This window comes from Setaria italica, chromosome V, assembly GCF_000263155.2.
Source record: "Setaria italica strain Yugu1 chromosome V, Setaria_italica_v2.0, whole genome shotgun sequence".
Lineage (NCBI taxonomy): Eukaryota > Viridiplantae > Streptophyta > Magnoliopsida > Poales > Poaceae > Setaria > Setaria italica.
The window spans coordinates 3,852,387-3,922,548 of record NC_028454.1 but is presented as its reverse complement, the minus strand read 5'-3'; the positions used below and the strand labels follow the sequence as shown (position 1 = coordinate 3,922,548).

Here is a 70,162-nt window from a genome sequence, read left to right as displayed (position 1 = left end):
TCAGACCAATTGAGTCTCTGCCCGCGATATTGATGTGTAGAACTTGTTGAATGCTTCGATTTACGTATATATTCATCCAATTGTGTAGTTTACATGACATGTATATTTTTTTATATGTTCAATTAATTTGTCTCATATTTTTGTTCCTTAATATAGTTGCTATAGTTGATATGGTTAAGTACACGAAGCATAAGTATGTCACGAAGCAAACATATACCATTGTACGGATAGAAATGAAACTAACATCCAACTTAGTCTTTTACACACGTGACAGTTCCAACAGTCTTGCACACACAAATAACATAAATTGCAATATAGTCATGCAGTATTGCACACCTAGTGCATCACACTTGAGACATGCAACTTTCATTGTTGTGGCCGCCGCTAAACCGGAGGGCTAAAAGGATCTCTTGGGCGACGTTCCCTCCTTGGATGCGTGGGCAGCACATTGGCGCTGCCAATGTCGGTGTGGTCCCGGGAACGACGCCTCCGGTGTAGCATCCGGGTACGAGGTGCAAGTTCCTACGGAATAATTGGGCAGAAAGCATGCCGGTGTATGACACTTCGGGAAGTGAACATTAACAATCTAGAATTGAATTTGGGGAAACTGGTGAATATACCTGGCTGGACTCTCCCTGCGTCTGAGTCACAGGTGGAGTATCGATCATGCCGGAAATCTCCAGTTCCTCACCATATGTAGGGTCGTTATCCTCGGACTGCTCACCTTCAGAGTCCTCGCTTGCCTGAGGGGATGCGGGTGCCTTGCCTCGTGACCTCCTGCTAGGACCTGCAGAAGTGGATGGTGTTGCTGCCCTGGGGGGAGTCGCCAAAGGAGTCCGACGTGATCCTGAAGAAGTACCCTGGCCATTGCCCCCGTGGTGCCATGGCCATTCACCTGCAGCTTTTTCGAACCCTCTGCAACATGTAAGCAGCATATATTCACGACTATGATATTGATAGGGTTACGAAGGTAGTACAGGCATCAGTGGAAATTAGGTTGGGCTTGTACCTCTGCGAACTGACGAAGCACACCATCACCGGATCCGACTGCGCGCTCCATGACCACGCCCACCTCGTTTGCAAGCCTTGCAAGCTGTGGTCCCTGTACGCATAGTTTTCATCCCATGAATGATCAATGTTATGATACTATGATTACAAACTAAAATCTTACCATGTAGTCGTGGAGAGGTGCACGCTCAGGCTGTGTCCCATAGCGTGTCACCGTGTCATACACGTCAGCTATGTCATCGGACGAGTCGGACGGTGCATCCTCAATGGGCACATTACTCCAAGATGGTTTCACTTTAGTTCTCGTCGAAGCACAGTACCATCGTATGTACTCATTGTTTGGTCCTGCTCGCCAGTACGGCCCATCTTCAGGATCGCATCTTTGCCTATTCTCCCACTGGATGAGGTACTGAGCATGCTTCACCCTCCAATCATTCTCCTTATACCTCTTCCTGGGGTCGATCCTGCATCACAAATTAGTGAAGTATTAGTATAACATGTTAAGTACGTGTATCGAATAACCTCCAGTAGTTATTGATTCCTGCATACCTGTGCAGTTGCTGTGAAGTCGATAATTCCAAAGGAGGGCACGGTTGCATCTCCCAAACTGTCGCATCACCCTATGCGGCATATGGAACTCTACGACGTAGTACAAGATCATTGGAGTCGTGCACCTCCACAACTCTCTGTCTCTGTAGGACGTCGATGAAAATACGATCTGGCTTAGCTGCTGACAGTCGTACGGTTTCCATTCAACCTTCAAAAATTTGTACGTAATACTTATTTCATCTGTCATTATACGGAATAGAGCTTAAAAAACTCTGGTGAGCAAATTACCTGGTGCTACGTGACAACATCCAACTCGTTTGTGTAGGCTCTGTAGCGCCTATCAGGATTACCATGAACGGGCTGCACATGCTTCCACACATGATAGAATGTGGGATGAGCATCGTTTCGATGCCATGGCTGCAATTGCAAGTAAGTCCAATTGGTCACATGATACAACAATTTTGCGAACATTAAAGCAGAAAAGGGAATTAGTCGTTGTGACTTACATCGACATGGAGACGGCAAGGTCGACCCACGGGCATTCGCTCCCAAATCCAAATCTGCAGCATATAGGTGCACCCTCCAACATTTGAATCCCTAGCAGTGCACCTGCAAGCCTCACATAGCTGCCTATACAGCCAGACGGGAATTGCTGAGCCCCAACTATAAAGAGCTATGTTGTCCCAATGCTGACCCAAAATTGGGAGAACCATCCAAGACACCGTGTTCCCAGTTGCATCAAGGAGGAATGTGCTCACAAAGTGCCATAGCCAAACTTGAGCGTATCGCTGCACAACCTTGTCATTTGCTCCCTGCGGACAAACGTTGAAGTGCTCCCTCAACCATGCGGAGCTCACACCGGAGGTCTTTTTGGAGTTGTCTCCGTCCTCTGGCTCTGGTGGCCTAATCCCAATATGCATTGCTACCATGTCATGCCAACTCTCATTCTGTATAATTCCCATCACTGGATGCCCCTCCAGTGGAAGACCAAGTATCATAGCAATGTCTTGCATCGTGATGGTCATCTCTCCGAACGGGAGGTGGAAAGTGTGAGTCTCCGGACGCAACCTGTCGACCATAGTGGTCAACAACGGTCCATCCATTGGAGGGACACCCGCGACAACCTAAACTGCAATATCCAAAAATCCTGCTCTCTACAAGTACTCCGCGTATCGCTCATCCCACCTAAGTGGTGAGTGCACTCTAGCCCTGAGTGGTTTCAAATCCTGCAAAACATTATAAGATTATTACTTACCTACAAGAAAATAGACATTGATGAAAAAGGGGGTTTCGAACAAAAATGAGAAGTCAATGCATTTGAGAATAAAAGGCTCATCAACTATACGAATAAAGGGCTACTAAAGTGGTAAGTAACACAAATATGATATAAATGACATTTTCAGTATGAAATTGTTTATATTGTACACAACAAACTGCAATGGTGTTTGTCATCACTGTTTGTAGTTGAAACTTAATGTCAGCTGAGAATTACACAAGCAAATATTAAGTACAGTCTTAGCATCAATTTATAAGAATTTTGTAACGACTATTTTCAAAATGCAAGTGAAAAAGAATGTTATGCACTATTGTGACAAATTAGCAAGCATTGATAAGAACAGTTCATACGAAAATCTTGTAATTCTCATCCTAAGCTATACATTCATCAGCATAAATTAGCAAGCATTGTTAATAACTGATGTAGTACCTCCTGTAGGTCAGCGAGGTGGTGGGCGCGGTGCTGCAAGTCGTACGCGGACTCAAGAAGCGGGTACGCTACGGCCGCCATCCTAAAGAAACAACAAACAAGATCGTTAGTAAAAAGCTTCATTATATGATAAGTACAGTAACAATGATAATTTACTACTATAAAAAAAGATAAAATGATAACTATGCAAAATACGAGCAACGTGCCTACCCTATTGTTTGAAGAACGCGGCCTATTACTGTTTGCCCTTGATTTCGTGGCTTTAGAATTTCTATTGCGGCATGCGCAATTCCTAATGATCTTGTGGCACTTCGAGCAACCATTTTCTGACTTGTCCACATCAAAATCACCAGTGCCATAATCTACAGAAAGTCTCCCTTGGGACACGTCCATGTCACCTGTCAAACGCTTCTTCTGCCTCCTTCCTACTTTATTTGTCATCGAATTTGGGTTGGGCACGTACCCTACCCCTTCATATGCCGGCCATTGTGACAGATCAAGGTAAGGTTAAAAGCTTGATTCCCATATTCTGACGGTGTGCTCCCTAGAGTACAACGGTGACATGTACAAGGGACTTTCATAGTTAAAACTTGCCTTGCAAGCTGTAATGAAGTGTGAACATGGAAGGTGCAACAATTGAGGAACGTTGCAGGTGCACAAAACTTTGTTCAGATCCACTCTGTAGTGTCGGCCTCCATGACTCTCACCCCCAATGTTAGTACTACCGCAACTTCTTATAGAATACACCATCATTTCTGGCCCGTACGGTTCTGCTAAGTGGTGCACGGATCTAAGCTCAGCCTATGATAAATATTCATCTGCAACCTTCTGTAACAACTCTGTCTTAATTAGGTGTACTTAAACCTAAACCAGTTGTTAGTCGCTAAGCAAAAGAGGTAAAATGCCCTTTTGACCCTAAAAAGCTCTTTTTGGAGTTAAATTTAAAGCTTGAGATCTTGTTTGCAAACTTAAATCTTTTGCCCACATAAGAGTTGTAAAACTTGTAATTTCAGATAACTTTTGTTAAAAACCCTTTGGCTGATTCGGAGTAGCCTCCCCCCCAAAGTCGATAGTGTGCGCTGCCCGACCTTGCCTCGACGCCAACGCGCCCAGGCATGTTCGCCCGCGCGTTGCCCGCCACGTGGCCGCCGTCCACCGGCAGCTCACCGGCACCCTATCCCCGGTGAGGAAGCGACAAGACGGAAGCCTCGACGCCCAACCCGCGCCCACAACAAGACGAAGCGAGCGCCGTGCTGGCCAATCGCCGGCCGAGCACATCCTTCACCTCTACCGCGCATCCACTCCCGCCAACCCAAGCTTTGCCCACTCGCTTGAAAAGCCGCCATGCCGCCGTCGTCCCGCGCCTTCGCCCGCTCACCCAACCAGCGTCGCGTCTTCCTTTCCCTCGCACGCCACGCCACTGCCGCACACCGGTCGAGCCACCACACCCAATCATGTGCTTGACGCGACCAGACACACGCTCGACCTCGCCAATCCTTCCGCTCGGAAAACCGTGCTTGCCTGACGATATCTCCCTTGCCCAATGCCCGGAGGATCCTATCCCCGGAGCTCCGCTTCTTTGGCCAATGGAAGCGCCGACCAATCACCGCCGCGGTAGAGCACTTCCTTCTTCCTTGATCTTATCCTCTCGCCCGCTCTGAGCTTGTTTTCTTCCTCCGAGCACTTCCGCGCAGCTATAAAAGGGGTATCGAAGCCTCTTACCGGAGTCCCCTTCGCCATCACCGCCTTTGCTGCTCCACCTGCTCTGTTCTTCTCCACCGCACTCGCCGCCGCCTGAGCTCTCTGTGGAACTCCCCTTTCCGTCCCACCCCGCGCTTGGCCGACACCACCCACCGTTTCACCCTCCTCTCGCACAGTTCTAGAGCTTGCTTGTTGTCCACGAGAAGCACCACCGCCGCCGGAGCACCGCCAGACCTCGCCGTCGCCCGAAGCTTACCGCCTTCCGCCGTTCTGCTTCAGCTTGTTTTCCTTCCAACCCCAAGACCTCGCCCGTAGGAGCGGAGGTAAGCTGCCGACCCTTGTCTGTTTCGCCCAACCCCTGTCCGTCTCGCCCGACCCTATCTGTTTCACCCGACCCTGTCCGCCTCGCCTGAGTGCTGTCCGTCTCGCCCGACCCTGTCCGACTCCCCCGAGTGCTGTCCGCCTCGCCTGAGGGCTCGGTTGTGTCTTTTTCTTTTGACCGAGGGTATCTGTGTAAAATTTCGAGGACTTCTCTGTGTTAAATCTAAGGACCCCGGTGTAGTTATTCCTTAAGTCTAAGGGTCAGATTGTAAGTTTTTCCTGATCCGACTCTTTTAACTTGTTCTAAATCAGCAGAAGCTTGGAAGTTTCATCTTAAATCGAGGAAAATCGGAAAAATGTGAAATCACCTTTGTTGGAATCCTTGTTCTGTCTAGTTTCTTGCAAAATAAGTAATTTTGGAAGAGGTACATAAAAACTTTCAGAAGTAAATAACTCGCCTAATGCACTTGAACCACCCCAAACGCAGCCTCCCTCTCTCTTTGTGCAAACTCTAAGTTGCAAGAATCTAAATGTGTACACAATCGCCATCAAAGTCTACCACAAGTTAAAACCCGACCTCACCTTCCTTTCTACCGTAATCCCTGCATGGCATCGTTTGTGTACAAACATGAATACAATTGACCTCTTGCATTGCATTTTGTGTAGAGCTGAACCTCACCGACGGCACGTACGAGCTTCACCCGGTGCCGGAAGACGAAGCCGTAGCAGAGCCGCTGCCTGTAGGAGTCGAGCATGTGCACACCGAGGACCAGTTCGCTACCGCCCCGCTTGAAGGCAAACCCCGGAGCATAACCCAGTTTTTCTAAACTTGTGCATGCCTTCTGTTGTTATATGTGTGCATTTATGTTCCAGGAGTTGATTGAAACCGTAGATGCATGACTTAGTTTCCCTTTGATCTGAACACTAGTATGATAGGCCGAGTAGTTGCAATGCCTAAACAGGACTCGGTAAAAGTCGAGTGATATTATGTCACTCGCGAGTTATAGTAGTTGCTTGCTCTCCTTTTTGTTACAACTATAAGGACGATGGACGGGGCAGGGCTCTGTGAACTATTTTGGTGGTCGGTGGATTGCCCCATCTGTCTACATGAAATTGGTTTAAGGTCAAAAGATGGTGTTCGTGATCAAGTGTTTGAAAGTACTAATATCATACCTATATGGGATGGGGAAGCCTACTACCTGATTGAACTGGGGCGTGGCTTATACCCCGGCTGTCCCTGGAATGAGGTTCCCATGGTGCATCATGTGGGTGCAAGTGCGGTCACAGTGCAGCAATCGGCCGAGACTGTGGAGCATTGCATGCCAAGGGAAGTTTGGACCTAACACACGCCTGGGAATTGATGGGGACAGCTGACAAATGAAGCAACCCTTCATGGTGCGCGGATGTCATGAGATTAGGTTCGCCATGCATGGTTAAGAAATTCAAATCGATTCGTCTGCCTCTCATAGTTTGGGACTGCTTGATCGCTATGCTACACTGAGTAAGAATGGAAGATGATGGTGATCTAAATATTGTTACTTGCTTAATTGCTTGGAAACTATTGCTTGTTTAGTATGGCTGCTAACCTAGAATGGTGAACAACAATAGAACTTGTGGCTAAAATGTTGAAAGTAAGGATCTACTGTAGTCGCTTTTGGCAAAACAAACCCCTCAGCCAAAAAGCCTTGCATGTCTAGAAGTTGGTGGATTGGAACCACCCGTCGGTTAAGTCTTGTTGAGCATAGTTGCTCAGCCTTGCTTGTGGCACGTCTTTCAGGTGATGTTGAAGCCCCTGATTTTGTTATGGCACTTGGCCTCCCCAGCTTCCTCCTGGGTGGACGGTCGAGTGGGATCCCTCCTCGGACGGTGAGGACGGGGCTCATTGATGTCAGGATCGGCCTCATTGTGACATCTTACTTCGACACTAGCTTCCCTTTTTTTCAGATGCTTAAGAACTCTGCAAACTTGTTTGAATTTTGAACCTGTGTTGTAATAAATTAATGTACTTGCTTAACTTGGATGATCTATTGTATTCTCTGGAACCACTCACCTTCGTGTGAGCTATGCTTTCTCGGTCCTGTGTAGTGCTTTATCAGATGAAATCTGACGGACTGCCGAGTTAACTTGATTAAAACATACGATCGCGTGTTAGGCGACTTAATTATGCTTTAGCTAAGTTAATTAGGGCGGTTTCGCCACACCTTTCCAATTCTATGTCCTTCATCCAACAATGCACGTGCCTTTTGCCATCGGTCTACAAAGTAGACGTTGCATTTTTCGAATGAGTATTCAATAATTCCAGAGACGGGCCTACTTTGGATACCTTTGAAAACAGTGTTTAGTGATTCCGAGTAGTTCGTGGTCATAATACCCCAACGCATCCCTCCCTCATCGAAAGCCTGCGCCCATTTATCCTTATCCTCCATTTCACCCTTCAACCATTCTTTTGCATCATCGTTCAAGTCCTTCACTAGATCTTCTAACTTCTCACTAAATTCTCTCTCCGTATGAACCTTGCATAAAGTCTTCAATTTTCCAATCACGCAGTCGCTCTTCTGCCGACGCGACATGTTGGCAGCAAAGTGCCTCGTGCACCACCTATGCACAAGCAGTGGAAAACCATCCATGTGGTCCTTCGCACAATTTAGGAGCCCATGGTGCTTATCCGATATCATACACACTAGCCGTGAAGGTCCAAGTACATGTCGCCGAACATGTTTCACAAACCATGACCAACTCTCATTATTCTCACTCTCGGCCAAGGCAAAAGAAAGAGGCACAAGCTGCTATTCTGGATCTACACCAATTGCCATCATTAATGTACCCTTATACTTCCCAGTCAAGAATGTTGAAATGCTTCACTACATTGAGGGAAGCACCAAAATACCCTTTGGAGTATATGCTTGAAAACTCCATTGTTAGGATGCATCATGCCACATGAGTCAATGAACCATTTAACCTTGGGATTGTAGTAGGCTATAGCTGTGAGTGCCCTAGGAACCATGCCATACGACTCCTTCCAGTCCCCCCAAAGCAGGGCAACGGCGTGTTGCTTCTCCCGCCAAGCCTTTGAATACTTCACACGGTACCCACTAAAGGCGAAGATGGACTCCACGAGGGATGGCACCGATGTCTCGCTGTCTTTACGGATAATGCCTAGGATACGCCGCCCAAGGTACTTTGCTATGCATTGTACGTGCACTCGCTTCGGCTGTGACGAACGACAAGTATGCGGTTGCACAACATTTGAAATTCTCCATTGTCCGGTGCTTGATATTAACCGAGACCATACATGCTAATGGCATCCTTGCTTGCACATCACATTGTATCTTAAGTTCTTGTCAGAGTGAACTACGCTAAAAGGTCTATGTAACCTCACTGCGTAGTCAGCCAAGAAAAACTTCAGCTCCTCAAGACTATTGAACTTCATCCCCTTCTTAATCATTGGACTCTCACCAAAGGACGTCCCTTCGAAATTCATCATACTAGATTCACATATGGCTTTGTGGACCATACTGATGTCCATATCATTGGGAACGGATGGGAGTTCGACATCACGTTCTTTTAACAACCGCAGCTCGTTCTAGGTGTAAAAAAAAACAATCGTCCATACGACCAATGCCTTCTACATCATGCACGGTTGCGGTGCTAAACTGCGGTCCATCCTCTTCATTTTCTACCTCTTCGTCCTCATTTTCATGCCCACCACTCTGAGATAGTGACTCCTCCTCTACCTCAACACCTACTACCCCATCTTCCTCGAATTCACTATCTTCGAAACCCATAGAGATATTATCATCATCTATATTTGCTTCATCCCTCTCAAAAATGTTATTGGGAAAATCATCATTGGCAATAGCCAAGTCAAAAGAACATTCTGTTTCACCTAACACGTGATGCAACATTTCTGACTCTTGGGTACCATTACGATTCACTACCGCCACTTCCTCCCTCAAGACAACATTTGGGCCAGGCATACGAACAATTTCAACCATAACCTCCAAACATGAAACATTTGCTTCGTGAACTACATCCTTATAGTGCTTCCAATTTGCATCGGATGCTAACTTCATGAGAACATAATGAGCTCTAGCTTTCCCACAATCAAAACGACCTCTCAAACTCATCTCATCCACTCTACATCTATACTTCCTCATTGCACGGTCAACTAAATCAGTAAAACTTGGAGGACCCTCGAAGAATTCAATTGACTCATTCATATTCTCTAACTTCCCATTTTGTTTCACAATACCACCATAAAAAAATTGAACTAAACAATCTATCTACAAAATACAAACATTTCACCATGTCATATACACTACACATTGCACATATTCGACATATCAACTCGACACATTACACATATTGGACAAATTGCAAACAAAAAAATATACATGTCATATAAACTACACAATTGGATGAATATATACGTAAATCGAAGCATTCAACAAGTTCTGCACGTCAATATCTCGGGCAAAGCTCAATTGCGTCTAAACTACGCATCATCTAACACAAAACACCATTGCATTTCATTCAAAATTGAAATCATCAACCTAACCCTAAGTCATCAAAACATCCTCCGATCTACCAAATGCAACGGTAAAACACGAGAAAAAGTAGGGGGATACCTTCCACACGAAGCAGGGATCGATTTCCTCAACTTTCCCCCACCGAAATCGCCGGATTTTGGGTGGATTTGGGGGTGGGACGGTGGGCGGCGGCGGCAAGAACTTCGGGCGCGGGTGTCTGGAGGAAGAAGAAAGGAGGAAGGGAGGGAGGAAGGAGTCGGCGCGTGTATGTAGGTAGGGCGCTGCCGCGCCAGGCGGGATGGCGTGGCAAGCGCCCGCCCACATCAGCGCCCACCTGGCGCGGCGAGTTGCTGCGCCAGCGTGGCAGGTCTCTGCCGCGCCAGTGCATGTGGCGCGGCAGAGGCTTCCTGCCATGCCGACGGTCTGGCGCGGGCAAAAGGGTCACCTGTCGTGAATAAAGTTCGGCTGAGGTTATTTTTAAAAATAAATTTTAAAAAAGGTTAAAAATAAAAAAAAAGAGAAAAGATAAGATGAGAGGAAGCGCATGGTACCAAGTAGCATTTATTTAGTCAGCGGATCCAAACAGGATCTTAATCCTTATATTCCATGACTCAAGTATTGCATTGACAATATAATCCTGTTCGTGCTCTTGTTACGTTTGAAGGATAAACATGATGTGTAACCAAGCTAGCTAGCCTTGCATGCTCTGTGTCTATTTATCGTGGATTTGGCCGCCGAAAGCAGCAGGAGAAGAGCACGACAGGGTTGGTATTGGTACACTTCGACTACGCCGTGCGCCGTGCAAGGCTGCAGCAAAGGACCAAGAGAGATAAACAAGGCATTGTCTCAAGGGGATGTTTGGATACTCCTGCTAAACTTTAGCACCTGTCACATCAGATGTTTGATACTAATTAGGAGTATTAAACATAATCTAATTACAAAACTAATTACACAAATGGAGTCTAATTCGCGAGATGAATCTATTAAACCTAATTAGTCTATGATTTGACAATGTGGTGCTACCGTAACCATTTGCTAATGATGGATTAATTAGCCTTAATAAATTCGTCTCGTGAATTAGACTCCATCTGTGCAATTAGTTTTGTAATTAGCTCATATTTAGTCCTCCTAATTAGCATTTGAAAACCCTGCTAAAGTTTAACACCTCCTATCCAAACACCCCCTCAGTTCGTCTTCAGAGCCACGCACGCAGGCCCTTGCGTCTTTAACGCCCGCTGCTTTTTGAATTATTTTTTTATTTTAATCTTTTTAAATCTAAAATTTTAAAAATAATCTCTCCCAGTCTAAATTACCAAAAACTAGCTCTTTTGGTTGCACTAAAAGATGTGGCATGACTAACAGAGTCACACCATATACAATGGCATGACTAAAATGCCACCATGGCATGGTCACCACGTGAAGCTGACTTGTAAAAATGAGCTGGAATGGTCACGTCAAATTGTGTGGCGTGACTGACAAAACAGTTACGCCAGCATGTATGGCGTGAACAGCATTGAGCTGGTTGGATATTGCCAGCTTGTGTAGTAAGTGCAAAATCAATTCACTTAACCTTATTTACTTTTATATTTTAATTAGCTAATGAGCACTTAAATTCTCCAAAATTGATAGATACATGTTCCATTTTAAGTGTTTGCACTCCAAAATATGATGTAGATAATGAAAAATTCTATTTCAAAATAGTCTAAGTGTTACTGTTTCCAAGGTGGCTGAAATGTGTGTTGGATATGTGTTGCCACAAAAAACGGACAGTGACCTTCGTGTACTAACGCACGAAACCTGAGAGATCTGCTTCGCTCAAGTACAGGTTGTAACCCTCTCGATCCAAGGCGTGCCAGTCAATTTGACCTGCTAATTGACAAGGGCAAACGCAACCTAAATAATGCTAGTGAACAACACTTGAAACAGAATCCTCTTGCTCGCATCGGCTGGGTCCCTTTCATCCTTCATCGGCTGACACCTCCCGTCCTCATCAGTTGGGTCTCCATCACCTTTCATCGGCTGAACCTTTGTAACTCTATCGGCCATTTTCACTAGCCGTTGCCCTTCTATCATGCATCAGCATCTCTGGTTCCTTTTGACACCAGTTTTGACACATGTCAAAAAACGGTGTCAAAACATGCCCCCCAGTTTCAGAGTGAAATATATCTTTCGCTTCCGAAATTCTCTCGGCCATAATTTACTTTCCTGAGAAGGCGCCGGCGAACAACAGCTCTGGAGTAAAATATATTTTTTGCTCCGAAATTCTCTCAGCCATGGTTCACCTTCCTAACAAAGCGCATGCGAACAACAGCTTCTCGAATTTCGCACGGATGGTGGATGAAATGCCATATATACCCTTCACAGGCAAGACTATCAATCCACAGCCATCATCTTCCTCCACTACCGGCTCACCCTTTCGCGCATCAAAGCAGATCTTGTTCTTCTCCTTCCTTGAGCGAAAAAGCGATCTCCGACGACTCATCCGTGTTTCCCAATGGTTACTTCAAGTCGTAGGTTCGCTCCATCCATGGCGAGCCTTTCTTCAATCCCTAAGGTATGTTTTCTATCTCCCGTCATTCTTTCTGCATTCTTACTTTTCCTCATCTGATCTAGAAATGTCCGCATTCTCAGGAACTTAGGAATAGGATCACCATTCCTATAGATGATAAGCCGGGATTTGTCTGCTAAGGTCCTATGGGGAATCCTGACCCAACATATATAGTCAACTTAGAAACCAATAGGATCCCCTTCAAGATTGCATCCACGAATTTAAGTGACTGGAGTCAAGCCTTTAGATCCTGGCCTGGTGATACAGCAGGATGGAAAGACTGGTATCTCAGAATAGCAGCTTCAAAAAGACCCCTTGGGAGCAATACAACATCAACCAGTGCATCATCCTTTCCCTGTCAAATATGGCCAGAAACGAGTCTATGGTAATTGCCGCATCATGTTTCTGGTCAGATGCTTTGAATGCATTTTTGTTTGGTTAGGGGCCGATGACGCCCACACTAGCTGACGTTCTGATGCTGACGGGCTTAGACATCACTTCTGTCGATAGCACAGTTACCCTTCCTACCAAGCCCTCTCATCGGCTAGAAACAAAGAACATCGGTGGATGGAAAGGTTACATCGGCCATCATGCCAAAACGGGCACTATCGACGCCAAGGAACATGTTGCTTTCTTGAACATGTGGTTGGACAAGTTCATTTTCTATGGAAGATCGGCTGGACAAACTACCAATCTGCAAAGCCTAGCCGAAGCGCTGTTAATGGGGATTTCAATCCTTTTCATCAGTCAATCAGGTACCACTCTGCAATCTTGTTCTAAATCGACTGTTCTGAATCAATTCTCATCTGCAATTTACGCTCTTTATTCTCCCTTCTCCCGAGTGAATTCGATGAACAGTCAACTCAAGGTGATCATCCAGATCCTCCAATCTAATGAGAAGCTCTCTCAAGCGGACAAAGATCTGATCCAGACCAATCTTGATCAAATCAGAGATTACATTCCCCTGGACGACAAGCTGATTTTATCCGCAATCAACTCTGCAAGTTCAAATCGGCAGGTGCAACAATTGGTGACTCAAACACGAGGCCTTCGGCTTTCTTCTTCAATTCTCGAAAGCAAATTAACTACGTTAGAAGCCAAAAGGGATCAGCTTCTGCAAGAATTGAGCCAGATCACCAGTGAGATTGATATAACCACAATTCAACTGGGACACCATCCAAGCCTGCTTCACCAAAGGCAACAAGCAATCACCAATCCTCAAGATGAAGACAACCAAACTCGCCTGCATGTGATAAAATCGATCCAAGACTTCCTGGGTTCGATGTAATATCTTGTTGTACCTCGATAACTTAGATATTGCAGATATTTTTGTCCTAAGGGCGACGCATATTGCGTCGGCCATGTATCAACAAACGTATCGAACTGAAATCGGCTTGTTCGTATCTCATTGGCTATCAGAGTGTCTGCTTTTCTTATTTTTGCACTAAAGGTGATACTCTCAGTATCGGCTATGACAGTCCGAAGCCTTAAGCCATCGGCTATGCATCCACCCATATACTGGGGTAGTACTTCTTCAAGTATTTCCCATTCAAAGCTCTAGCGAATTCTTCTCCTTCAAGTGTTTTTAGAATATATGCGTTGCCTGGAGCATAGCGACTCACCCGATACGGCCATTCCCATGTAGGCGACCATTTTTCGTATTTAGGATCTTTAGACCCTATCGGCAACACCAGTTTCTAGACCAGATCTCCATAGGAAAACTCTTTGACTTTGACCTTCTTATCATACCATTTGGCTACTCTCTTTTTATTCTTTTCAATACTCATCAAAGCCCTTAGCCGATGACTTGCTAGATCCACCAACTCGCTTTTCTTCTGGACCGAGTAATCATCGGCTGTCAATTGATCCTGTAACGATATATGTCTTGATCCTGTCTTCAATTCCCAAGGCAAAACTGCTTCATGGCCATAAACCAACTAATAAGGAGATACTTTTGTAGCACCATGATAGGCCATCTGATATGCTCATCAAGATTTATTTAGCGTAACATGCCAACGTCTTGGTTGCTCCTCAATTTTTCTTTTAATTAACTTGATAATCCCCTTGTTGGATGCTTCAGCCTGACCATTTGCTTGAGCATAATATGGAGAAGAATTCAATAGTTTAATTCCCATACTGCAGCAATTTCTCAAATTCCCCTAAAGTGAACATAGTCCCCTGATCAGTTGTGATAGTTTGAGGGATACCGAACCGATAGATAATGTACTCTTTAACAAAGTCGATCATGCTTGCCGATGTCACATTCTTCAAAGGAATTGCTTCAACCCATTTTGTAAAGTAATCTGTTGCTAGCAATATGAACTTGTGACCCTTATTTGATGACGGATAAATCTAGACGATTAAGTCAATCCCCCAACCCCTGAACAGCCACGGCTTCATTATAGGGTTCATAGCTGATGTTGGGGCTCTCCGTACATTACCAAACCTTTGGCAATCCTGGCAACCCTTGTAATACTTGAAGCAATCTTCAAGGATCTTCGGCCAGTAGTACCCATTATTTCTAATCATCCATTTCATTTTAAAGGCTGATTGGTGAGCCCCACAAACTCCCTCATGAATTTCGCCCATCAAGCTTTTTGATTCTTCAACACCAAGACACTTGAGCAAGACCCCATCAATCGTCCGATAATATAAATCATCTTCAAGTAACATATATTTCATGGCCTGACGACACACTCATCTGTCAACCCTTTTGGATGGATCCTTTAAATAATCGGCTATCTCCTTTCTCCAATCACCAGGCATCGGCTCTAAGGCCATAGCACTGCGAATCGGCCGGTACCCGTAGGTTTTTTGAGCGAGCTTGTTAGCCTCTTCATTGTAAGATTTGGGAATATGTTTGGTGGTTACGCTCTTGAATTCCTTAAGTAACTGGAGGCACTCCTCATGGTAGACTCTCAAAATATCATCTTTGTATTCACATCCTCCAGTTAGTTGATTGAAGACTAGCATAGAATCCCCAAATATTTCAACAGCATCAGCTTTAATCTCTCTCAACAACTTGATGCCTTTCAAAATAGCTTGGTATTCAGCCTGATTATTGGTAGCAGTAGCATCAATCGGCAACAAAAACTCATAGTTTGCCCCCCATGGCGACACAAGCACTATGTCGATCCTTGAACCGACTCCACACGAAGATCCATAAAAGAATAAAGTCCATGGAACTGGTTCCACAGTAGCAACCTCCAGACCACAATGCTGAACAACGAAATCGGTCATGACCTGCCCTTTAATGGTTTTAGCCAATTCGTACTTCAGGTCGAACTCTAACAGAGCCAAAAACCATTTTCCAATTCTCCCATTCAAAATTAGCAGTGACAACATATACTTGACAACATCATCTTTGCACACGACGACGCATTCAGCCGATAACAAATAATGCCTAAGCTTAGTGCAGGAGAAATACAAGCACAAGCATAGCCTTTGAACCGGAGAATACCTAGTTTCTGCATCCAAGAGTCTTCTGCTCACAGAATAGATCACCCGTTCCTTGTCCTCAAACTCCTGAACAAGGGCCAATTTGATGGCGCGCTCATCAGTCGATAAGTACAACTTGAACAGCTTATGTTCCTGGGAGGTACCAATACTAGAGATGACACCAAGTATCGCTTAATATCATCTAATGCTTTTTGTTGTTCTGCTCCCTAAACAAATTCTTGATCAGCCTTTAATTTTAACAACGAACTGAATGGCTGAATTCTTCCACACAAGTTTGATATGAACCTTCGAATGACTGAAGCTCAGTTTTATTTTCCAGAGCAACAACCTTGTTAATGGCGCCAATGATCTTCTGACTAACCTCGATGCCACGTTCATGTACCATGAAGCCCAAGAACTGTCCAGCCAATACGCCAAAAGCACACTTATTTGGATTCATCTACAGTCCATGCTTCCTTGTACACTCCAGGACTCTGCGTAAATTGGCAAAATGCTCCTGGTATCCTCCTGATTTAACCACAACATCATCGATGTAAATATCCACTATCTTGCTGATGAGTTTATGGAAAATAAAATTCATGGCCCATTGATACGTAGCTCCAGCATTCTTTAATCCAAAAGTCATGACGATCCACTCAAACAAACCGATGTGCCCAGGAAACCTAAAGGCTATTTGGAAATATCTTCTTTAGCCATAAATATCTGGTTATACCCAGCATTACCATCCATAAACCTAATAACTCTATGTCTACAGCAGCATCTATCAGCACATCGGCTACTGGCATCGGATAACTATCCATCGGCATGGCTTTGTTGAGATCCATGAAATCAATACAAACTCGTAGCTTTCCATTTTTCTTGTATACAGGGACAACATTAGAAATCCATTCAGCATAATGACATTGCCTGATAAAGTTAGCCTCAATTAATCTTGTAATCTCGGCTTTAATGTTAGGTAACACTTTTGGATTACAACGCCACGCAGACTGCTGATATGGCTGATACCCTAGCTTTATACGCAACCGATGTTTCACAATAGATCAGTCTAACCCAGGCATTTCATAATATTCCCAAGCTAAGCAGTCTTTAAACTCCCTAAGTAACTTAATCAATTCTTTCTTGTACTTAGGATCTAACTTAGCGTACGTCGGCCTTGGCTTGCTACCGTCTCCAAGATCTACCTACTCTAATTCATCGGCCGACGTAAACCCATGCCCAAGCTTCCCATCATCTTCAACGAACTCATCCATCAAGGCGATTCTTCCGAGCCGACTGCTTGGATCGGCTGTAGTCCAAAATCGGACACCTTCAAGAAATTTGTATCCCAGGCTTTGCCAGATATACAACTTACTTATTCATAGCTCCACTGCTGGGCATCCGCTGCGGCAATGCTGAAAGAGGAATCAGCGGGAACAACTTCCACTAAATCACCGATCCACTGGACGAGGCATTGATGCATCGCAGACGGGATACAACAATTGGCATGAATCCAATATCGATCTAAGAGCATGTTATATGACCTTTTACCATTAATGATGAAAAATATGGTGGGTAGGGTCTTACTTCCAATCGTCAAGTCAACACAAAGTGCCCCCCGAGCTGGTGAGATGTTTCCTTCAAAGTCTTTCAGCATCATGTCCATTTTCATCAAGTCTTCTTCCCTTTTTCTAAACTTGCAAAACATGGCATATGGCATAGTATTTACCGCCGCACCTCCATCCACCAGCAGCTTGGTAGCTGGCCTTCCATTCACCTATCCTTCGAGGAACAAAGCTTTTAAGTGCCGATGCTTTTCTTCTCCAGGCTTCTCGAAGGTAGCCTGCATCGGCTCCAAGGTTAACTGCGTCATCCCTTGCTCTGCTTCTCATATTTCACTATGATCAGCTAGAGCCATAAACTCCATCGGCAGAACGAAGACCATGTTGATATCTGCAGCCGATTTAAGGTTATCACCCGCATCATCAGCTTTCATTTTGACGCGCTATATTTGGGATTTGACTCATTTCCTTTCTAAGCGTTGAACTCTTCTCTTCTGGGACTTGGTCAAACCTTATGGGCACCACCTAGGGTGCTTCACACCACCGTGTTGTGATGCACGCTGCCGCTCTGGTTCGTGACACATCGGCTCTTCATCAGGGACTCTTTCATTGGCCATCTCTTTCAGCCGATTAGATACACCAATTCTGCCCCCTATTTTTACTGATCATACACATTGGCCTTGCCCCCCAGCCGATTATGTACTGGAATACGCTTGTTATGGTAATCAGATCTATTTTTGATGATTGGCTTGCGATTTCGGTCATCAAAGCATGGTCTCTTGAATGATCGGCTATCTTGACACAACCTATTGCACTCAGGGCAGTTATCAGCCGACGGTAGTTTGATTCCTTCTTCCTAGCAGTATATGAAGAACGGGCACCTCCAATGATCTTCATGGCGTCGTATCTCCTATTCCCTATATCTTGCTCTCTCTTGCTGCCTTTGAAACTTGTTGAGCAATTCTTGAGAAGTAATCAGCCTACGAGGTCCCTTTGAACTTTCTCCTTCTTCTAATCAACTTTTTCCCTTGATGTCATCGGCCGATATCTAAAATTTAGGGTCTACAGCTCCACTCTTCTTGGCCGATTCTGAAGTCAATACTTTAGTCTGGCTTGCACCCCTATCACCAACATCCACCATGTTAGTTGGGAAAGGGTGTTGGTCGATCTTCATCAACTTTACTAGCTTTGTAGGGACTTCAAACTTAAGTCTTCCCTTCTCAATAGCCGATTAGATCTGCTGATGGAAAACTTTGCATTCATTTGTATCATGAGACGTGGCATTATGCCACTTGCAATACTTGATCTTTTTGAGCTCCTCAGCCGATGGGATAGTATGATAGGGCGACAACTTGATCTGCCCCTCTTGCAACAACAAATCAAAGATCTTGTCGGCTTTGGTAGTATCGAACCCAAACTTTTCAAGCTCTTTCTTGCCAAATGGACACGAAACTGACTTCTTGTTTTTGACCCACTCAGCCAAGCCGATTTCCATCTCTTCATCTGAATCGGAGTACTCCACATATGCAACCCTCTTCTGGAAGTTTCTCTTCTGCTCATAAGGGAGTCCTTCCTGGTTTGACATCCGATGCACAAGCTGACTCAGACTTTCAAATTCTTATGATGCGTATTTTTCTTTAATGTGTGGCAAGAGTCCTTGAAAGGCTACTTCAGCTAGCTGGCTATCACTTAGGATCAAACTATAGCACTTGTTTCAGACTTCTGTGAATCTTTGTATAAAGCCAGCTACTGACTCATCACTCCTCTGCCTCAATCCAGTAAGATCCGTGAGCTTCATCTCGTGAACCCCGGCAAAGAAGTATTTATGAAACTGCTTCTCCAGATCGGCCTAAGAAATAATAGAATTAGCTGGAAGTGTCGTGAACCACTGGAAGGCCGATCCAGACAAAGATGACGACAACAACCAAACCCTCAACGCATCTTGCGCAGCTGCTTCTCCACATAGAATAATAAATCGGTTGACGTGCTCTACCATAGAGGTATCATCTTGTCCCGAGAATTTGGTGAAGTCAGGTACTTTATACCGATGGGGAAAAGGAAGCAAATCATATGCAGGTGGATACGACGTTCTGTACATGTAGGTCTGCTGCTTAGGTTTTAACCTGAACTAATCTTGCATCACCTCAGCTATCTTTGCAGCCTAATCTACCCGCTGGTGTGCAGTCTGTGGCTGTTGTGGTACGACTGACTGAATTGTCGGTTGAAAAACTGAAGCTTGCTTCTGCAGTTGTGGCGAAACTATCGGTTGAGCAGCCGATGCTTGTTGCTGAGGTTGTGGCTGAACTATCGGCTGAGGAGTCGATGCTTGCCACTGAGGAAGGTTAACGTGTTGTAGCGTGCCTGCCTCCTTATTATATAATACCATCATTGATCCATCCTGATGAGGCACCAAAGTGTCGGTTCCCCCATTGATTTCTGAAGTATCTTGCTGTTGACGCTGAGTTGTCAGTCGAGGAGTCAACACCTGTGGCATCTGTATGTTAGACCTTGTGGACGGGGTGAACAATACTAGAGGCACTCCAAACCCAGTGATCGGGTTCCATCCGATTGGTGTCCCTGCTGTTCCCCATTGCGCCGATGATGAAGTTAACGGCGATAGAGTAGAATATGCTGGGGAAGTCTGATTCACAATCTATATCGGTAGAGATGGTGCAATACTGGGACTCATAGACGGCATAACACCGTAACCTCCCCTTGACTACATCGGCTGAGAAGTCGAATGAGTCATGCTAGGTGCTGCCATGATGTTTCCAATTGGCGTACTTTTTGGGGATTCGTAGGCTGGACCTCGATAACCTTGAGGAACTCCCCCTAGTAAAGTGTTGACGACAGCGTTATGAACGGTGTTTGTCATCACTGAGGACTGATTGATCAACGCATGATGAACAGCTTGGTCAATCATCTCTTGCATCTTCCCTGGATTTTCATCAATAGTGATATGACAAGGGACTGGAAAATCATGCTTTTTGACGTCATCTCCCCTCTTGGTAAGGCTATAAGACCTCAAGTACGCAATTTTATATTCCTCCATAGCTCTTGCCAAATCACTTTTTTGATCATCCTTAAGATCCTCTTCCGTAACCTCCACGATGTTTTTGTTTGAGAGCTCAGAAGGTTCCGGAATAGACATGTTGGAAAAACTGCTCGTAAGTCCCACTAGGCGTGCCAAAAGTGTGTTGACGCAAAAATCGGGCGGTGACTTTCGCATACTAACACACGAAACCTAAGAGATCTACTTCGCTCAAGTACAGGTTGTACCCTCTCGATCCAAGGCGTGCTAGTCAATTTGACCTGCCAATTGATAAGGACAAAGAAGACGTTAAATTCAAGAGCGAATCGGCTGGTGTTCCGATTAGCTCTGGAAAGTCATAAACGGCTAGATAGCCAATGCGGAAAAAGACAATCGGCTAAGTCAACCGATGTATGCGTAATCAATGCAAAGGAACTGTTGAAACACAACCTAAACAATGCTATGCGAACAACACTTGAAATAGATCTAGGTTGCTATAGAACAATTCTTGATTGAAAAATAGGATAAAAGGCCGATCGGAATCTATTCCAAGATGGATAGTGGTGATAAAAGCTAAAGCAACAAGATTTAAACAAATAAACTCGCAGATCTAGCAAATATCGATAGCTTGAGGAATAAATCTAGACGAAACAACAGCGATGCGCTGGAAGTTAAAGCCTAGAAATTACTCAATAAAAGCGGAACTTACAATCTAGCCGGAGATCAAGATGATGCAGCCCTGCTAGCTTGGAAGAACTCGTGAGAAAGAGAACTTTGGCGAAGTCGCCGACTTGAAAGTAAATTGCGAATAAAGTAGATTTGTTTGTTGGTGTGTGTACATACTTTTTCAGACCTCGCAGGGTCTCTATTTATATCCCAAACTCAAGACTCCTAGTCCTGGTCAACTACGACGCAATACAATATCTATAACCAAAGAAACAAACTTTCTAAACAAAACAACTCGTACAAGAGTCGGAAACGAACTCAGATTTTATTAACCAACCCTATATCCACCATCTTGCAACCCCCTCGCCGATCAAAACTTTTTTGCCTCTTATCGGTCGAAGCTCCAACACCTCCGATCAGCTGGAACCCTCCGGCTTGCATCGGCTAAACCCCATCGGCTCCCATCGGCTGAATCCTCCTGTCTTCATCGGCCAAACCTCCATGATTCCATCGGCTGAACTACTGTAACTCCATCGCCCGATTTTACTAGCCGTTGCTCCTCTATCACGCATCAGCATCTATGCTTCCTTTTGACGCCAACTTTTAATACGTGTCAAAAAAATAGCATCAACAACTTAAAAACTTACTTTCTTTCAGAGATAATCCAAACAGTATAACACTTTGCATAAAATGGCTATTGCGCAAATAAACCATAGCAACCCCCCTTGAATCTCCTTGCATATCATTAATTTGCAATGTTAAGATACTTGCTGAGTACTTCTGGTAAAAGTACTCAATCTTGCTTGTTTTGCCAGGTCTTCTAGAAGCCCTAAGCATCATTTTGATTGCTACTTGATAATCTTATAAAAGGTGATTTAACACTGCTTTAATTCTTTCTTTTTCTATCCTTCCTACTTTGATAATCATTCCAACTAATGCCAGTGCCAGCTACTGATCTAGGGAATGGCACTGAAAATCGTTAAGTGAGAACGCCCGAGGGGCGGTCCCCATAGTTAGCGAGCGTGTGTGTTGAAAGTTTGTCAACACTTGTCACGCGGAATCCCTTTCTCCATTCCATAAACTTTAACATACAGAATAGCTTTAAGCCACAGAATCACCTCTCTTAGAGAATCATCTCTCATAGAGAATCAGAATCAGGTGAACTGTACCAAAAAGATCACGAATCGCTACAAATATTGTTTTCTAGACCATGAATTGCTACAATCAAATATAGTAACCGCGTCAGAGGATTGTAGAATCATAGTTTCCCTTATAACACTATACCACGACCCCAAAATCCCATCGCACGTGCGCCGGTATAAGTTTAAAAGTGTCGAAGAACCGTTTGTCGGTATAGATTGGTAAGGAACTGTTAGTCGGCATTTCAAGTTGTACTGAGGAATCATTCGTTGGTATAAATATTTGGATTTTACACTGAATCATCGGTTGGCACAACCTAATTTATACATCGAACCGTTCATCGGTGTACATTACCAAGGCCCATTTACATCAGTGTGAAGTCCAACCCTAGCTTCACGTCTTTCTCTCCCCCGGTCACCCGCCGCCACTCCCATCGATCTCCGACTCCCTCGCGTGCTCCTCTCCCCCAAATCTCCACCCGGCGCGCTGCCAAATCCCCTCCCGCACTCGTTGCTCTCCCAAAAATCCCCTCCGCGCGCTCGCACCTCTCCCAAATCCCCTCCTCCGCGCTCTGCATCTCCCCCAAAATCCCACATTGTGCCTCCACCACAGACTCGAAATCCCGCCGCCGCCACCCGCCCCCCTCCACCACCAATTTTTTCTGCGCCCGCCGCCGCCACCAGCTTGCCTCCACCACACGAATCCCCGACCTACAGGCACGACGCAGCTCCAGCACAGCGCGGCGCGGCCTTGACCTGCAGCCCAGCGCCACTCTCACTTGCAGCCCCAAGCCACTCCGCCCCTCCAGCCCGACGCCGCCGGCACCTGCAGCCTGGCGCCGCCCCACACCTGCATCCCAGCCGCCCCAAAACCATCCCGTGCCACCTGGATCTACAGCCAGGTGCCGCCCCGGCTCCGATCGTGCCGGCCCCGAGGAGGACGCCGCCGATGCACAATGTATGCCAACCCCGAGCAGCACTACCCCGAACCGGCCACGACAAAGAGTCCGCCTCTTCCCCAACTTGCAAGCCGCCGCCCTGATCCTGCCAACACTTGTCCAACTGAAGGTTCAATCCTAGCATTCCTCTTGGTTGCTATGTGTTCATTGATATTTCACTGAGAATGATTTATAACTATTGGATGCTCGTTTGTGCATTCTGATAATTAGTCTCCTATTGCCAAGTTTGGTTCAGTGGGGATGTTGTTCTTAATAAAGGATATTGGTTGCTTAGGTTTTTCCTTAAATGGTAAAAGTGAAGTATCTTAATAGCTCAGACATGAGGTATTTCTTCCTTTCATATAGTTCCTCAATCTGTATGTATCACAGCTAAGGTTTAATCCATTAGCTTCTTGTGGTAAATTTTCTTCTGGTGAAAAATGGAGCAACATAGGCATTTTGAATCTCTGTAGGAGCAGAACCTGTAGCTTTAAAAATTGATTTAATACTTGCACTTCCATTATTGTATCTTGTATCAGTAGTAAAATTGATGTCAGTTGGATGGTCAGATATGAAAATATTAGAGCAAGTGCACATGTAGTTCAGTTGCATGGCCAGATGAAAAGAAAATATTATTGGGCTGTATATGTTAAACATATCTTACTGTTGGCTCCATTTCTTGATAATATATACCCCATACATACTATCTCTGCAGGAACAGAACCTATAGCTACAAGCATCAAAATCCTTCCAGGGTACTACAGGTATTTATTCTGAATTCTGCTTTCAACAATCTTTATATAATCTGTCCAGCTTCTATAGATGAGATCAATGTTTTCCTTAACTTCTATAGATGAACATCTGAACAGAATGGCAACTTTTTGTTTGCCCTCTTGTCCTGTGCTAAGATAGGTGATGCTCTACTGAACATAAGTGAAAAACTACACTATTATGCTTAGTTAGGTGCTGCTCTAATGAATAAACAATCAAGATCACCTGTGATGAGCATCGATCTTAAAAGAATAGCAACTTTTTGTTTGCCCAAGGTCTTGTACTGTGCTAATTAAGATAAGTATGACACTGGTAGCATTTTGAGTGATTGTATGACATTTCCTTTTTCTGTTATTTTGCTAGAAATTGTCATTGATTCCATGCCATATTGACTGGCATTGACTTTCAGGCAGTTCTGGAAGAAATGCTAGGAGGGTCCCTTGAAGCCGGTTGCAAGTGTTCATGATTTTTATGTTGTTTTGAAGTCCGTGGAGATGAAATATTTTGCACTCAACTTAAATGGTTGCGATCTTGGTTGTATCGCTGCAAGCTTGCTGGTTGTAGTGAATTGTGGTATTTTGGTCGATCTCAAATCGTAGATGTAGACTTCATGCTGGCTGCTGTTAGATGTGGACCTAAATGGCTGCGAGCTTGGTTGTATGGCTGTTTTGCTCATCGATGCAGATTTCATGCTGGCTGTGAGCTTTGTTGATTTGTCTGCATTACTATTCTTGGCTGTGAGCTAGTTTTGTTGCTCAGTAAGTTTGATGCACAATGTGACATTGTTAGCCGGACTACTAGCTCATGTATGGATGACTTAATACCAATGGTGCATGCTTTTCAATGAATCGATGCAATATGTTCCCATTCTGATGATCTTGTGATGCCTGTTATGATGCCTGTGTAAGCACTAGTGATAGAACAATTTTCAGGCAATTTCATACAGAAACATGTAAATATATGTTGTGTTCAGTTCAATAGATCTTGTTGGATTGTTGGTCGTTATTTCTATAGCGTGCATCGGACTGTTGGTCCGTATAAATGTGTTGGTCGGTATAGATTTATACCGAACCCACTTATAATGGCTTATAGCTGGGGTCGGCACAACTCTATACCAACCGATGATTTGTCCTTGCAACGACCTATACCGACCACAACATAGTCGGCCCCGAGGGGCTGTGGTACAGCGTAAGTAACCAAGGATGCACTATTTCCTAAAGCGGAGAAGGTGCAGGTGAAGTGGCCAGTCACCTCTCCCACTGTGATACTCCAAATATGAATATAAGACCGACAATAGCTAAGAAACTTGTAAACTCAAACAGAATCAAGTTGCATACGATAGTTCTGGCGAGCGGATACTGCCGCCTGATGGCATGTCGTTGTCCTTTCAAGCGTTTGTGCTGACATAGAAACCTCCAGACTGTGCGCAGCGTAGTGTCAGGCCCGATCCACTTGACGATGAACTGACTCAGGAAACTGATGACAAAGTAGATGGCCAACTGCAGGTAGAAGTAGCCCGCCTTACTGCTCAACACGGCTGCCAGCGCCGCGTAGAAGGCCAAGAGAAGGCTGACGAGCGACACCCACATGCAGTGGAGCGCCACCACGAAGCTCTTCCACGAGCCCGCGGAGCGAGACGCCTTCCCGTAGACAAGCAGGACCACCACGACCACGGACGTGGCCACAGCCAGTGCGTCCAAGAAGAGGAAGCACTTGAAGGTGACCTTGCGCGACAGGATTGCCTTGCCCGTGGAATCGCTGTACCCTCCGGGCAGGTTGAACCCAGCGGCGAGGGCGGAGGTGGCAATGAGCACGGCTACGACGGCGAGGCTGTCGGAGGTCTTTTCTATCCCCTGCCGCGCCGTGTCGCTGCCGCTCCACCGATTGAGGTGGTCCTGCCTCTGCGGTCCGAGTGTTGCCCCGTAAGCGACCAGCGTCACCACCAGGCTTACCAGGGTGAAGAAATTGGTTGATCCCACGGCGAGATCAAAGGCCGTGTGCCCATCGTTGTTCAAAACATCGGCCCGCACCTTGCCCTTGCGTAGCAGCTCCTCCACGACGCCGGGCGCGCCCGCAGCCACGGCGAGGTGGAGCGGTGTGTTCCCGTCCTTATCCTGCGTGTCTAGGAGGCCGTGTAGGAAGGGGTTGCTAGTGGCTAGCGATACCACCTTGGAGCGCTTCTCCCTGGCCGCGGTGTGCACGAAGGTCCTGCCGTTGTCGTCACGAAGCTCGGCTGCGTCGAGGCAGCTGTTTACCATGTCAGCCACTATGGCACTGTGGTCCATTCTCGCCGCGACGTGAAGTGCCGACAGACCGGCCGAGTCCTTCTTGTACAGTGTTCTCGGCGGCGTGGCGCGCAGAATTGCTTGTACGATGGTGGAGTCGCCGTCGGATGCCGCGAAGTGGACCGGGCTGCTGCCATTGCAGTCGACTTGGTCCACCAGAGCCGGCCTCCAATTCAATAGCAGGCTAACCATTTCTGTCGTACTTCTTATATGCATTAATTATATTCTTTTTTGAGAGTATTAATACTAATCTCTTATATCTATGAATGCAAAATACAATGCTAGACATGAAACAAACAATGAAGAACCTAACCTGAGCTCTGGAAGACGGCTGCGTGCAGAGCATTCTGGGAGCTCGGCCCGGCAGATGACACGTCCCTGCAAGCCATAATCGCTCTGACTGCTTGCTCCGACCTGCTGATTACCGCCAAGTACAGCGCCGACACGCCTGCGTTGTTCAGCTCGGCGGCCGACTCTGCCGCCTCCGAGACCAGTACCTCCACCGCAGCGCCATGTCCGTGCCTTGCCGCCAGGTGCAAGGCTGTGTCCCCTGCCTCGTTCTTCCATCCCAGCAGGGTGCTCTCGCCGCAGTCCCTGGCCACCTGGGCGAGGATCGTGACGGCACTGACGTGCCCAGCCCTTGCCGCGCAATGCAGCGGCGTGTCCAGCGCTGAGTTCCGGCGAGAGAGAACGCCCTGATCCCTGAACCTGAGGTAGAGCTCCTGGATCAACTCATGGTGCCCACGCTCCGCAGCAACATGTAGAACGGTGTTCCTCCCTGCAGTCACCTCGTGTATGTTGCACTGTCCATGTTTAAGAATGCCTGAAACGGGTATAAGTAAGGAAATTAAAATAACCAAAATTTTAACTATCGGGTTGACTACTACTCTGAAACGTTTGCCAGTGGATTTACGGAGCCTGCGGCGGCGGTAGGCGGCACAACCCACGCAAGCTCTCCACTCGGTACTTCTTGTTTCTCTAATCTGCTGATATGTTTGATTGTTCGAACTGATGAATTCCTCTACATACTGTGTGCTGTACATGTTCAATGAACTTTGGCGAAGTTCGGAAAACACCGAAAACCCAACCGATTTTACTGACACCGAAGTGCTCGGTTTTTCATTCTGCCTTATACCGATCGATTCCTAATTTCTGTACACTGAATTTTTTGGCAAACCGAATAAACCCAACCGAAGTGTCTCATGAACGGCGTGTAATCCATTAATCAAAAGCAATTTAGAAATTCCTAGTTCCACACACTAAGCATAGCTGCCTAACACGGTACAGTAAAACCAAGGTGTCAAGGATAACCTAGAAAAAATAGGTAAAGCTAAACAATTGGACCCATCATATTATGACATGGCATACAAGTATATGATTAAGTGTTATAAAGGATAAAATACAATATGATCAAGGACACTTGCCTGTCTCGGAGACTTCAAACTCTTTTTCTTGCAGGTTCACAATGAACGCCCCTTGTAATCATAGCAAGCATACATATAAGGAAACAAACAAAACTAGTTAAAATAGACCAAACATCAGCACAAAACCAGGATAGGTTATTAAATTATCAGCAGTAGTATGAATCTCTAAGAATGGAGTTCAAACATGAAAGCGTTGTATTTGGGTTGTTAAGTCGTTTCGGTAAAGGTTATTTAACGGCAGACTATTAAAATGTGTAAACTCTTTGCCAGCTGGACTTACTCCAGCTGATATTGCGCACGAACTTTTGGGCGTCGCTGATAGGATCTTTGGCGGCACTACAACAGCTTTTGATATTGTGTACGTCTTGGTGTAGTGATCAGTAGTAGAAATGAAATTTGGGTGGTCTCCGTGCGAGCTATTCTTCTGAAGAAGAAAGGAGAAATGGAAGAAAAAAGAAGTCGTGAGCTATTATTGTTACCAGTGGCTTGAGAATCTGTCGCAGCAGCGTGTTGTTCCGGAAGCTGCGCCATGACCTCCACCTTCAGCCCTTTGTAGACAGCGAGATGGAGGAAATTGCACATGCTGGTCAAGCGTGCACCATCATGTTGCGGCTGCATCGGCGGTGTCACATTTGCCGCCGGCGCGCCACGGGAAGTACGTGCGAGCTGGATGTGCTGCTGCTGACGATCCATGGGGGATGAGCGAGAAAGTTAGCAACTAGCTAGTGCTGCTGTGCGAAGGCAAGGGAGGGCGGGGCAGCTTTATAAGATGACACCGTACGTGCTCTGTATTACTGACCTGCGCTCTCTCTGGATCATCCAGATACAGAACACAGGTCAGTAATACAGAGGAAAGCAGGTCAGCAACCGCCGTCAGCCTCGTCGCGATCAACAGTCAACAAACTTGTGCTGATTGGGCACAAGTTGTCGAAAACGACGGGCCATGACAAGGACTAATATATATAGACACTCTCTCTCCCCCCGTCAAGTCAAGTCAACTACTACCTCCCCAAATTATAAATCGTTTTTAATCATTATGCAACTTGGTTTCGTGTGCAGTAGGTGCCGACGACTTGCGAGTTGCCTAGTCTTCCAATAAAGCGACAACAATGTCTTTGAAAGTTCAACACCAAGTTGCCACCATTTCTTGTAACAACCCACCAGTTATACGAAATAATTTATGCACCAGTTCTCTGTAGTTGGTGTCATAGAGTAGGTTGATATTCATGGTGCAGTTTTAACCAAGACAAATCATAAGGGTCCAAGGCCCTGTTTGTTTCAGATTATAATGCATGTAGATTATATAATCTAAATTATGGATCATGGTACTATGATAAAGGAACAAATTATCATGGAATCACAAATAATCTCAAATAAGCTACTCTTGGGCAGTTTATTTCAGATTATTTGTAGTCCCCAAGTGGTCCAAAGATAGTTATTTACCCTATTACCCTTGGACCATAATCTAGCTTACTATATAATCTTAATCTTGACGGTAAACAACAGAGCCTAACTCCCCTTGCCTTGTCTAAAACAGAATGGACACCCAGTAGAAAGACAATGTTTATGGACAAAATGTGTACTACTCGTTTTTGCAAATGAAATATAATTGGGTGCACGTATACTGGCCACAGTAAACCAAACAAATTTAGTTGGGAGCACATGTTTCCTTAAATTGATGGATAATTTAAGTTCTAAAAGAACTATCTTGTTGGTGTGCTCTGCCAAGGGATCCCCGTTTGTTTGCTCCGGCCGTGCCAGAGACATATTGCTGCCCGTATCATTTGGGCTTGTTCAAGCTGGGGCTCTGTGTGCAATCCGGCACAGACCATGCTGGTTGCTCCCGCTTCCGTTCCATCTTCTGTTGCTCACCAATGCCTCCTTCATGGACCATGCACACCAAGTTCTTGATGATTTGCCTCTGCAGCTGTTTCAATTACTGACCAAATAACCATATTCAGATTTCTGCACACAAGAGTGGATGTGGCTATCTATGCAGCTGACAAGGAGATCTCCCCAACGAAAGAAGCAAATTCATGGCAACTATCCTTGCCTAAAGTAAAAATATGCTCACACATCAATTTAGTTTTTTTTATAGAACAGGAGTGGTTTGCACCACTACTGGTTATGTATTAAAAAAGCAGCGAAGTTACAAAAGAGTGGCAAACAAAAAGCAAAAGAAGGGGACTACAAAAGGGGTTACATGAGAGAATCTAGCCATTCTACAATAGAAGGCAAAAAAAAATTCTTTGCACGATGGATAACTAAGACAAATTCTTGCTTGAAGCTTCTGAGAACTGAGGCCACTGTGGGCTGTTGTTGCTGGAAAATCTGGGCATTTCGTTCTTGTCATATGCACCATGCCATCAAAGTAATGATTTCCATAAAGAAAGGTTTCTGGATTTGCTGTTTGAGAGATTCCAGCACTTCAAAAAGGGCAAGGGCCAACGGAATTTGCAGAGCTATTTGTTGCCAGCATTGTTGGGCAAACTGGCATCTGAAAAAGAGGTGTTCAACTATTTCATCCTGTGTTTAGTCACATAACACAGCTATAATCGTCAAGGTACATCCTTTTTCTTCTTAGTAAGCCTCTGGTATCGAGCCTGTCTTTGAGCAGTAGCCAAAAGAATACCTTGTGTTTGAGTTGACATGTGCTTTTCCAAATCCATTAGAAGGATGGATGAATTTCTCTATGACCTTTCATAATTTTATAAGGCTTCTGTAAGTTGTAGAAAGGGGACCCCCAAATATATACCCAAGTGTCTTCGGACGAATTCAGATCACATTGTTGCATCTCCTGTAGGAGCAACTGGTATTGTTGAAAGGCCTGTACGGGACTTTGACGTATGGGAGAAGCGAAGGAAGAAGGAAGGATATCTGTGCATGCACCAGAAAGTCCAGAATAAGAAGGATTCCTTGCCAACGCCTAGATGAATTATAGGTTATTGATCTGACGCGATTGGATGGGAGCGAAAAGATATAGCAGATACATGGCAAGACTAGGAGTACATGCACGTTCGGTAGATGGGGTCACATCTTTAACCGAGACACTATTGGATTTGTTTAACTAAATTGGAAGGTTAGAGGTAAGTAAGGACTCTTGTAACGGGATGTATGACCGAATCAGATTGTAGTTTAATTCGGTTAGGGATTGATCACCCTCAATCGAATCTATCAATACAATTTATCTTTTTACCTTTTCCCTTTACCCTACTTTTCTAACCTTGATCTGTTGTTCGTTCCTCGTCTCAAAGGCGAAAGCGACGTCCTAGGTAGCCTTGCCGATCCTAGGGCACACCATAGCGCCACAGGCCCTGACGGGATCCCTCCTGTCCTGAGCGTGTTGCTCTTCGGTCTCAAGTCCTTCGGCTGCGTGTCTTGCGTAGTGTTCAGTGTATGGCACAAATTCATGTCAACAAGAGTCTCAGCCATAAGTCATCCTAGAGAAGGATTGTCTTGCCATTACCTAGTTGTGCAATTGCAATGCACTTGTACTATGTTAACAGCTTCAGAATATCCCTCCACCAGAAAGATCCCTTCTTAATTGTCCCAAGCAGTTTACCACTCGGGTAATAGTTATCCCATATCAGCTTGACCCAAGGCAGGTTGGCATGGTTGAAGAAATTGTGGAGGTTTTTTAGTAGGAGAGCATCATTATGAACTGTTAAATCTAAAACACCAAGGCAACTTTCCTCTTTTGGTAGACAAACCATTGACCATACTGCTTTTGATGGCTTTTTGCTGTTTAAGTCTGCTCCTCTCCACGGGCAATGCTTTCTGTATTTATCAAGTTGCGTGATAATGGTGGCATGCAATTTTACAGTTCTAGCCATGAAGGTGGGGAGTGTAGAGAAAACTGAATTAACCAGAGTAAGTTCCCCCCTTGGCAAAGAAGATTGGAGGTCACAAGCAGCTTATTTTCACATCTCTTTACCAAGGGCATGAAATCGTGGATTGAAGGCTTGGTCACGCCTAATGGGAGACCCAGGTAGGTGAAAGGTAAACTGCCAGTTGAGCACCCCAATTCTACAGAGAGCTGTGTCATTTTCTCTTCAGGGACATAGATACCATAACCGATTTGGCAAAGTTAACCTTTAGGCCATATGAGGAAGCAAATAACTGCAATAAGTCCCTTAGCACAATTACTTGAGCCTGACATGCTTCCATAATTATTAATGTGTCATCAGTGTACTGAATTATTGGGAAGTCTATTCCTGCTCCTTGAGGGAGGGGCAAGTTAAGGTGGCCTTGATCCTTTGCTTGGTTTATGATAGTCTGCAAGAAGTCAACTGCCAAGACAAAAAGGAGAGGTGAGAGAAGGTCATCATGTCTTACTCAAGTGGAAAACCTTTCCAGGAACTCCATTTAGAAGAATCTATGATGTCCCAGAGCTAAAGATTGCATTCATCCAGGAAACCCATTTGTCACCAAGCCCTTTGTGTTTCATAACATGCAACATGAACTCATGCTTAACCTTGTCCAAAGCTTTTTCAAAATCAAGCATCAGGAGAATTAGGTCCTTTTTGGACTTATGGCACATATGTAGACATTCAAATGACCAAGCTAAACAATCCTGGATTGTTCTGGCCTTGATGAACCCATATTGGTTTAAGTGGATGAGCTCCATGATCTTGTTTTGCAGCGTGTTTGCCAGAAGCTTGGTAATAATCTTGATTGTGCAATTCAGCGGAGAGATGGGCCTACAGTCTGATACATTAGTTGGGGTTTCCTTCTTTGGAATCAGAGTTACAAAAGAAACATTGATGCTCCTGGTATAGATAGATCACTCATAAAAGGTTGATATTAGGTTGTAGAAATCAGAGCAAACAAAGGGCCAACACTTTTTATGAAGTCATTGTTGACCCATCTAGTTCTGGTGACTTGCTTGTTGGGAGTGATTGAATAACTTGATCAATTTCCTCTTTCATAAAAGGCAGCTCTAGTCTGTGCAAGTCATTATGTTCTTGTAGGATGTTGGGAAGATCAAACTGTATACCAATGAATTCAGAAGTTCCTAGTTTTTCTTTATAGGCTTCCCAAAGCAGTTGTGATGATATTTCTATGAACCACTTGTGATGGCACCTTCTGTAGTGGTGTACTGATTTCTTTGTCGCCATAAGAAAAGGCCAGATCCCTGAGCCAGGGGATCATATCTTCAGTTGAACCCTCTTCTGCAACATTGTGTGTGTAAGGATCGATGGCCCAAGAGGGGAGTGAATTGGGACTTCTTCAAATTTCTAAAGCAATAAAAACAATCTTAGCCTCTAGTTCTAGTGTTGCCCAAACCTATAGTTTTGAGAGAAAGCTAAAGCAAACTAACAAGAACTATCTATGTAGGGAAACACACTAACAAGTTCATCATGACTTAGGAAAGATCACACTAACAAGCAAATATCCTACGCAAGATAAGGAGCAATATGAAATGACTCGAAGTAAATACACAAAGTAAATGCGGGAAAGTAAAGATCAAGGAGTTGATGCTCCCCCTAATCCATGTTAGAGCACTCACTAAGAGTTTTTCTCCCGCTTGAGTCACAAAGACACAAGTGCTCATTAAGACAACCCCTTCTCCATCTCTGGAACGGCAGGCTTCACACCGTGTACAAGAGATTGTCCTTGGGGCTCCCACAATCTCCAAGAGCTCACCAAGAACTCATCAATTCTTTGGCTCTTGCACTTTCTTAGTTGCTCACTAGTTGCTTCAGGTCTTCAAGGCATCAAGAGCAACTCAAATGACCAAGGGGTGAAGTATATATACGCTAGAGCTCAAGGGATAGTGTTGACACCAGTTTTTGACCAAGGCTAAAGAAGCCGATGGCGATCAAGATTCAGAAGATGATGCTAATTGGGATACGGAAGCCGATGACAATTGCGTTTCAAGCTTAAAGCTGCTGCAAGCGGCGATGACGGTTGGCAGAAGATTCTAGAGCATGGCAAGGAGGTCTCCACTGAATAAGAAAAACTGAATAGATAGGATTATCTTTTATTTTAAATAGAATATTTTATACCGGTACACCAAGTCGTGACCAATTAGGACTGTAGGTCGTCCAGGGTATAAATATGTACCCTATGGCCATTGTAAGGGATATCTCTTGATCAAATATCAATACACTTATCTTTTTGGCTCAATGCCAACCTTAGGAGTAGGAGTAATGTAGTTTCTCGGCGAGTTCTTTGGTGAACAGGGCTGCATCATCTTGACCTCCGGTTTGCTCGCAAGCATCGCCATTATCAGGTGCTCTAGACTTTAATTACCAGCGCATCGCTGTAATTTTGTCTAGTTTATCTACCAGTTATCAATTCTCATCATATCATGTAAGGTTGTATCTTTCGACCTCTTGCTAGATGTGGTAGAATCAAATCTATCCTGCCTTGATTAAAATCTATCGGCTAGTTTATCTTCTAGATCTGTTGCGTTACTTTAATTGCCATATTATTAAGAATTCAACAGAGTGTGCTTCATTAGCCGGTAGTTTCTTATTCTTGGCTTTTATTGGGCTTTTATCGTGCTTCGCATTTCAGACGAGAACAAATCAGCCAAACTTTTGAAACTCTGATGACCAGAGACTCTGAAGATGATAGTGTTCGGGACATGATGGAACATGTATTTCTGGAACAAGGTCTCTATGAAAATGAAACTGCTTTCACAATTACATAAATCACACAAGGAAACGGCGGCTGTCCTGTCATTGATCCTGGCATCAATTTGTGTCCTAGTTAAGTAAAAGAGCAGTGCTACTGCCCATAGTTAAAGAAACAGAGTTGTTGTTAGTGCGGCAGAAAATAAATATTCTGAATCCACACAAATGGAGAAGAGTTGTATCAAAATCTTGAAGGACTCTCTTCCCAACTTTTCTAGACATGAACGAGGGGAAAAACAACTTCACATGTACTTGTGACCTACTTCCCTCGACAAGAACGAGGGGAAAAGCAGCACCACATTCCCTTTTGGTCTAATTTTTCTATAAACGGGGGGAAGCAACTCCACATGCTCTTATGACCGAGTAGTATATTGGAATTGGATATTTTCTCTGGTCACAAAAGTATCTGTTACCAACACAAGCTATTGTATAAAATGTATTCAAAGTGGACCAAAGTTGTAATATTATGAAATAAATTACTTTTCATCATGAATAATCTAGACATACCATTATTAAGAAGTGGATAAGAATTTTAAAAGACATGGGGTAAAAAGAATTAAACATGTTGAGCTGTGAGTCCATGTTGGATGTTATCTTTGGCACCAACTTACCTCACAGAACAGGAGTACAGGACACATATAAACTTGAACTCTCCCACTATTCAAAACTAAACTTCAATTCAGTAATTGCAGGATGTGCCCTGCACGGTCTGACAGCAAATTCCAAACATGCAACGCAACGGCCTCTCTGGCTCTCTGTGGTCCTATCATGCCAAATGTCAGTACGTACGTCACCACCGAACGAAAATTATGTACACCATAGTGTTGACATAGGTTCTATCCTCTCTGGCTCTCAATTTGTTTGCTCAGTAATGTACTTGTTTTTTTAGTGATGTACAGGGAGTAAGAGCAACTCAATAGAGCAATTTCTATTAATTTATAGAAAATGTTGAAGCTAAACCCTTTTGATACATACTCAACCTTTGCCATTGTAGAGGACTACCTTATGCAATATGAAGCAATAGATTAGGTAAAAAGAATAAATCAGTGGGGGAATGAATAATAACTCTATGTGTACTGATGAAGTCATACTATCTTTCTTGGTATTAATCAGGAGTATAGGTGTAAATGTTGTATGAATTCGGAACAGGTTAGAATGTAATTAATGTTTGAATGAGTATAGATGTAATACCATGAATGGGAAGGATTGAAATTGTCGATCAATTGCTAAGTTCCATAGTAATACCATGATACTTGCTTGACAGTTTTTACAGATGAAATGTTGTTGTGGTACACATTTTCTTGTACTCTGAGTTAGAACAGAGAAAGAACTCATGATTTTTAATCATCTCTTTCTTATGTGCATTAATTTGGTTCATGTGCTATTTTTTAACAAAAAAAGTCCTTCGTATTTAAACGGTTAGAGTGTTTTTTCAGATCGTTGTGATTTTGGTTCATTTTGTTTTGGGGATTAAACTAGTATGCCAAGTTTGCTTGATGAAGGTCATTGACACCTTTACTTCTGTGGTGTCGGCTCACTCAAAGGTGCTTGATCTGTCAGAAGACCTCCTTGCTCTAGCAATTCTAACTACAAGTTTCAGTTTGACAACAAAAGGGTTGCATAATTAATTTGATTGTTGCTGGCCTAAATGTAAAGTAGTCTGTTTTTCTTGATAGTAAGCAGTGTTTCTTATCAGTAAGAAGTTGTACGCTAGTATGTTGGTCTTTGTCAATTAGTGATTCTTTTCAGAAAGTTCTTCATGGCATGTTCGTTCCTCGTTGTCTTCCTAGCCTTCTGCTGTCTGAATGAGAGAAAAAGTTCTTTAACTTCTGAATGAATACATATGCAGGTACATCTATCTTGGTACTTTGTCAGCCAAGTTGAATATGCAAGCTACAAGGTCTGGTGATGAAGAGGACGTCAAGGTATGCTGGTGCCATGGTTGGATTGCTATGGGCTGTCCGTGTGCATGTTCTCTAGCTGATTTACAGGGCGCAACAAAAGTTCCCAAATGTAGATTGCCTGAAAGTGACCCATTTTTTGTGTGTATCTTCACAGATTGAGTCCGCTGCATGCAAAATCGAGTTGAGCCTCTCTTTTTTAAGACTTGGTAGTTCATTCTCACATGATTTGGTTGCATGCCTAACATTTCTGGTACTATGATTGATTAATTAGTTAGAATGTATGCATCAGATACGTATGGTAGCCTTTGCATTCAAATATATTTTTGAATTTCACTTTTAATTGCTCAAGTAAAGACATGTTCTAAGTTTACAACAATGGTACATGTTTCTGGCTGACCAAGAGTTGGAAATTTAGATAGACATGGATGAGACCAAAAGAATTATGCTAAATAATTTATACTTTTTGACCAAGAGTTAAATTCTTGTCAAGAAATTTGTTCTTGTGCATCTATGTACAGGGTGGTACATGGATAAGTTATATTGATATTCTCTCAATTAAATTTGTGAGACGTTCAGTTTATTCATAGTCTCATAGAGGTTATCATAAGTGTGCACTATGCATACATGGGTGGTACATGTGATATCTGATAAATGTTATCAATATAGCTTATAATGTAGTCAGCAAAAAAAAATATGCAATTTAGATGGTCGGTACAATTTTTTTGGCCGGTATACATGAGTGGTACCTGGATGGTATATGCCATTAGTAGCAAGAAAAAGGCAAAAATGAAAATGTACTATATGCATGCAAGATTTGATTTTAAGTTTTTTTTTGACAAATCTGTGCTTTAGAAATCAATATATATAGGGTGTATAGTGTATACCATATATTTCATAATATGTGTAATTACTTTCTTAATATTTTTTATAATACTATGGTGTCTTTGGGGATGAAAATAAAAAATAACTTCTCTCCAATTTGTTACATGACGAAGATTGCTACCAGAGGATTAAAAAAATAGATCCAAACTATTTGATTTAATCTATTGTTTACATATCTATAATTTTTTTTCTTAGAGTAAAATTATAATGTAAAATTTGCAATATGGTGGGTACAGGATACGGGAGAAGAAATTATTTTTCCCCTGCCGCCACTCCATCTCAAAAGTTTGAACGAAGCGTGTACCTCGTGTGTATTATCACATACAAGTGAGCCATACGAAGGTACATATGTTCAGCGAGAACAATGGTCAAGAAAATAATATCATAAAATTCAAAGACGGTAAAAATGCTAGGTCGCCATGCAGACACGTAAGCCATTTTGGATAGGAAAGGGCGAAGTACAGCTTGCATTTGGATGGGGATTGGATGCAACAATAAAATTTTTTATTCATCCATTTGAACTTTGGAAGGAGGAGGCCGTCCTGCGTTGTTGACACACTTTTATCTCTATTTATCTTCAATAATGACATGAATTTATTATCTAAACTATCGATCACACATAATAAACCGATCATTTTCACATGTGCAACGTATTTTGGAGGAGGATGTGTTTTTGCAGGAAATTGGGCCTAAAAAACAATATTTTTGGACAAAGCACTGAATGAGTGTCGAACCAAACGAAGACGAAGGTCAGGCCGATCGACCCATCTTTGGTAAGGAACCCTCCAACATTACTTAGGAGCTAAGTTTATGAAGATATAGCAAGAACCAGCTCGGGATCAAAGAGGAATCGGAGAAGATCAAATGGAGATTTGCAAAGTCATTGAAGATCAATCTCATCCCGAAGCAACCGACATGCCAGGCCCACATGCAAGTGAAAAAAAGATTCCAAAGCACCTGTGGAGATTTGGAGACGAAGCAGGACGCGAGAGGGCAAAAAGAAGGCCCAGGTTGATCGGCCTGGACCCTCCCAGGCCGATCGGCCTAGGGGTTTCCTTCGTCCCCTCGCCTTCAAATTTTTACCACACGCTCTCTGGACTATAAATACCCTAAAATCCACTAAGTCCGCAGATTGGAGACAACGTACTCGACGTGAAGCAGCAGAGAAGCAGAAGGAGCTTGAGGGACACCACTTCGGAGAGCCGAGAGCCATGCAGTTGTCGGGAGTTAGCGTAGGCAAGCCTCTACCGGTGTGACCACCCTGCGAGAAAGATCACGCTAGAGTTCTGGAGCTAGGAGTCACCAAGATCAAGGTAGAATCTCGGTGGTGATCTTGTAATGTACAATCATTCATGGTGAAGTAATAGATGTATTCATGTTCTTAGGAATCTAGTTATACCCTTCTATGGTTTTATGTTATGTTGGGTTTGCTTGCTTTTCAATATATTAATTGATGATAGATTGCTTAGGATGTGCTTATGGTCGTGGTGGCCGAATTTGCATGCCTGATGTACCGATGAGTATAACATGTTCTTTTGATTGTGCTGGGATCTTTTTTTGGGTAAGATAGTGGATTTCATGAGCTAGACCGACGGTGTAGATTTAAAGATGCTTTTTACTAAGATCATATCTATGTTGCTTTGCTATCCATGCTTAGAATTACAACTTATGCATAGTCTAGGTTGTTCTAGATTGGTTACCTGCTCTATTTATTATATGTCGTAGATTAGATCTAAATCACCAATCAACACTAAATCCTTCATATGAATAATACTAGTTAAAATAAGAGAAGAGTTACAATAAGAGAAGAGTTACATCTGATTCGTATATTTGCGGTTCACGACTTTGACTGCTAACAACCGTGGACACCGGTCAAAGTTTGACACAGTCTTTTCACCCGGATCGAGAACATTTCTGTACCGTCACACATCAATCGAGAGCCTTTATGTCCAATCAACATGTCCAGATTCCCTCGGGTGTAGACAACATTTCACAAAATAAAACCAAATACGAACCGTATACGTGCAGTAACGACAGAATAGCACGCATCCTCACGCGCTTTGGATGTTCCGGATTGAACGTATTGCAACACGAGGGAGTAAAACGTACTTTTCGTTCGCCACCCGCGACAACGCATAGCACTCCGGTCAGAGGTCCAGCCGCCGCTCGATCAGCCGAGGAGTAATGGAGTATCTGAGGTCGGGTGCCACGTACACCGTGCACGGAGGCCCGTGAGCGTTGTCAAGCGGTATGCCAGGGTACGGCTTGATTGTCTCTCTTTTTTTTTTCTACAAAACGTCAAAACCACATCTCACATACCGCGTGCAGACTTCGTAAATTTTAAGAGTGCAATCCATGCTTCTGCCGTTACACTTGTATACGTTTCCGCTGCGAATAAAACAGAGGGGGAAAGAAAGTAAAGACAACAGAAAGCCAGGCCCAATCATTCATGTTCCTTTTCTACCTTTCTTCTTTTTTTCACCTTTTTCCTTTGAGACGAAAATATGAGCGCGCACGCATGTCTCACGTGTATTTCGTTTCTGAATGAAGTACATATTGATATTCCATTAGAGACTGTAAAAGAATTAAAATATAAGCATGTAATAAGATGCATATATGGCTGATGGGATCCATCGGGCATTAGCTAACATCATATACTAGTGAATTGCAAATCTGACTACTGTGCAACAGGCGTAAGCCCACGTCCTCACTGAATCGCCTTGCGCTAAGCTCCATTGTTATCAGAGCTTTTCAAGCTAAAGCTTTGATTTAAAGAAACCAGGGCTATTGGATCGGGGAGAGTCATGCCGTAGTGGGCTGAAAGCTGGCCGCCGGCCTATTGAAGGAATGAAACGAGCTGCCCAACAAAAACGGAGACAACCCAACAAGGCAATAAACGGTTCGCAGTCTTCTTCCGATCTTCCTCCTGCTCCTGCTCAGCACAGGGCAGAGCAGCCATGGCGGCCGGTCCCGGCGAATCGCAGCCTAGAATATGGAGGTGAAGGTGGCGGAGAACGAGCGGGAGGCGCTAGTCGTCGCGGCCGTGGGCAAGTTGGCAACGAAGAAGGCCGGGTGGGACCAGAAGGCCAAGCTGGCCGAGGTCGAGGCCGCCATGGCCGTCGCCCGTCGCCCTCCGCGAGGCCGAGCTCCAGGTGGAGATCGAGCGCAAGAAGGCCAAGTGCCTCGCCGAGAAGCTCAGGGCCGAGCAGCTCTGCAAGGACGCGGCGGCGTACGACACACAGGTGATGGAATCGAACGCCGCGTTGTACGGCCGGCAGAAGGCGGCGGAGGCGGCGCTGTTCGAGCAGGCGAAGGCCGCGGAGGCGTGGCTGTTCGAGCAGGGCGCGCCGACGCGCAGCTCCTAGAACGGAAGCTGGCCGAGGACGCGAAGCTGTACGCCAGCCAGAAGCAGGCCGAGTCCCCGGCGGCCATCGGCGGTGCCAAGGCGGCGTACGTGGCGTCCATGCTCGAGGCGCTCGGCGGCGACCACCGCGCGCTCAGGAACTACCTGATGATCGACAGCACCGGGGTGTGCCGCCAGGAGACGGCGGCGCGCGTCGATGTCAGCGCCAGCGCGGCCGGCGGCAACAACGGCGTCCAGGGTGGCGCGATGCAGCAGGTGTGTGGGAGGTGCTGTCGGCGGCGAAGAAGCAGGCTGGCGCGGTGCCGCCGGCATCGATGGGCGCCAAGGGCGACGCCGAGTTATCTGATGGTCGCCGTCTCCTACCCATATAAAGCAAGTGCTCTCCTTGATGGTCGTGGTGTCTTGCCCGTCCGTGTCAAGATTATAGATCGTACTCGTGTAGCGCCGTTGGTAATTTAACTATATGCGATAAAAGGTTGGGTGTTCTAAAAATTAAGACTCCAAGCATATATAAAAACATATATCAATTTCTATTTAAATGTGCACTAGATTTTTATATGGGTTGCTATCTCCACCGCAAAAGAGTTTTGCACCCTAGATTCCAATCCTATAAACTACATATGGCAATTCTGGAGAAGTAAATGCGGAACTGTAAGTGCAATAAGAAATGCGGAAGGTAAATGAGGTAGAGAAAGCAAACTCTTGGTGTGGCGACACGTCGATTTTTACCGAGGTGTCGGAAAGCAAAACTTTCCAGTAGTCCTCGTTGTTGGAGCCCCTCTCAAAGGGAATACCCGCGCAAGGGTATAAACTTCCCGGTCAAGTAACTTCATAGGATAGCCGACGGATCTTCCCCACGCGCAAGTGGGTCTCCGCCTAGCCTCTCCCAGATGCTCCTTGCTGCTCTTCACTGGGTAGAGTTTCGGCAAAATACCGAGAGCCTCTCCTCTCTCTCACAAGCACTGGCGGCCACTCCTCAAATACGGTTGAAGGGTCTCGCAAGACTTACAAGCCCCAAATTTACAACTATGGGTGCGCGCAAGTATCGATACAAAGGAGGTGTGCAAACCTCACCTAACTCTAGGCTAAACCCTAAAACAATACGCTAATAGGCCTAAACTAGCACTAATCAAGACCTAAGCCTTATACTAATTGCCTTAATCTTCTCTTTAGCACTTCAGTGGATAGAGCACTTGTATGTACTTGAGAACCAAGTCTATAGCTTCTCCAAACTCTAACACACTTCAAATGGTCGGGCAATGGTGGAATATGTCGGTGCATATTTTCAACAGGATTCTCTTCAAATCTTCGCATGTCTTTGTCGCATCTTCATTACCATCATTTGTAAGCCTTAGAATAAGACTATCTTGGGATTTCTTTAATATCATTTACATGTCGTAGAATTCTTCTAAGTCTTTTTTTTCTTCTCATTTTGATGGTTTATAATTCATCATTGGACTATAAAACACCTACAAAGATACATCTTGTAAACGCATTAGTTCCAATGACAATCTTATCATTAGGGCCATTTTCCTTACATGTTGCAACTGCATTCTCCCTGGTGTCTTAACTTACCTAGTGCATCAAGATTACCTGTCTGTGTCAAGACTGTTGATGTTTAATTACATATTTTCACCAATGCCGTGGTCAATCTGATGCCCTTGTCTGAATATCAATACTTCGTAGTGAAATTACATTCTCTGGTCTGAGATTTGTGATGCGAAATTTGGTCTTTTTTTAGCTCCAATTTGATGCTTGCCGACTTGCTGTGAATTGTGATGCAGTTGCTCAGAATTTTTCAACCGGTAGCTTTGTACTCGGTTTAATTTGCAGCCCTGTTTTGTCCCCTCACACAAACATCAGATTTCAGGGGAGAAAAGATTTGGAAAAAACTCATTTTACTCCTCTCACCTATTCACTTTGTCCATCCCACCCCCTAACCTAAATGTTGGCTCAATTTAATCCCTCCACCTATCAATACCAGATTAAATTAGCTCAATTTAATCCCTCCACCTATCAATACCGGATTAAATTAACCACTAAGCGGTTTTGTATCCCGTTATTTTGCTGATGTGGACACGGTTTTGACTGGAGTCAATCTGACGTGGAAGCTAACTTAAGCAAGTTTACATGGACGCTAACTTAATTAAGTCGGCTGGCGTGGACTGCAAGGGGCAAGCTACCAAAGTGAGCCGAGCCTCCTGTCTTAAACGCCGCATGCGCCGGCGCCCATCCATCCAAGTTGCGCACAGCTGGGCACGCGCAAGGCATGAATTTTGTTGCCCACCCACGATCTGAGCCTGATCGTTTACGGCCGCTTCTCGTGCATGTGTTTTTGTTCTAATCGATTTCCAGTCCTCCACGACAGAAGACACATGAACCGAGCCACAGGACGAGCAGGAAAGATGATGACTAAGGGCCAGCAGCACCCACGATCTGAGCCTGATCGTTTACGGCTGCTCCTCATGCATGTATTTTTGTTCTAATCGATTTCCAGTCCTGATCGTTTACGGCTGCTCCTCGTGCATGTATTTTTGTTCTAATCGATTTCCAGTCTTCCACGACAGAAGGACGAGCAGGAGGTTGCAATAGGGAAGATGATGACTGAGGACCAGCAGCACAGACGGCAAGGAGGGACGATAGGAACGAGCAGCAGCAACCTCAGTTCTATATATTTTTATAATCAGCAAGTACTATCTACTTCAATGAGAAACCAACTGTATCGCTGATCGGGTAGGCAGCTGAACATTTCGGCCTGTTTGCTCCATCCGGCATGCCGGGGCGAGCAAGCCAAATCAGCCAGCTCTGCGCCTCTGCCTCAGAAATCGGCTCCCTCTGGGGCGATCTGCCAGTAAAACCGTCCGGTCACATTTCGCCACGGAGGAAACAAAGAGTTCAGCCTGCTTCCTCTCGCCACAGAGGACGCACTTCAATTCAGTCTGCCTCACAACCTCCCGCTGGGTTCAGAATTCTGAGACGATTGCAGCCCTCAACAGAAGGCACGGATCAATGCCTCAGATGTCAGCTACAAACAAGTAGGCTACGAAGGGCACCAACCGGGCTGGACAAGCAACCAAGATACGGGGGCAGAAGCATGCCCGGCTGGAGCCTGGAGCTAAAAGGTTTCAGCTCTGGTTCCACTCCTAAGCAGCAGTAGAGTTGCAGACCAATAACCATGAAATAGTCTGCTAGAGTATGCTGATTGGCAAACAGATCCAACATCACTCTGTTGCCAACTTTTGCCTGGATCTCTGTCCGCCAGTCTAGAAAGGAGCTGACAGATTCAAATATAGCCAACAGCCAAAAGCGAGCTGCAAGGAGCTTCGAATCAACGAGTGCCCATCGTGCGTCTGCAGACACCAACGGGTGCAGTGCCGTGGAACCTCAGGCTGAGCAAGTACTCAAAACACCATCACACTTGACTAGCCAAGCCATGCGAACATAAGCAAACATATGGCAACCACCAGAGGAGATCAGAAACACAAAATTGCAGCATACTGGCGAACTGCAGCATACAGCCAACGGCATCCCAACAGGTTTCAAACTGATTGGCTGATAGATCAACTTGACCTTGTTGCCAACTTCAACTGGACCCCAGGCAAACAGCACTGCTAGCATAGCAGGGGGTTTCCTTGTTTCAACTCGCCAAGAGATTTGCATCAATGAGCTGCAACGATCATCAGATCAATCATCATCGATAATCGGTGCAATCACTGAAGCACCAGAAGCCGATAGCAACCAACAAAGAGATAGCAGAAACAAGATTGACGAAACATGAGCTGACGATTAAAACAACTGGAGCAGTGGCAAATAGCGATCAGCGACATCCTAACAGGTTCCAGAGTCTTCCTGAGGCAGGCAATCAGTTTAGGGGCATCATGCCACCAGATGTCTACCAATGCCGGCATGATTAACTACCAAGGTTCAGAAACATCCACCAAAAGCAAACCCATGATGAATGGCGAGTGCTGACCGCCACAACAGACTGAGGTTCCAAACCGCCAAGCATACACCAGTAGCAGACCACAGCACACGCGAAGTGCTCTGCAGCTCAGCAGAAGAACATGGAGCTCCGGACCTTCTCGTGCAGGCGGGGCAGCTCCTGCACAGGGACACTGCCCGCCGAGGTGTGCTCGCCCTGACTGGAGGACGTCTCCGACATCTCTTCAAACTTAATGAACTGTCCGACCTGGGCAGCAGCAAGATGTGCGTAGCAGATGGGAGCAACTGCAGGTAAACAGAACAAGTAAATTTCCATGCAAATTATAGGAACCGCAGAGTTAAGACATACAACACAAAGGCCGGGGTAACTTACCAACTGATATGGCTGTTGTGCTCCTTTGGTATCTGGAATAAAACCCCACAGAATTGCAAATCAGCATGCAAGTTCCATGACGTGTGATAAGGGAGTCCAAGTTCTGGAATACTTACACATAAGAGAGTGAGTGCACGAGCTCCTGAAGGTCATCAGGGTTGAAGCCTATCTCATCATGAAGGATGTGATAATGTGTAGGTCTCGTAGTCCCCTGATACAGAAAGGCGCAGAATTAGCTCTACAAATACAAATTTGGAATAGAACACTACCGAGACAATTTGAGAATGTAGAACAAGGTTTTCACAGAGAACTAGAAGAGAACCCTAAACATGAGAAGAGTGTAATTTAACCCAACAAAGAATAAGCCAAAAGAGTATACAAAACATTGGAACAAGGTAACCCATCAACACCCCTGGATGAATGGCTTTCTTGCTAGGTTGGGATTTTGCCATCTACAGGACCAACAGAATTACAAAAACTTTCCAACTGATAACATAAAAGCCTTTTCAGTATAAATTGGTATTTGAATTAGTAGTTTCATTGGGTGTGGGCATTTAAATTGGTATTTAAACTATGTAAATACATACACGAAACTACACCAAATGCTAATTAACAAAACTAAAAGGGCAGAAAATCCTTACTATCATTCCAGCATGGGAACACATGTAGAAGTCATAGTTCCTTGGATGGCAGACCTTGTTGTCCACAACGGTACCTGCAGATTAAGGCATTGATATTATTATATAACAATTCAGTCACATAGAAGTTGGCCTACAATTGCAACAGCACATTGCTGAGAGATAAAGAAATTACCAGGAGGCACATTTTCTGGAGCGCCAGGAATGAAAAATTTCGTATGATGATTCTTCTGGGCAATAATCAATGTGAACTTGGGATTCCATTTTTCATCCAAAAACTTGCATGCCTAAAAAGGCCAGAAACTACTTTAGCATGGCCAAGCAAGCAGTATAGGATACTTGGATAAAAGGAACCTTGAAATAGAATAGAACCAAGAAAGTTTATGAAGTACCTCTATTATCTGATCCAACTCAATGTTCAGCACCTGATTAAACTGACTCTCACTAACACCATCCCTATAATAAAGACACCGAACATCAGCTTGGTGCTATGATAAAACAGAGGAAACTGGAGACAAGCAACCAATTTTCACAACCAGACTACATTGTTATTCCCAAAAGAAAAAGGTCCGCTACCCAAATTTGCAACCAGTTAATTTACAATGATAACTGACCTGAAGATGATGATTTGATCTGGCTTTCTCTTCCCAGAACTGGTGTAGAAGTCAATCAGACACTCCCTGAAAAAACATTAGATTCCAACAAGTGACCGGAGAAACCATGTCATTACAACATACAGCATATTTACCAAAGTATACCACAACATTGCTCAAACCTAACAAGGTAATGAAAGTAAATCTCTTACCGAATCAGGCCATCATCATCAGTTCCCCTTGGCTTAAACAAGGAGTCAATCATTTCCATTTTAGGTGATTGTGAGCGCACCGAAGCTCTATATTTTGATATAAGAGGCCATTCACGAGAGCTGACAACCTAGGACAAACAAAATGAAAGAATTATGCCACAGTAGTATTATTTGTCAGAAATTTACAGTTAATAAAACTTTTCCTAAAAAATAGCACGGAAATTGACGAAAGTCATACTTACAGCTGCAATTGAAGGTACACCAGATTGTCCAGGAGAACCATGGGACACATCCATTCCCAAAATCATAGTTGGGACCTTGGATATAAGAGGCATTGCAGGGGATGATTCAACTTGGAGCATTGAATTTAAGCCCCCCAGCTGATTGAAAAGGTTAAACATATCAGCACTAATGGTTGCCAGGTACAAATGTAAAACCATGCTCTCCAGTACCAAGGCACAAAGAAAACAGACCTTTGCATTTATTTTTAGCAGGACATTGGTAAGGTACTGATCATTAACTCTTGTTGGTGCCACACACTGTGTAACGATCCCAAATTCTGCAAGGCATTTCTTCTTCCACGGCCCTGTAAAGAAGATCAGTAGCATCAGTGACGCAATGAGAAAAATGTGATACATAGGTCAACTGAAGTATAACCAACCATAAACATCAGAATTCTTCCTCTCAGCAAGAACACACAAAAGAAACTTAGGTGCTCCAGGAAGCTTTGTTTTCACTTGTTCAAACATGTCCTCAACCCTTCTTACAGCAGGTGCCCGCCTCATAGAAGGATTCTCTTCAAATGCATTAAAAGGTGGTTCTACTTTCTGCAATACCAAACATGTGAATTTAAATGCACCTGGGGAAATGTGCAAGATATTGAGAAAACAAACTTACGATTCCCTTCATGCCTCCACACTTGATAAGATCTCGGACAAGGTCCCTGACATTACAGCGCGCAGAAAAGTTGACCACTGCCCATTTGTCAACACTGCTTGCTCTAATGAGCCTCTGGGAAACAGAATTTCAAATGTTATGTGTTGACACCATTGAAGTCTGCATACAAACAAAAAGGAAGTACAGTCTAGACATGCTGACCTTATTGTTGAAGTTCCATCTCCCATTGCGTGTAAAAATGTCTTCTCCATTTCCAGCTTTAAGCTGCACCAAAAAGGATCGCATTAGATTTATGCCATCACAGTTCCATAACCGCAAAGGATAACTGAAAAGAAAATAGGAGAAACAGTTATAACCTTGGGGGGCTGCAGCACCCTACCATCAACTTCAGTGAAACTTTTTGCTATTGAAATACCACATGCCATTAGCATAGGCTCTGAGTCGTAGTTGCTGCGTTGCAGGACCTAGCAATTTGCCATTGAAAGAAAAATGGTTAAGAAAGCACACCTAGAAAATACTAACTTGCAAAGTTCAATGCAAAGAGCCACTCACATCAGACAGAACTGACATTCTTTCTTGGGGTTTCTGCCTAGACTTCTCAACAAGTGAAGACCTCTGAAGTGTACTCAATGCCTTAGTGTATCTTTGTAAAGACACAAGGTTACACAACTGGTAAACATGGAAACAATCACCACAGCATTAGTAGTGAGAAAAAGCTTTTCAGGACAGAAACAACATTAGGATTCAAATGACAATTACCTCTATGGGAAAATATGATGGGCGCTTTGGTTTTCCCACATTGATACAAGGAAAGTCACCAGAGTACCTAAGTTCTATGCCACGGTTCTTTACAAAGTGATCATAAACACTGATCTCTTCAGAGTCACCATTGTCTCCATTTCTACGCTTTAGTGTAAACCTACATAAGCATGGAAATCAAAAATTCCTTAATGAGAGTGGAAAATGTACATAGGAGTAAGAAAAGAACTGAAGAATCTTAAAGAACAAATATCTGTGCAAACAATGATATAAAAACAGTTTCTAAGCAACACATAATTATGCCACTTACATTGTTTCTCGGCAAGGCTTGTCACTCAAACCAGCAATCTTATTTTCTGCATTTGTTGGAGTTATTTTTATCCTTAAGTTCCTCAACGAGCGCTTTGCCTGCGCAAGTAAATCAAAGTTGCAACAATAGATATCTACAGGGTATGGTAAAATGGCACTCAATCAGCGTTCTTATACAATGTCTAGCATGAAACATTACCTTTGCCCAGTCAATCATGTTAGGATGGTCAACCTTCTGGTTGGCAAGTAGAAAATCAACAACAGGACCTGGTTTCACTATCATTGTTGTGGATACGTCTGCATAAATCAAATAATACAAGCAAAAATCACCAGCTGCATACAAAGAATTGATCACTGTATTCTGCATTAAAAAAAAGGCTTGTAAATAGATGATTAGAACATACCAATATTAAGTGAAAGTCCACTCTGTGTTGCACGAAAACTAGAATGGAATCCTCGACAGCCCATTACACTGCCACCGAGGTCAACAAAGTTTGAAGGATTGTTGTGAAAGAACGACTGCCTCACTAGCAAGCAACCCCTGCAAGCAAAAAGGAACAGTTAAAAAGAAAACTGTTAACAATATCAACAATTTTGCAAAATATGCCTTCTGAATTGTGTGCAACAATTACGTACTGCTTCGCTGAGTGCTGCCTCAAGATAATATCAATCACCCGAATTGCTTCCTGAGTATGCTCAGATTCCTGACCTCTCAAGGCATGAGCAATTGCATTCATAGGAATCCTTGCAGCAAAAGACAGCTCAACTTTATACGTCTTTGTGTTGTAAGGCCTTCTGACCCTTTTCCGGTCACTTCCAGGTGGACTATCATTGCCAGGGCTGCCATTTGCAGGAGTCCTGAAAGGAAGAAAGTGAAGTTAACATTAAGGAATAATTATCAGACTAGATAAGGATAAACAAACCAAAATAGATGAGGCATTACTTTCCGGTTGAAACATCTTCCACCACAACGGTGAACTCGTTATTAACTTGAGGAAGAGCACCAATTGTGAACAGGCTCTTCTCACCATCATATGCAAAATCTTTATTTGCAAGTTCAGTGGCATAAGTCTGCTGAAGTTTCTCGATCACACTTCTTCCTGCTCCCTTGCGATCAACCGGTGTGTCATCTTCATATTTCAAATTCACCTGTGCAATCAGCAAAAGATATCAGCATTGAGCCATTGACAACTAGATATGAGCATGAAAACAACACGAACGATAGTAGACAAGGATAAGAGACACACATAGTAATGGAAGAAAAACTCTTCAGTGTTCTTTAAGGAAACTTTGAAGTGGTTTGTTACAAGACGTATTGGCTGCCCCTTTTTGCCAAAACCTTTCCTAGGGACGAGAACCCTCTTAGGTTTTGACAGCTTCTTTGTTTCCTCAGCTTTAAGAGGTTCATCGCCCGCATTTAGGGGAGGTGGAGGAGGCAAGTCATCAGCCTCGCCATTGTGAGACTCCATTTAGTTATCCTCGCTGCATGAGAAAATGCAAAGAAACCCCAATCAGATGAGGCACTAGGCAGTATAAATCAAGCAAGCAGCAATGCAACTAACTGGCAGAAAGATAAGTACACAGGTAAATCAGCCTTCCAACACAGATAAAACATCTGATTTGAACTAGTACAACAAGCTGCAGCAGCAAAAAATTAGGACTAAAACACTATGAAACTCAAGATGATATTAGATCCTTTCATAGAATAAATCCAAGTGCAGAAGTATCATAAGATGAACAAGAATTTAGGAAAAACTGAAAAATGCAAACATAAAACTAAAATTTTTCAATTTCTGCCAGGTATCAAGCTAAAATCGTGACAAACCAGCTCATAATTATTTATTTCTACACAATGAGTAGTGTACAGACAGCATGTACATTATGTAATGTTCTGAACCAAATAAGCATTTTACTATCAAGTGCCAAATATTTACATTTCAGTAAAGGACAGTGGTTACTCCCAAATCCCATTAACAGCAAATATGGAACAAAAACCTAAAATCAGGACTTTATTGTCTTGCAAACCCATACTGATTGGAACAAGATATTTGACTTACCAAATAAAAATTGGAATATTTAGTCCACACTTGGTTTGTTTTCTAATACTTCATACAGTTAATCAGCAAGACAAAAAGGACGATGTATAGAAGTAAATGATGCAACAGGTAGGGAAACTACAACTACTGTGGCTGAATAAAACTAAAAATAAACATATGAATGCATAAAACTACGGCATCAACAATAAATTAGGACATTGAACACATAAAACAGTTCCATAGAAGACTTGGTAGTTACAGGACTCATACAGAAGCATCATACTCAGAGCCTCTGTAGGAGCCCTTGGACATGCTCATACAAAAAAAGTAAACCATATGGCCGAACATACTCACCAGGCAACTGTCTCTGGCCTAAAGCTGCCAAGCCCTGCACATGAAAAATGAAAAAGAATCATATAACGACAATTATAGAACAGGGGAAAAAGTCTGGTAAAGTATTTTTTTTAAATAGAGGTAAACTACAATAATAGTCCGTGAAATAATGTCTCTAGACTGCCAAATGGAAAAGCTTTGGCAAAGAAGAACAAATCCAGAAAGGAGAGCAGGCAAAAAGAACCCACTTTTCCTTTGGAAACTCATGGTGAAATTTCCAAGACCCCAAGAAACCCCAATAGCCAAAGGAAACTGCAGCGCCTAGCCAAAACGAACAATATCATCATAACTAAATCCTCGAGCGAACCCTCCCAAAGATGCATATTTACCAAACACCAAAAAAAAGCTACAAAACTATCCCTTCCTGCAAAGAAATGAACAGTGCCGCCTAAACCTCCCCAAAACCCTAAGAACTTTTTTTTGAAAAAAACATTCAAGTTTTCAACATGAAAAGCTGAAAATCCACCAAACCCTCCATGTCAAAATACCCGAAAAGGGTAAAAATCGGTTCTTTGACATAACAAGCAGGAAACCCAGAAACTCCTCCATGCAGAAGATGACGAGATAAGGAAAAAATCAAGCATTTAAATAGCAACCATGATAGCGAGAAAATCCTCCTCGTAGAAATGCGCCAAAAAAAAGGAAAAATCAGACCTTTAACATTACAGGTAGGAAAACAAAAACAAAAAACTCGATGAAAGAAGCGCCCAAAATCCGCAAAAGGAAAAAGAAACACAACCAAGAAAACCCCAAATGATGCCTCGCGCACAAGCTACATTACCATTTGTACTCTTCACCAAGAACCAAAAAAGACTCGACTTTTCGACAGATAACAACAGGAACGTGCCCAAAACCCCACCAAAACCTAGCGAAATGGAAACCAACCCCAAATCCAGCACTTTGGCGAACATGCACAAGAATGCCGCGATCTTGTACCAAAAAAAAACCGGAGAAATGAAGAACACGAGGCACCACAGAGCAGGGGGGCCAAAAACCTTCACCACGAAAAACCCCCCAAAATCCGCGCAAACACGAACAACCGCGCCAAGAACAGGCGACCTAATCCCCGCCCAAAACCCTAGATTTCCACCTACAGGAAGCGGGGGAGCGGGGGAGAGGAATGGGGTTTTCCGTTACCGAGTCAGTGGTGGGAGACGAAGGCGACCTCTCCGAGAACTTCTCCCCTCTTCCCCCTTTCCAACAGAGCGCACCCCTTGTACCAGCGCGACGGGGAGGGGGAAGGGCAGCCTGGTCATTCCGCGCCCGCCCGCACAGTACGCTCCCCTCGCGGGGCCGTCCGTGGGCTCCGATCGGCCGATCTGGGCCGTCCGTGGGGAGCCCGCAGCTGGAGGCCGTGACCTGGTGACACGTGGAGGGGAGCGATGGACGTGGTAGGCTGCTCACGCACTCACGCCCGTGCTCGCCACTTCCTCGGTGCACGCTAAAGCCGCATCGGACGCAGAAATTGTTTCACTGACTTGTGGGTCCAAAGTATGAGTACCCCACTAGTCATGTTCATGGGTGCAAGCAGTGCCTGGTCGAGGGCGGCGTTGCTGCCGCCGCGAACCATATATCTTGACGGGACTGTGCCCGGAAGACCCACCGGCGGCGACCCGCAACTTGATTCCCAACTGACACCGGGCCCGTGTACTATGGGGCCCACCAGTCAGTGGCACCGGAGGTGCTGCCCGAGACAAGATGCCCCCCGAGGCTCTGCCACTGCCCACCACGCAGCGTCCCATCCGGTCCTCCCTGCACCTGCCCCCGGCTGGCTTTGCTTCCGTTTTCGCGGAAGGCTTTGGGCTGGCTCGCGAAAGGATGGTTGCCGCATTTCCTTCTCCATAACGGCGCAGCAGCTGGTGTGGTAGTATTGTGGCTTGCCAGTTGCCACCTGCCGGTGTTGGGCTCCTTGTGCAAGAAAGGCCCTTGGGCCCGGCCACGGCGTGCCACTGCCAGCCTTTTGTTTCTATTTCTGTGCTTGGGGCAACTGGGGTAAGAAATTTGAAAATTCAATGTGGGGTGATTTGGTAATTGGCAAGGTGATGGATGAGAGAAGCAACAAGGTGGGCAGTCAAGAGCATATCAAAAGGAGATCTGCTTTAATGGGAGGTTATAAATGTTTTCAGGTTTTAATGGGCTCCTTCACAAGTTGGTGCACTTTTCAGGGAAGGAAATTAGGAGAAAAACATTTGAATATTAATTGTTGAAGGAAAGTTTTGGTCCAGATGGTTTGCAATTTCGAAAGGGGTAAAAATGAGTCAATGACAGCCCAATGTACAATAACCTCAGCTTTTTTTAGTCTTTTTTAGTACTTTGGTTTTCAAAAGCTACGGGTGCTTGTGCGTAATGAACCTTGTGGTTTTTAAAACTATGTCTATTGCTTAAACGGTAGTCTTTTGGTTCCTCAAACAACAAAAGTCTTTTAGGGGGGCTTTTTTATTAAAAAACATGGTTGTGTATGCTTTTAGCCTCTAAAACTATGGTTTTATTGATATCCTGGTTTTTTAAAACTATGATATCCAAATAAACACTTAGTGTTTGGCTAATCTGGGGAACAAATTTTTAGCGAAATAGAAATTCGTGAGAGTAGTTATTATGTGGACAACTAAGGTATATCAACCACAAATCTTCTTTTTAAGGAAAATTATCGATGTTTGTGCATTTATGTCAGGCACTATTTAGAGGAAAAATGTGCGTAGGGTGAGGGAAAGATATTTAAAAATTTAATGCGCAGAGATTTTTTGTGGCAAATGCACAGAGATTTGGTACAAAGTGATGGGGGAAGAGAAGAGATTTGCTTTTAATGAGAGGTTATAAATGTTTTCTATTATTATGTTCGAGGTTCACCTTTTTAAGAAGGAAATTGTAAAATATTTGAATATTAATTGTGACTTGTGAAGGAAAGTTTTCCTTAATATGATTTGGAATTTGAAAGGGGGTTAGGAATGACTAGTGACAGCCAGGATACAAAACAAAATATGAGGATGTTGAAAATTTATGTTAACAAATTTGGCAACAACTGATGAACATGAGAGTAGGTGGACGAGCAGGGGTATATCAACCAGAGATCTTTTAGAGAAAGGTTATCAATCTGTAAAGCTACAAGAATATTATAGTAGATTTGAGTATTAATTGTGGGAGGAAAGAGGGGGTGCGGAGATGATAGGACAATATAGTAGGATACATTAGTAGGTGATTTTTAAAGGTTTTATATTTTGTGCTCGGGCTATTGTATACTAATTTGGTGAAAATTTGTACGACAAAAAAGTGGTGAGTGTTAACAAAGATGCATCATTTTGCACATTTCTTTGACTAATAAGAAAACTTGAGATGAGAAAAATGTTTAGATGCTTTAGAAAGAAAAGGAAATATTTGAAATTAATTGTCTAGAGATAGATTGAGAATTACAAACAAGAGCTTAACAAAGTTATATAGTCTTTTTTTTAAAAAAAACCACAATGCCCATCCACCTTATGCAATAGGGATAGGTTGGGGTTGGTGGCACTACATGCTATAGATAATATTCGAATGCAAATATGTGCTTGCATAGAAATTGGACAATGTATTTCCCATCTATTGATCCTTGAATGAATTATGCAAAGCACAATACTTCCATGGCAGTCGAGCAGCGCACGGCGGCGCGCCATTCATGAGGCGGTTTGGCGGCCGGGTCGAGGGGAGCCTGCGTACTCATCCTTCCATGGATCCACGCTTCCCCATGCTCGAGCATCAATCTCATCACCGGCACCTCATTTCTGGGTGTTGCACTGCCGGATATGGTGGCCGCCGTCAGTGCCGTCGTGGGAGGACCCGACCTGTTCTTCGTCGCCTAGTGTCGTCGCAATGTGACGAACGTCATCTCTATTGTGCCTGTTGTGATCTTCATCCTCGCGAGGGCCTGCCTGTCGCCGTCTAGTGGTCGTGAGTATGGCGACCCTTTATGGTTGCGTACTCAGCCTTCCGCAAGTCCTTGGTACCTCTTTCGCGCTGTGAGGTGGGAGGTGACAGATTTCATGCTATGGTGATGATATGGTCGTGCAGGAGCTACGGGCGAAAGCTTTACCCGGCTGTTGTGTCGGTGTTAGCAACGACGGTGCTGTTGGGCATTGTTTCCCTCGCTTGAGGTATTTGTTGTGATGCTTTCTGCAAGGTCACCGTCTTCTAGGTGAAAACCTTACTCCGGCTCGCCGGATGGGTGGCAACGGCATCTTCAATATCGTGTCCTTCTTGGAGGCGTCACCTTGGAAGTCCATTTAGCCTGACATTCATTATATAAGGCGGAGTCTGTTGTGCGAGCAATAGAAGATAAGTATTACAAGTCTGACATCAAGTTTCTAAGTAGATGAAAGATGTGATGGATTGGTGCTCCATAAAGATAATGCAAGTTTGAAGCAAAGAAGAAGAATGAAGCTTAGTCTTCTAATTTTTTTCTTTGTCTTAGAGTTTTCTTTCTTGTGTTTTTGAGCTTCTCATTGTTGAGGAGTAGAGTCTAAAAACTCTTTGTAACTTTTGGCTATACATATCCACCATGTGGATACAGAAGGCTGGACTTTTATCCTTAATATAAAAAAATGCAAAGCACAATACTTATTGAGAAAGAGTAATATTACCTTTTGAGCACTTCGGCGAGATGGTCCTTGATGGTGACGGCACTATATAGTCATGAAGGTCGGATTTGCACCAAGGAATTGTGTGCAACTCCATCCATATAACCATTAACCTTGATGATAGAGATGTGATAGAGATAAAATGCATGGTACAGTTGATGAAAAAATAATAGTACTTGCACACAACAAATAGCAAATGGAGGGGAAAGAGGTGTAATATTTTAGAGAGTTACATGACAAGGCGATGATAGAATAGCGTTTGGAGGCTTGTAGCTGTATATATAAATAAATATGATGTGGGGATGGTGTAAGCTAAACCACAATTTGCAGCTATGGATATGCTTCGAGTATATGTAATCGGTGGGCAAGACAAATGATAAAAGTTAGTGCTAATGAAGAACCAATGAGAAGCTTACACATGTATCTGCCTCACCTAAAAATCAAGAAATAGGTCTGCTATTGATCTTATGGCCAAAAGTCACAATAAATATGGAATATGCTGCTGACTGGAGAGTGTGTCACTTGAATTGGGTTGAACAACCATCAAAATATCCCATGAAGGAGAAAGTAAGTCAACATACATATTACAACAAAAACCGTTGGATATGCTATAAGGAGAACATGAGACAGTAGATTATGACAGTGCTTTAACCATTTGTTTCATCGTTGCGCGTCATCAAGTCTCTCACGCTTTCTTTGAAGAAAAAAAAACTTTCATTGCTAAAACAAACCAAGAGATCCGAGAATGGAAAATTTGAGTTGCCCAAAAGCTTTTAACGCGAGGGTCTAAGGAATCTCACGGACTCAGTATATAGCAAGATTATTTACTAGCAGCATACTCTTCTTTTCCATGCACATTGTATCTTGCTGTTCCTTGGTTTCCAACCTACTCCCTCCATTCCAAATTATAAGTCATTCCAACTTTTCTTGGAGAATCAAACCATTTTATGTTTGACCAAAATTATAGAGAAGATCACAAATATTTATGGCACCGAATGATATACTATGAAAATATATGTAATGAAGAAACTAATGATACTTATTCATAACTATTAGAACTTTATTGTATAAATTTGGTTAAATTTGAGATGTTTTGACTCTCCAAGAAAATTGGAATGAGTTTTGGAATGGGGGGAGTAATACTTCATGCACATTACGAAATTAAGGGAGGAATTTACACAAAAGCATTAAGCTGTTACTCACTATTTTCGCCTATGATGTGATGTGATTTAAGATTACACATAAGCTGAACTTTCTGAAGGTCAGTACTCCTTTCTGCTGCTGTCTTGCTTAGGAGGCCCAATTCTAGTGAGGATAACCGGCCTGGGTGCACGTGGATGTGATCGTGCCAGTGCCGCAGCAAGCAAAGTTCTTTTCCTCCAACACAGTGGGCTAGCTTCACGGCGTTAGCGGGCTGGCTAATCAACGGTTCTTTTGTTCTCCCTTTTCAAAATTTGAACTCCGCCTCGCTATCAACCGGCAGCGGAGCCAGCCTTGCTCCCCAGCTGCCGGCGGCGGCTACGTGGCAACGGCCGTCCAGTAGCTGGTCATGCAGGCGCTGGCCGGCGTTCCGATGATCCGCGCCCACTCCCACCCGCCGCACCCCTCCGCGGAGGGCGGCCGCCGCAGCTCCGCCAGCTGCACGGAACGGAACCACACCAGGCACAGGTAAATAGGCAAGCCACGCTCAACTTCCATGGTTTGGTTCATGCAAATTGCAATGGAACGCAATGGCAATTGGCAAGCCATCAGGCGTAGCAGGAGCATGAGCAGCTCGCGTGAGGTTGCTCGCTTAGTGCTTACCCGGCCGTCTCGCAGCTCGAAGACCACCGCGTCCCCCGAGAACGGCACCGGCCGCACGGCCGCCACCTGTTCGCCCAAATGCCACAGCGCCATCAGCACACCAGGCAATGCGGTTTAAATTCCTGGCATGAAACATGCAGCTTAATTCGTGCGAACCTTCCCGTCGCAGCTCCCGCTGAAGCCGCCGTTCGTGTGATGCGCGCCGGGGCCGGCGCCGGCGCCCGGCGTGGCGCAGGTTTGGTCGTCAGCGGCGGCCGGCTCCGACGGCGGGTGCCCGTGGCTGGTCCATCTCCACGTCCGCCCCTCCATGTGCCGCCGGTACGCGTGCCCGTCGGAGCCGACCACGAACAGCTGCGAGCCGTCGAAGCACGGGCCCGGGGCGCCGACGAGGGTCACGTCCCGGTGCGGCGTCCCGTGCTCCACCCACTCCCACCCGTCCTGCGGGCTAAAGTGGTACTCCACCAGGCCCCCGTGCTCGGACACCATGAAGAGGGAGCCGGCCAGGGACAGGGGCGATGGTCGCATGGCCGTCCCTGGGGATCGCGAGAGGATCAGGTGAGGCGATTGGTAGTGCCTATGCCATAGCTCTGTTATCCTGTTGTACTGGTACAGGCGACCGTTGCGGCCTACCACGAAGATGATGTTTCTTCTGAAGACCTCCTGGTCCACTATGAATGCAATCTTGGTGTCAGGAGGGCTGTGGCAGTCCTTCCACTTGAATTTCCGCAAAGCAACCTGCACATTCGTAAACGGACATTAGGCAAGGGGGACTTTTCTACAGAAAATTTTAGTTAGTATGACTGCATTACTGAATATGAGGTAGTGTGTTGGTAAATTGATTTATGTTGAATAGAAATTGTTGAAGAGTAGGAACTAGGGACACAGTTAGTATGAGTGTACGGCAAAGGGTCGTGTTGAAAAATTAATATGATAGTGACTTCACTTCTTTTATCATTGTAATTAAAAGATGAGGGTAAAGGAAAATTAGTTAATGGAGCTAATAAGACAAATATATCATCGGCTCATTCTCTATCCATCCTGTGATTTGTCCCTGTACAATTGTTCTTTTCGGTTACAATTTACTAACGGTGCTATATCACACTTGCTTTTGAATTGTTTGATAAATCATCATGTTTTTATAAGAGAAGTTCAATCTCTCTAGTTCCTATCTGACCCACTGCACCTTTAACTATAAGCAATCTGAGTTGCATGTTTAGACATCTTTTACTGCCTGAATTTGTATTCTTAGCTATTCCATTTTCTGCACATACTAATAGATCATGGAAATAGTGGATGGATGGCAGAATAAAACAAGATCAACTTGTGAATAGAAGGCCCAACTTTCAGAACGAAGTCAATGATATATTTATGATTTTCTATGTTGTGTCTTCCTTGAAAAATTAAAGGCTAGTACTTACCAGAGTACTTTTATATGATGTTTTGAGTTCTTTGTTTCTGTTCTCTATTTGAGAAATCCTGCCTGCGGATTCTCTAGTGTACTACAGATTACTGGGTGACATGCATGCATATCATTACCATGAATCCTGCATTAAATTTTCTTCATTGTTTCCAAGTTGCTCACTGCTAGGCTACAGAGAACTATCTGTTTTTCTAAAGAAAAAGAAATATGTTTTGTGGAGCAAATAGGGAACTAATACTATTTAGCCGTTATGTTTTTAAATTTTAAATCTTCAGCTATTTCCACTGTTCTAGTGAAAATGTTAAATATGAGCTTTTCATCTAACAAGGCTATCATGACTCAAATTAAATTCTGTTTGAACTTCTACCATGAACTGTAGCAGCCTGCCGCGCTTGTTAACAAAGAAGAGTGCATCATCTGTCGTCATTCTGCGCAATAGACCAGGGATGCCATCCCATGGAGACCCACTTGCAACGTGTCTTCCCTTCTTCATTGCTGTGCAGTTAATCCACAATAGTTCATCTCCATTTCTTTCTCTGATATGTAAGTTCCCATGCACGTCGACAAGATACAAGCTGCCATTGTAGCTTCCCAGCGTACCTTTCATGGCTGTAGTGTGCTCATGTCTTAACCACAACCAAATGCCATTGCTGTTTAGATATTCAAAAGTCAAGCCATTGTCAGTTATAAGAAAAAGTGATCTGTCTGCATGCATGACTCGCATGTGGAAATTAAGATCAATGCTTCTTGATAGAAAGTTGTATGGTTCAATTTCATCACTCTGGTGGCTGTTAATATGTAAGTAGTGCTGCTTCTCTTCTACTTTGCGCCTCCTGGAAGGTTGGGTATTGCTCAAGTCATTTGGTTCAGTGTCTGTGGCTATACTCTTTGCTCCAGTAATACAATTGGTCGGACCATGCTCTTCGATGCAGTATTCTGCATTCCAACCTTCTGTTTCTGGTGCATCTAGGATGGACCACTCATACTTGTTTGATAGTTTTTTTCTCACTGTACTTTGTGGAATTGGACCAAAATCAGCACCTCCAATCCCAGGAAAATGCAGCTCCCCAAGCCTACCATCATCTAGTGGGAATATCATTCTGCCAACTTGAACCTGTACACCTCGAGCGTTTCTTGCAACCTTTGCATGCTCAGGGTACATGTGATTTAACCATTGTCCTCTTATCTTATTGCTTTGAGCCCCACCTATTCCAGTGAAAAAGATAAACTATGTCAATATAGTGCTATGCAAGAATTTTTAATCCAGTTTGATTGGTTTGTTTTGGATATACTAATGTTTCAAGCTGAATAAGCTTGAATCTGTGTGCCTTTCTTCTTAGTGAAAAATAATTACCTAGTTCCTCCTAGACCCTTGGTGTTCTTGAAACATTAATACTATCATTTTAATTTGTTTATTTGACTTGAATGACATTTGACACAAATAAATGAACGTCTTCAATGAGTAGTACCTGTATATTTTGGAACCTGATACTCGAATATTTTTCCTGTGGTTGTCGTAAAAAACAAAGAAGTTGCGTCATTGAGTTCATCCTGCTGAACTTCTGCAACTGAACTGAGTCTGTGACCCATAGGAGCTCCATGTTTATCCCACTTCCACTTCCTTCTATGCAAGCGTCGCTCCACTAAAAGGCCATCCTGCCAATCTATAACTATCTTTAACAAATAGAAGTGGAAAAACTTGTTGTTGCAACAGAAAAGGAGGCATTAGCTATGACTCTTATCATTCCAGAATTCGTTTCATTCTTCCTTTTGCATATTTGTAATTAATTTTATGGAGCTTAAATCATTATCAATGTTCAATTGCCTAGTAGATAGTAATGTTCATACTGGCGAGGCACCATACTTTCACTGTTCTGCTATTGGATATCCAACTAAGGATATGCAGCTCTTTTCCTTTTTAGTGACTTAGCTTCATAAATCATCTGCCTGGAACTCATAATATACATGGATTAGAGAATTTTCTTTTGTGGTCAGTTTATATTGTGGGTGAGCTCTCAAGCTCTCAAATATATTGCATCTATGTTATCTGGGATTCACTATGATAAAACAAATTATAACATACCTTGGATATCAGGAAAAGGGACACTGAGTTAGACCCTAACAAACCATGCAAAGCACAGCCAGCTGATGAACTTAATGAAATACTTCCTGCCAGTTCTTCACTCCATATGTGTTTTTTCCATGATGGCTTTGTTCCTTTGTCAAACTCGTACAGGTCTCCAGTGGAACTGCACTGCATTATCAAATCTTAACATTGGACCAACAATTTGAACAAATATACCTTGCAGGTTATGGAAAAGAGACTCTTGACAACCATGCCACTTATTATTGGATAAATAACTTTAGTGAGTACAGTTTGAACGTGTCTAAGATGATTATCATTTGTACTGTTTAGGCTATCAGGGTCTTCTAGTTTTATAATGCACCCACAGATGAAGGGATGAAAAATATGCTAACTAGAACTGCTTCAGCCTTTGATCAGGACAGGAACTGGGCAAAGTTGGACGTTCTAGAACTGTATTCTTTCTAAAGTAGACTGAAAAGGCACTTCCCCTTGCTCCTAAAGATCACATGTTTAGCATACCTTACTGTGAACAAAGTCCCTGGCCGCAAATTTCCAGCATCAGATATGTATGATACATCTCCTCCTGGAGGACGCCCATGAAAGTTCCACCTGTGCATTAGTAATGTGTTTAGTAGGTCATGAACTCATGATAGTGATGCGTAGCAATGAGGAAAATGTAGATCTTTTTATTCCATAATTAGATTTAATAGGAACAGCAACTAACAACATTTCACTCTAGGAAATAAGCACACGGTGTGTATTTCAGACGTCTAAATGTTATACTGGTGTTTCCTTAGTCAGTAACGAGTATAAATGGATGTCATTACCATTTATTATACCTCATCATTCATATGATTTTTCATGAATTTTGAGCTAGATGCTACAGCCATGCTAAGAGGATGAGTTTCAGTAATACAGCAATAAAGGCTTACAGCTTCATACCTTAGAGGCTGAATTTCTGTGACCTCAAGTAGGGACCCATTCATGATAGATAGGTAAAGCTTCCTGATCAAGAAGCATCTGTCAGTCAATGCATATTAGCTGATTAAAATTAACTAGATAATGAAGCACAACTGTACTTAGAAGGAAGTAGTATGGTAGATACTCACCTTCCATCATTGGATACAATCCCGTTTCTTATACGCATAGTTTGACTTTGTGTTTTTAATCCAAGATTCGTGAAATGCTGGTCAGAGTTGAATGCCATCTCTGTCCAGATAGGCTGGGCATGCTCATTTAGCTGTAGCTGAAAAATGTAGAAATACTAGAGTTAAATTGCAATTAAATGAATTGATCTTGGCAATCAATTTCTCTTGGATGTGTTCATTTTAGTGACTAATATTTCTAAATTTATATCACATCTCCATCTCATGATTTGATATTTCAGAAATGCAAATAGCATGACTTCAAATTTAAAAGAAAAAAAAGAATACTCCGAACATCTTTTCAGTTTACTTGGTGGTCAATCATGTTTTTTTTGTGACATTACGAGGGTTGTACGACCCTAATCTGGACATTTTCTGCTCCTCTTCTACTTTCATTATTTTTTATTGTGCTCTTAACTCTCCGATACTTTTGCTCATGTACAACTCCTGTAATATTTTATCTGCTATTGATGACTACAGCTGCTCCTCTTTTGTCAGTATCTCAAGTTTTGAGTACATGTATGCACTAAGGACACTCCAGAAAGATAATCAAAGTGGACTGGGATGATTTTTTAAAAAAATAAAAGGTAATGAACCACTGTTCTATAATAACTAGAACACTTCAAGAGAAAGTTTCAAGGATGACCCGTATGACATAGTAATAGCAGTGGTAAGCTGACTAGAATCCTGAGTTTGAATAAGCTGGAACTGTTTCTTTCTTAGATCATGGGGATCAACTTACCTGGTAAAGGATTCCTGCCTCTGACAGAGCAAGAATAGTTGTATTCACAATGAAAGTTGCTGTGGCATAGCCAGCTGAAGTAGGGAGTTCGTGAGGAGCAATCACCCACATCACCCCATTCCAGAACCTCTCGTAGATCGATCCACTTTGGCCTGTCACCCATACTGATGATTCCGACATTCTTGTCAAGGAAATTCTTTTCCTTATGGGCAGGACTGGGTCATTTCTGTCTTCTTCATCTTCTCCATCAAGCCTTGCATCTTCCTCCTCTTGACTATGAACAGGAGAGCCAGTTTTCCTTGCGATTGATCCTACCTTTGTGCAGGTACCATTGATACAAGACATCAAGTTGAACGGCATGCTTATTTCGACCCAGGTATTACTCTGTTCCTGGTACTCCCAGAACTTGTTTGTCTTCTGCCTGAACCTTGCTTCTTGCCTTGGCCTGGGATGTGGAGTGCACCATGAATGAGCAGAAACAATGGACTCCAGGAGAACACAAGCTGCAAAACATGTAAACCACGAGATGGATCTGCAAGATGGACCATCCATGGCCATCTGATAGATCTTTATCCTTGACACCGATGCATGCCAGCACCCAAGGTTTCCTCTATGGCTGCGCAGTCATCAGAGACGAAGCCTTGGAAGCTGGAAGCTAAGATATCACGGCCTTCTCTCTGGGAGAATGATATGTGGGAACTTGGAAGGACCCCCGTACTTGACTGTCCTGCAGCTTAAAATAGGCAGCTGCAAACACAAATAAACATTTCAGTGTGGGAATCGATATGTATCTCGGTCTAAGCCATCAACCGTCATTTGATGAAGCCCATAAAGTCCTTTGGATGGTGCTGCGGTGGTTTGCTTTCCTTTTCAATTGCTTTTCGTCTACAACTTTCTCACCCATCCTTGTTAATCTTTCTCCAAATTAATGATATATTTTTTAAGCAGATAGTAGTTATACCTTCACACCTCCCACACGTTTCAGCACCGTTTGAAACGATGCTGATCTTTTACTGAATAACTTTTATGCGTGCCTATATGGTAGGGGAGAAAAGTCATGGGAATCTTGGATATTTTTATTAGTGGAATCTGATGTTATATTCATTGGGTGGAATAAAGTAAAGTTATGTCTTTACATATAGTTTGCAATAGTCGTTTTCTCGCTCTATTCCTGAAGGTGATGGTTGCTTAAGAGTTCAAATGTCCATACGCAAGTTGCCAACGCTAACCAACCACTGATGACCCCATGACTGCAGGACACGGAGAAGAACAGGTGAAAGGACCTCCATTGCTGATATCAGACTGCAGAAAATTTTTCATGCTGTTTTGTCATCGCGTGGCGAATGGAATATCAGGTCTTGCTGATTGATCTCCCAAAGTCAGCTGAAACCTACAGCCGTCGGCGTGGGGCTAACTGCAAAGGTGAGTTCTGCTCTGCGTCACCATTGACCTGCCGTTTGAATTACCAGGAATACCTCCTCCTTCCATTATTGGTGGCAAAGGTAATTAGTTTATTCGTTAGAAGTAATCGGGTAATCAATTAGCCTCGATCGACATCTTGTATTTGTCTAGTGATTTGTGCAGAATAGCACCAGTGACCTCCTCTTCCCTGAAACCTTATTTTAAAAGGACAGTTGAGTCACGATCTTCTAGTTGTTAATCTGCAATTGCCCTGCCACATGCCCCCTTGCATGTTACTGCTAGCACTGCTAGGGACACATCAATCAACACTAGTAGTGTCTCCAAAAACTGACCACTGGCTACCAGTTGTATTGGAAGGCTATAGCCTCCCTGTTCTGAGCTTTTAGCTGAGCTGCTCCGTTTATTTACTATGATCTTTGTTGCAGACACTGGGCTGTCATTTTCGTTTGGCCTGATCTGTGATTTCCGTAGAACCGTGACCACCTGTACCGAATCGCTTTGATATCGGTGGAAGGAGAACCCTTGTGAAGGCAGGCAGGGAAAATGGGAAAAAGGCGTGGCCTTGCGTGCATGCCACGGCGTCTCTCAAGCCGCGAGTCATTTTTGGTGCACCGTCATGTCATCGAGAAGCAGGCGTATAGGGATGGTATGGCATAGCATGTTAGCATGGCATCTGCTTGGATTTTCTTATCATTTTTTATTCACATATATAGCTGGGAGCTTTTCCTCTCATATTTGAAAGCTTCTAAAGAAAGGTTAAGGTTAAATGAGTTTTTGCTTGTTCGTTAGCATGATGGGATCTTGTGATGCGAGGGGTTCCTTTCATGGAATTGTCCCTGCAGCGCAGCGGCAGGTCACGAGGAGCTCGGCAAGCTGCCCATTTTCATGAACCGAGAGAGCGGTAGCTTCCACTGATCAGCTGCTACAATTCTGGTATGTGGCCATAGCTTTTATTTTGGGACCCTATTCATCTCTAAGTGGAAATTCCGTGGCTCTATCTCCATCACTCAAATTTTATGCTCGGCCAGTGGTTTTTCTTTGTATGCCCTTTTTTGAACCCAACAAAAATAAACGAATCTCGTAGGGAATCGGAGTGAAACCAATTTGATAGATAGGCGAAACCAGAAAAATAGATAAATAGCAGGGCCATTTTTATATTTGATATGAAGTGTTCTGAAAGACTGAAACGAGGTCCAGATGGATAAGTAGCAAAGGATCTTAGATGAGATGGTAATTAGTTGCCTGAAAGTAACTGGTCCAGTGCATTCAGAGTAACCATACCCATACCTCATACAGATACGTAGCCTGCTGGCTGGAACATTGACGGACTTGACGATTGACTCAAGTAATTACGCCATGTCACCATCTTTTTCACGGGATCCTGGTTGCAGCCGTGCCTCACCCAACGGTGGGTGTACGCCCACGTGTAAGATCCCTGTCGATTGGCCGAACGAGACCAGCCAGTCCACGAGGATGCTTGCTGCCAGAGGCCACTGACGCCAGCGGATGGAATCTCTGCTCCTGGCCTGAGAATCCCGAGGAATCTTAATCACTTGGTAACAAGATTCCCCCCCTCCCATTGATGGCGTTTAAGATCTAACCAGAGCAGCGTCCCCTCTTATAATTGCAGGTTGTTGTACCCGATCCCATGATAGAACGGGGGCACCTAAAACATGGGCATCTCCTGTCTCCAAGATGCCCAATTCCAACTTAATACACTGTTTCTTTTCTTTTTCAGTTTCTGTTGAGATTCTATGTTGTATGATTAGTTATGTGTGGAGAGGTTATGAAAGTGTGCTGCATATGCAGCCTGGAACACATATATGCTGGGTGCCTCTTCAAGTCTTTGATTTCACGAGGAAAACGCAGTGACATGAGGTGAAGGCAACTTGTGCAAACAAAGCCACCTGCTTTCCCCCGTAGATAAGATAAGATGGTGACCCAGACAGGCAGTGACCCTTGTTACACAATTGACAATACACAGGGGAAAAGGACAGCGGGTTAGATAAGATACTCTTTTGCAGGCAATTATCAGATCCCTTATAGAGAAGCCATCGAAAGTATGACATGTCGTATTGTTTTCTTTAGATCCAATATAATTAGAGCTCTGAACTTTATTAATGCACGGGATGAGGTAATATTTCGGGACGAAAATATGCTACATGCACATACGTTACAAGAAAAGATGACACTTGATTCAGCCAGATAAACGCGCGGTACAGTAGGAGATGCAGATGCTTGATCATCTGTTCTGCTAATCTCTTGGATCTGCCATGCTTCAGCCGTAAATGCATTTGTATGTGATGGGTACGTATCATTTTGCAGATGCTTCCCTGAAGCTAGAAGCATCACGAACCTGAATCACCATTCCCATTGTACCAGAGATTCTACGCATCATAGACGAGCATTTATTTGCTCAGCAATAAAATAGGGCGCCCATTGTTGCGCGATCTCTTTGCGGCTTCTGTGGTATCTTCTCTCTGCGGCTTTTTTATATATAATCGCAGCTCTTTTGTCTGGTTCTTAGTGCGAGCATCCGTGTTATAACAATACTAAACTTCATGTCCTCTTGACGGGATGAGTCTAGCATGACACAAGCGGACCAACAAATCAATCAACACGTAAGAGTAGGACCAACAAATCCATCAGCACGTAAGATTAATCGTTCCCTCTTGATGCCCTAGTTTCTCATTAGCAATTGAAACAACGAAAGCTAAATTTTGCCATTTTGAATCAAAGTAAAAAAAAAAGATTCATATGGAGTAATGAGATTATTTCCACGCCGTATATCATTGCTTATTGGAACCACGAAACTAATTTCCACCTTATGAAAGAAGAAAAACTATTGTTTTCCAGCTTCTATATCATGTAACGCAAAAAAATTTCGTTTCTCAGAATGCCGAAAACAGGTGTTTCGTCATCAATCATGAAATAACTAAAATGTTACATTTCTTTTACAAAGAAATAATTATGAAAAAAACTGATAGGAACTTATTTCATTTATTCTACACAGCATGTTTGAATGGATTTTAAAAAGGACTCACGTTTTTTTAAGAAAAGTGCATTTCATATCTAAGATCCAATCTAATTCCACATCCCCTCTAATAACATTGAAAAATTGTATAACATGTCACCCATATGGCTGATTGTTTACTTCCTTCAGCCTACAGGCTACAGTACAAGTGTCTGAGCAGGCCCAAATATGGCAGACCCAAGCGCGTGCAAACCCACCTTGATTTCTTGGCCCGTCAAACATTTCCAGCAAATGATCCGCAAGTCGAGCCCATCTCAACTTTGTAGTGTGTACGCTGAGCCCAATGTCAACTTGTAGTCAGAATTTTGTTACGGTGAGGTGCACAAGGTCTCACGACTTACGTGCCATGACATCACCAATTTAAAAGGATAGTGGAATATACCGCGGACGTTATTAAGCATTGTCAAATCCACAGCTGATAATTTTGGTGAGATGATCAGATAGAGCTAATACAGTTTGAGCCATCATGGCGGCCAATCAAACCAATAGGGAAACAATTTCGTCTTCATACCATCTCTCACCAGCATCCAAACATAAATCAAGCAATTTATTTTGAAAATGTTGGGGATAGAAAAGTAAAACAGAATGAAAAATTTTGAAAACAAAAAAACAAAACATTGTCACTCGATGATGCATCAGATCTCCAAGGTGAAAAAAGGGTGTGACATCACAGAGAAGCCTCAGATGCAAATTACCCATTAAAACTTGACTCCTCATCTGCATCCTGACATTTAGTATGAAATTTCACGTATTTTGAATCGCAGAACGCAAAGCAAGCATATTCCGAACCCAGATTTGGCAGCCCTACTAACAAACCAGTATTGATATCTCTGCCCATCACACACAAGCACGGAACAATGAATGTTAGCCTATCGATGTGTATGCTGTACATAAAATCATTGCAGATTTCGAGCTCAGTTACATCAACCGTTTTAATCGCTCGTTTTTTAGCTGCTACCAAAAGCTAGCGAAACAGTTTTGATGTATAGTTACAAATCCTTCTAAAAGACGAACATTCACTTGGAGAAATAGGCCACGGGAGATGATCAGATAGAGCTAATACAGTTTGAGCCATCATTGCGGCCAATCAAACCAATAGGGAAACAATTTCGTCATCATTTCATCTCCCTAGCAAGAAACAAGATATTTCAAGGAGATTAGCGATGTCGATTAAATCGAGAGAAGTTGCCAATTGCTCAAAGGATTGGATGGAGACGGAGGGTGCATCAGATCTCCAAGGTGAAAAAGGGTGTAACATCACAGAGATGCCTCAGATGCAAATTACCCATTAAACTTGTGACTCCTCATCTGCACCCACCCAACAACAGCCTCGAAATCCCTCCGAGCAGCAACAAGAACGGCAAACAAAAAAGAATAACCGAAGGAATAAAAAAAAGTTTCAGCGGCATCAATGTGGCGAAAAGGGCAAACAGCAGAGGCAGCGGCGGCGACGCGAAGACGAATCGAACAGCAAAACCGCAAAATCTCGAACCTTAACCCAACAACTCCGATCCAGGTCGAGCGGGGCGGCGGAGAGACGGCGACGAGATATCAGAAGCGGGGCGCCCGGGCCGTATATAAAGCGGAGACAAGAGGCAGCGGCGGTCTAGGGTTTTCGTTCCAGCGCGGTGTCCCCAATCGAACGGTTCTTGATACGTACGGACGGCCAGGATCGGCGCGTGCCAAGTGGGCTTTCTCGCACGAAGCTATCTTGACGGGCCGGTTGGCCTGTCACGGCCTGGAGTACCTAGGAGAGCCCAATGCATTTCCGGCTTTTTGCTTCGGGTTTTTTTTTTAGTGTGCTGTACTGCTGTATTCTGGGATTTCCGCGCGAAAGCTGAGACTAATAACTTCAGAGCTTATCGGCCACCGAACAATATTTTTCTCTCATAACAAATCAGCCGTTTCAACTTTTCAACCGGCTTATAAATCCAGCCGAACAGGCTATATATTATCTAAAAAAGAATATATGAGACTTGGGACACTACTGGCTCTCGAAATATGGACATCATGCCATATGCTCGCTGTGACTCGAGTACTGAATGCTGAGCACCAAGCCTTCTCGCAGACCATCCCTGACTGCTAATGCTACCGCACATGCGAGATCTCAAATGGCATCCTTTAGTACTGCTCCCGAATCTATCACTGTGGACAGGGCAGGATAGCCGTCTCCACGGGAATGAACGATGGAGCCCCCAATGTTGCAGCACGCAATGTTGCGAAGATAATTGGAAATTTGTTTACGATCCATGAGAAGTCAGGAAAAAGGTTGCACGCTGCTCTCTCTGCAGTGGGACAGCCAACACCATGCCGCTATGTCCTCTCAAAGGCACGTGCCACTATGTCCTCCATGGCCGTGTGCCCCAGCTTCATACGCGAAAATTATTAAGCCAACTTTGATCATTCCAGGAAATAGCGTTCACCCAGAGCTTCAGTTCGAGGGTATGTTTGGTTGCATGCATCACATGATGCATGTATGGATGATCCTGAATGGGATGGTTCAACCAATTTGCTTGTACCATATGGTTCACTCTAATTAGTAGAATAATGTATTAAGTGGGATGGACTCATCCTGAATTCACCCAACCAAACAAAAGGATCATTATTATTTTGAATCATTTCATACATGAATCAAATGATACAACCAACCAAACGCACCCTGAATGTCCAACCTCTCTTGAACGGTTCGTTTCTAGCGTCGTAAATATTAGACTTTATTGACCAATTGTCCCGAGCCACGGTTGTATGTTCTTAGACTTCCGAAAAAACTAAGGCAAACATCCGCAGAGAGCAAATTTGAGATAGAAAGTGATTAGCATATACGAAGGCAAAAGTGAGACACTAAGGTGAATGCAGACCCACACAGCTCCTCAGCATGCAGGTTGAACCCAAGGAATAAGGTTATGCTTGGATCTTATACAGATTATAGAAACCAGCTAAAAAAAATCCTGCTATCTCCCTCCATCCTATTAGTCTGAGATTATAGATACAATTAACCCTTCAATCACCTTATAATCCAGCAATCCAAACAGGCCAGCTGTTTATATCCATGATACTTATGATCCGTATGTCCAAAGAGGGAAAGATGGTGAATTGGATCTTCTCGTCCCCAAGGAAGGTATAAAAGTAGCTGAACATGCCATTCACTAAAGTAGGTACCCTAAGTAGGTGAAAGCATGCCATTAATCCTAGCTGAAAGGCTCACAGAAGTGACACATCTCGTCAGTTCGTGGTTGCATAGCTGACCATGCGTGCCTGGCGAAATTGGAGTTTCGAGAGGCGTCCATAAGCTTCAAATGATCAGAAGCGCTTGCACTTGCCGCCGGCAGGTGCCAACGTGACAGTGGA

General features: G+C 43.8%; 5 protein-coding genes and 1 long non-coding RNA gene across 9 annotated transcripts; 2 read left to right on the top strand and 4 right to left on the bottom strand.

Annotated features, from left to right (window-relative positions):
• Nucleotides 1–207: 207 nt before the first annotated feature.
• Nucleotides 208–3,341, bottom strand: LOC111257370. Its single transcript, XM_022826781.1, has 8 exons — nt 3,263–3,341; nt 2,064–2,783; nt 1,846–1,974; nt 1,558–1,765; nt 1,172–1,472; nt 1,010–1,102; nt 621–915; nt 208–522 (listed from the first exon to the last, which is right to left on the bottom strand). The coding sequence occupies exons 4-7, from the start codon at nt 1,605–1,607 to the stop codon at nt 892–894; spliced, it is 468 nt and encodes a 155-aa protein (XP_022682516.1). The 5' UTR covers nt 1,608–1,765; nt 1,846–1,974; nt 2,064–2,783; nt 3,263–3,341; the 3' UTR covers nt 208–522; nt 621–891.
• A 21,479-nt stretch (nt 3,342–24,820) lies between these two features.
• LOC101782978 (putative ankyrin repeat protein RF_0381) lies at nt 24,821–28,411 on the bottom strand. The gene is made up of 4 exons (XM_004967645.3): nt 28,092–28,411; nt 27,613–27,663; nt 26,502–27,011; nt 24,821–26,382 (listed from the first exon to the last, which is right to left on the bottom strand). The coding sequence occupies exons 1-4, from the start codon at nt 28,303–28,305 to the stop codon at nt 25,151–25,153; spliced, it is 2,007 nt and encodes a 668-aa protein (XP_004967702.1). The 5' UTR covers nt 28,306–28,411; the 3' UTR covers nt 24,821–25,150.
• An 11,620-nt stretch (nt 28,412–40,031) lies between these two features.
• Nucleotides 40,032–40,862, top strand: LOC101759498 (flotillin-like protein 2). The gene has a single exon (XM_004971490.1). The coding sequence runs from the start codon at nt 40,032–40,034 to the stop codon at nt 40,860–40,862; it is 831 nt and encodes a 276-aa protein (XP_004971547.1).
• A 3,305-nt stretch (nt 40,863–44,167) lies between these two features.
• Nucleotides 44,168–51,784, bottom strand: LOC101782567 (protein argonaute 4A). The gene is made up of 24 exons (XM_004967644.3): nt 51,693–51,784; nt 50,517–50,550; nt 49,374–49,608; nt 49,070–49,275; nt 48,763–48,984; nt 48,531–48,667; nt 48,326–48,423; nt 48,128–48,225; nt 47,818–47,977; nt 47,611–47,727; nt 47,415–47,522; nt 47,260–47,322; nt 47,059–47,172; nt 46,823–46,988; nt 46,635–46,747; nt 46,404–46,541; nt 46,162–46,289; nt 45,971–46,036; nt 45,749–45,812; nt 45,532–45,643; nt 45,360–45,433; nt 44,835–44,929; nt 44,719–44,750; nt 44,168–44,630 (listed from the first exon to the last, which is right to left on the bottom strand). Exons 3-24 carry the CDS (start codon nt 49,593–49,595, stop codon nt 44,455–44,457), a joined length of 2,709 nt encoding a protein of 902 aa, XP_004967701.1. The 5' UTR covers nt 49,596–49,608; nt 50,517–50,550; nt 51,693–51,784; the 3' UTR covers nt 44,168–44,454.
• A 4,430-nt stretch (nt 51,785–56,214) lies between these two features.
• On the bottom strand, nt 56,215–63,172 carry LOC101781757. Of its 3 annotated transcripts, XR_215143.3 has the most exons (11): nt 62,359–63,172; nt 61,581–61,717; nt 61,414–61,491; nt 60,991–61,080; nt 60,469–60,634; nt 59,855–60,041; nt 58,753–59,591; nt 57,596–57,700; nt 57,122–57,498; nt 56,966–57,031; nt 56,215–56,800 (listed from the first exon to the last, which is right to left on the bottom strand). XR_215143.3 is itself a non-coding variant. In XM_004967642.3 (10 exons), the coding sequence occupies exons 1-10, from the start codon at nt 62,914–62,916 to the stop codon at nt 56,681–56,683; spliced, it is 2,820 nt and encodes a 939-aa protein (XP_004967699.1). In that variant the 5' UTR covers nt 62,917–63,172; the 3' UTR covers nt 56,215–56,680. The 3 variants fall into 3 exon arrangements, 2 of the variants coding, with proteins under 2 accessions (XP_004967699.1, XP_004967700.1); XM_004967642.3 differs by having other exon boundaries at nt 57,122–57,700; XM_004967643.3 differs by having other exon boundaries at nt 57,122–57,700; nt 61,414–61,476; nt 62,359–63,171.
• LOC105914481 lies at nt 62,599–68,343 on the top strand. Of its 2 annotated transcripts, XR_001164089.2 has the most exons (5): nt 62,599–62,734; nt 63,615–63,780; nt 64,206–64,426; nt 64,570–64,713; nt 65,077–68,343. It is a non-coding gene; the product is annotated as an uncharacterized LOC105914481 (long non-coding RNA). The 2 variants fall into 2 exon arrangements; XR_002677754.1 differs by having other exon boundaries at nt 64,206–64,713.
• Nucleotides 68,344–70,162: the final 1,819 nt, after the last annotated feature.

Excerpts from the sequence above, each read along its gene's own strand:
- LOC101782978 (XM_004967645.3), bottom strand. The coding sequence starts at position 28,305 with ATGGATCGTCAGCAGCAGCACATCCAGCTCGCACGTACTTCCCGTGGC. Across the intron at positions 27,012-27,612 it reads GTTTGAAGTCTCCGAGACAG|GCATTCTTAAACATGGACAG; the intron begins GCAAGTGTCCTT and ends TACCCGTTTCAG. Across the intron at positions 26,383-26,501 it reads AGCCGTCTTCCAGAGCTCAG|AAATGGTTAGCCTGCTATTG; the intron begins GTTAGGTTCTTC and ends GAAGTACGACAG.
- LOC111257370 (XM_022826781.1), bottom strand. The coding sequence starts at position 1,607 with ATGCAACCGTGCCCTCCTTTGGAATTATCGACTTCACAGCAACTGCAC. Across the intron at positions 1,473-1,557 it reads ACTTCACAGCAACTGCACAG|GATCGACCCCAGGAAGAGGT; the intron begins GTATGCAGGAAT and ends TTTGTGATGCAG. Across the intron at positions 916-1,009 it reads TGCTTCGTCAGTTCGCAGAG|AGGGTTCGAAAAAGCTGCAG; the intron begins GTACAAGCCCAA and ends TACATGTTGCAG.
- LOC101759498 (XM_004971490.1), top strand. The coding sequence starts at position 40,032 with ATGGAGGTGAAGGTGGCGGAGAACGAGCGGGAGGCGCTAGTCGTCGCG.
- LOC101781757 (XM_004967642.3), bottom strand. The coding sequence starts at position 62,916 with ATGGCCATGGATGGTCCATCTTGCAGATCCATCTCGTGGTTTACATGT. Across the intron at positions 60,635-60,990 it reads GGGACTTTGTTCACAGTAAG|TTCCACTGGAGACCTGTACG; the intron begins GTATGCTAAACA and ends AATGCAGTGCAG. Across the intron at positions 57,032-57,121 it reads GCGGGAGCTGCGACGGGAAG|GTGGCGGCCGTGCGGCCGGT; the intron begins GTTCGCACGAAT and ends TTGGGCGAACAG.
- LOC101782567 (XM_004967644.3), bottom strand. The coding sequence starts at position 49,595 with ATGGAGTCTCACAATGGCGAGGCTGATGACTTGCCTCCTCCACCTCCC. Across the intron at positions 48,226-48,325 it reads ACATGATTGACTGGGCAAAG|GCAAAGCGCTCGTTGAGGAA; the intron begins GTAATGTTTCAT and ends TTACTTGCGCAG. Across the intron at positions 44,751-44,834 it reads GTGCACTCACTCTCTTATGT|ATACCAAAGGAGCACAACAG; the intron begins GTAAGTATTCCA and ends GTTTTATTCCAG.